Below are 72,089 nucleotides of genomic sequence, written 5' to 3' on the forward strand. Positions count from 1 at the left end.
CCTCTTTTCCGACAACAGTTTCCGCAGGTGCAGCCACCTTCTCGTCCCGGCAATTCATCACAATCTCGACCACCAGCTCCCTGGCAAGCTCAAGCAAATGTTACAACCACCATTCCCCCCAACACCACATGGCTACTTGATAGTGGAGCCTCACATCATGTCACCACTGACCTACACAATCTTGCTCTCCACAGTCCTTTTGATGGCACAGATGAAATTATGATCGGCGATGGCTCTGGTCTCCCCATATCTCACACTGGTTCCACCTCTCTTACCACTCCCTCTCATTCCTTTACTCTATCTAATGTTTTATGTGTTCCTACCATGAAACGTAATCTTATTTCTATTTCTCAATTTTGCAAGTCTAACAATACTTCCATTGAGTTCTTACCCTCTTTTTTTCATGTGAAGGATCTGCACATGGGGGCAATTCTTTTGCAGGGTCGAACTAAGGATGGTGTGTATGAATGGCCACTCTCCACTACCCAGTCACGTCCTCTAATTGCGTTTTCTAGTGTCAAGACCACTTTGTCCGAGTGGCATCATAGGCTCGGTCATCCTTCTTTGTCAATCTTCAAAAATATCATGTCTTCATTTCATTTAGATGTCTCTCGTCCGTCCAATTTCAATTTTAATTGTAATTCGTGTCAATGCAATAAAAGTCATAAATTACCATTTTCTACTTCTACTCTCTCTACCTCTTCCCCTCTTGAAGTTATATTTACTGATATATGGACATCACTAGTCTACTCTACTGATAACTTTAAATACTATGTCATCTTTGTCGACCATTTTACAAAATATATCTGGCTTTATCCCCTCAAACGCAAATCCGACACGCATGATGTCTTTGTGCGCTTTAAGGCCCTAGTCGAAAAATTCTTTAACCGTCCAATTATAACTCTCTACTCTGACAATGGGGGGGAATATCAAGCTCTCTCCTCATTCTTAACAATCAACGGGGTCTCACACCTTACTTCTCCACCTCACACTCCTGAACACAATGGGTATTCTGAACGTCGTCATCGTCACATTGTCGAAACAGGTCTTTCTCTACTTACCCATGCATCCATGCCTCTATCATATTGGCCTTTTGCCTTTTCTACTGCCGTCTACCTCATCAATCGTCTTCCTACACCGACTCTAAACCACCTCTCACCATATTTCAAACTCTTTGGCACATTCCCTAACTACTCCAAACTTCGAAGCTTTGGATGTCTCTGCTATCCTTGGCTTCGCCCATACACATCCCACAAACTCGAGTCTCGTTCCTCCCCTTGCGTCTTTGTCGGGTACTCTCCCACTCAAAGTGCCTATCTATGTCTTGACACATCCACCGCTCGTCTATACACTTCCCGTCATGTCCGCTTTGTTGAGTCAATCTTTCCCTTTGTCACTTCTCATACTTCTCTTCCTCGCGTCACTTCATCCACCATCTCTGAATGGTGCTCTATCACTTTACCAGTCGTGGCCACACCATCCGTGAATGTCGGCTCTGCTCCCCCATCAAGTCTACTCACTCCTGCCGCACCAAGCCAATCCCAAGACCCAAGCCAAAATAATACCACCTGTGCCACACCTACACCAGAGCCTGACAGCCATTCCAGTGTGCCCGTACCAGAAACCAAGTGCGACTATGCCAATAACCCACCCCTCCCACCTACTCAAAATGACCCTAATCAACCACCCGACCTCTCACCCTCACCTCATGTCATAGTCACTCGCTCCAAACATAACATCCATAAACCAATTCAAAAGCTTAACCTCACAGCCCAACTCCAACAACCTACCCTTGAACCCACCACTGTTACCCAAGCCCTCAAGGACCCTAAGTGGCGACAAGCTATGTCTGCAGAGTTTGATGCTTTACTACGTAATGGGACATGGGACCTAGTGCCATCTCATCCCACTCAAAATTTGGTTGGTTGTAAGTGGATCTTTCGCACTAAATATTTACCTAATGGCTCCATAGACAAGTACAAAGCTCGATTGGTTGCTAAAGGCTTCCACCAACGCCCTGGCATTGACTATTCTGAAACCTTCAGTCCCGTCATCAAACCTACCACTGTCCGCCTTGTTCTCAGCCTTGCGGTCAGCCAGGGTTGGTCACTAAGACAACTTGATGTCAACAATGCCTTTCTTCAGGGCACTCTCACTGAGGATGTGTTTATGTCTCAACCACCGGGCTTCATTGATCGTGATCATCCTCATCATGTCTGCAAGCTACGCAAGGCTATCTATGGCCTCAAACAAGCCCCACGTGCCTGGTATCATGAGTTGCGCCAATTTCTTCTCCAATTTGGCTTCATCAATTCCATTGCCGATACCTCCTTGTTCATCTTCAATAACCATGACACCATTCTTTATCTGTTAGTTTATGTCGATGATATCATTATCACTGGGAATAATGTTGAAGCAGCGCAGACTTTCATTCAACAACTTTCTCAGCGTTTCTCTCTCAAGGACCTTGGCCCCCTGACATACTTCCTTGGAGTGGAAGTTACCTCCCACACCAATGGTCTTTTCCTCAGTCAACGCAAATACATTGCCGATCTACTTAACAGAACTCACATGACTGAAGCCAAGCCTGCTCCTACACCACTAGCAACTAGTCCAATTCTCACTTTACAATCAGGAACCCCACTATTTGACCTGACCGAGTATCGAACAGTGGTTGGTAGCCTCCAGTATCTCTCCCTCACTCGGCCGGACATTGCCTATACGGTGAACAAACTCTCTCAGTTTATGCATCAACCAACAAGTGACCACTGGAATGCAGTCAAGCGTCTACTGCGGTATCTCTGTGGCACCTTAGACCACGGCATCACACTTCGTCGGACCTCCCCACTAGCACTTCATGCCTTTTCTGACTCTGATTGGGCAGGTAACAAAGATGATTTCACCTCCACCAGTGCATATATAATCTATTTGGGTCACAACCCTATTTCTTGGAGCTCTAAGAAACAGCGAACTGTGGCTCGCTCTTCCACTGAGGCTGAATACCGATCGGTGGCCTCTACTGCTGCAGAAATTCGTTGGATTTGCTCTCTCCTCACCGAACTCGGTGTCACTCTTCCCCAACAACCAGTTATTTATTGTGATAATGTTGGTGCAACAAATCTCTGTTCCAATCCGGTCTTTCACTCGCGCATGAAACATGTTGCCCTCGACTATCACTTTATCCGAGAACAAGTTCAAAATGGTTTGCTACGAGTGTCCCACATCTCTGCCTCTGATCAACTCGCCGATGCTCTTACCAAACCTCTTGCTCGTCCTCAGTTTGACTCACTCAAGGCCAAGATTGGACTTGCTCCACGGCCGTCCATCTTGCGGGGACATGATAAGGATATACAATCAAGTTGAGAAAGTCAAGGGAGAAAATCAAGGGATTTCCAAGTTTTGAATATTTTGGAATATTTGTAGTTATACCATTTATTTGTATAGTTACTCAATTTATTTTGTTTCCTATTTCTTTGTAATCAGTTTCCTATTTTCGTGCTCATGCAATCTGTATATATACTAACCATATCAATGAGAATCAGAAGTAATAATTCTTCAATTTCTCTCTTCCAAAAATCCTTTAATAGGTACTACATACACTTCATGATGATTATAGTTGGCCCGCAGATTTCCACTCAAACTCAAATCTGAAGCCATTTAGTCTTTAAACAATTCAAACAATGCTAGTTATATGATTGAAAAATCTTTTCCGAAGTTCATTCGGTGTGTTCAAATAGACTCCCAACTCCTATCCTTTCCAGCATTTCACAATTCCAGAAGTTATTTAGTGATAAGCCAAATTACTTTCCAAAAAATATTTGAATGTGCTTGCTTTCCAAATTAAACCTTGTAACTCTCTCATAAACTGTAATTTTGGTTTCCCAAATGTGGGTTATATTTCGACTCATAGAGACTACTTATTCCTTCTGGTAGAGTCTACATCTCTTGGGATGTAGTATTCAATGAGTCTGGATTCCTTTATCCTGAACTATCTGGTCCCATGACTGGTAGTAATTCTTACCTACTATCTCTTATAGAACCTCTAAACTTGTCCATAACTTTCTATTCAGGTGGTGCAGTTGCATCGAGAGACATGATCAATTATAGTGCACAATTTCCCAATAATGTAGGAAATTTTAATTCCCTTCAATCTAGTCCTCCACCATTATTTACTTCTAAAATACTAGTTAATTCATCTAGTTCAGCACCATTATATTCTTTACTACAACTAACTCAAACACCTGAAACACTCTTAGATAATCATACTTCACCCACTTTGCCTCATGAGCCCATCATTTATCCACATCAATCCAAATCTTTACCTATCAGTACTCCGATTCCATCTCACCCTATGCTTGCCTGAGCTAAAGCTGGTATTTTCAAGCCTAAATTTCATGCTGCAGTCACACATCCATATATTACTTAGCGCTGTGAACTTATTAGTGTGAAGCAAGTTCTCACCAATCCCCAACTGGAAGGCAGCGGTGGAAGAAGAATGCAAGGCTTTAATGAGGAATCACATATAAGTCTCGGTACCTTATCAATCTCAGTATAATGTAGTTGGCAACAATTCGGTGTTTAAGTTGAAATTTAACTCAGATGGCCCTCTTAATAAGCAGAAGGCTAGGTTGGTAGACAAGGGGTTCCACCCAATGCCAGGTGTTGACTTTTCATAAACTTATAGCCCTGTGATAAAACATGCCACCATTAGATTTGTAGCAACTCTAGTACTAGCTAGGAAATTAGGCAAATAGGCATCAACAATCCTTTTTCAATGGTTTTTTTTCAAGATGTGTTAACCTGAAGGTTTTGTTCATCCAACCAAACTAAATCATGTTTGTAAACTGTGAAAAAACTTGGGACAATTGTGTTTTTAACCATCCATAATTGATGATAAAGATATGAAATAATAATTGACAAAAATACTCACTTGACTCATTTTTATCTTTATTTTACTGCTTGCCTATATTCTTTCTTATTTAACAATTTTTGGATTTTTCATTATTTTTTTAAACTCTTTTATAAATAATTGAAAAATCAACATTATTTTTTATTTTTAAATATAAATAAACAAAAATTATATTAATGATTCAAAGACTATTTTGGAAAATACTTCAAAAAAAATATTAATTTAAATAAATAAAAATTATCTTTTACTATTCTTTTTATCTTTTACATTTTAGAAGTAAATAATTTAATGATTAAAATACCATTTAAAATAAATATATTCACTATTTTAATTTTTTTTATACTAAAAAGTATTTTAAAGTTTTTTTTTTACTATTATAAAATAAAAAGTTTAATTTTTTTTTTTAAATCTTCCTTCTTTATTTTAATCACTCTTTGAACATGACTTTTAGTAATAAGTTATATGAAATGTTACAAATTTGTTTATTAAAGATTTTTTTTAATGATTTGAATTAATTAAAAATTTATTAAAATAAGAAAAAGAAAAAGAAATAAAGAGGATGGATAGAGAATTTTTATTTTAAGTACTCAATTAAAATGTTTTTATATGACCTAATTTTAGAAGTGAATTATATCAATACATAATAGAGATTAAAATTTTCTTATATAAAAGGGTTGAAAGGTATATTTACTTATTTTAAATGAAAACATGTAACTAAAAATTATACAGATTATATTTGAGTTTGATTTTAAAATATTTTTCTAGTTTTTTTTTTAAATAATTTTTATTTTCTATATTGTCTATTTTTGAAAATATGTTTAATTAAAAAATGAAAACTATTTTTAAAAATGAAAATTGAAAACCTTGTTTAGTACTATTTTTTTTACATGAAAAAAAATTATTTATTCATTTATTGCGCCATGGTACAATTGTATTACACTAACTATACAAGAAAAATGTATTAAGTATACAAAGGCATACAAGGCTATCATTTGTGAAATATTATAATAGGTTATGAGTCATTCCTTTATTTTTCTTATCACTCATGAATTGTGCATATATGTCATGCACTTTATTTAATTCCCGCATGGAAATTCCAATACTTTCTCCAATAATTATATTTGGGGAAATTTTTTTTGACATTATGTCATCCATCATCTTCTCAATTAAACCATTGAAAATATGGTTAAACAATCCTAGGTGGACATGGACACATAACTTAGGAGGGATATGAAATTTGTGTCATTGTACAAGGGTATTACACTAATTGCACAAGGAAAATGTACTAATTGTACAAAGGTGTACAAGATTACCCTTTGTGAATTATTTTAATTAATTTTAAACCACTTTTTTATTTTCCTTGTCACTCAAGGATTGTACGTCTATGTCATGCATTTTATTTAACTCTCACATGAAAATTCTAATATTTTTCCCAATAATGATATTTGGGGAAAAAAAATTGATCCTAAGTCATCCATCATTTTCTTAACCAAACATTGAAAATATGATTAATACACCTACATGAACATATAACTTATGAGAAATATGAAATTTGTGTCATTGTACAAGGGTATTACACTAACTGTATAAGGGAAATGTGCTAAGTGTACAAGGGTGTACAAGGCTCCTAATAGGTTTTGTATAATTTTTAAACAACTTGAATTTGGCATTAAAACGATTATTGATAGTTTTTTTTTTCTTTTTTTTTTTACCAAACTATGTCATTAAGACATTCCCTACAAAAATGAACACATAGGAAATAAAAATTAATCTTGTTTGAATTGTTCATTATAAGTAAACTAAATGAAATATATATTTTTACTATTTTGTCTTTATAAACATAATTTCATTGTTATCAATAGAGATTAAAAAAAATCATATTTAAATAGAATTAAAAATAAACAAAAATTATTTTTTATAACATTTTTATTTTTTTAAATCATTAATTTAAATTATGAAATTAGTTTTAAAATTAAAAATATTTGTTGTAATTATAGTTTTGAAGATTTCATGATTTTTATCTTATTACTTTGAAAAAATTGCTTTAATAAGAAAATATTTATTTTAATTATTTTAAATATTTAAATCTTTATTAAAAAATATTTAGGATTAGTGTGGAGAATAATTAGGTAATTTTGGAATGGAGAAATTTTGAATATTTTGAAAATTTTAATTCAGCCAATTACCCTATTTACACTTTCAAAATTATTGGAAGGTTGGTAAATTAGTATTAAAAATATTGTCTTCTTGATTAATATATATATATATATATATATATATGCATGTGTGTGTTTACATTATTTTCGAAATAATAAACATCATGTGTCTAATTTGCAAGTTAGAAAAAAATAATAATAATATTTTATGAGGTATTTAAAAAGTATTTATTATATGTTCTATAAATTTGAAAAAATATAATATTTGATGATACCTAATTTACAAGTTAGAACAAACAAATAATACTAATATATGAGGTGTTTAAAAATTATTTAATATATATGAGAAATAATATAAGTTTGAAATAAATAATCATATTTAAAATTATAATCATATTTATCAAATTTTTTACTAAGATTATATTTAATTCTTTAAATATATTTATACTCATTTATTTAAAAAATGAAAAACTATTTTTTTTTTTTTTTGTAAACATGTTCTATTACCTTTCAAGTAAAAAATTAGATAAGTTTGAAAGTCAATAAAAAAAATTAAATACCACTTTCAATAATTTTTAGATAAAATTTTATATAATATATTTTATTTGAAATTTAATTTCTAAAGTTTAACAAAAAAAATTGTATTAACAATTTTCTTATTGTGAGTCAAAATACTTTGTATTAGTCTATCTAGATAAGAAAATTTATTAATATAATATTAGAACTTCATATCTTAGTTATTTTTTTCAATAAATTTATCCTTTTAAAAATTTTAAAATAAAAACATTAAAAATTAAAAAGCTAAAAGGATATATATAATAAAGTGAAGTAATAGTCAATTTTTAAATTTTATAAAATAGGGTTAATGTAGAAAATATAAAAATAATTAAAAATAAGATAAAAATATAAATGAAAGGGTAATATATATTTAAAATGAAAACCGAAAATTAAACTAAAAGATAAATATAAAAAGATAAAAAAAAAATGGATGAAAAATCCCAAAATTTTTATCATTGCTTATAATAAAAGCAAAAAGATTCAATATTTTTAAAAATGAAAAACAAAAAAACATTATTGCTTTTTATTTGACATAAAATAGAAATATAGATTGGAAGAAAAAGAAAAAAATAAGTTAGAAATGAGTAATACTTAATAGGAAATAGAAAAGTGAAAAAAAAAACTTTAAAAAATTAAAATTCACTTGTCTCTATGTAAGGGTGAAGGGTATTTTAGGAATTAATGACAAATAATATCATTCATCTTAATTTTCATATTTTATTTGGGTCTTGCACTTAAATATGCATCATATATGGATCAATAAACCAATCGGGCCAAAACATAATTTTCCCAAAAAAACTTTATATGGCTCAAAGCAGCCCCAAGGGATTGATTTGACAGACTTTTAATAAATGCACTGTTACAATAGGTCTTTAAAAAGTCAAGGGTATGATGTAAGTATGTAACTTTCTTCATACACTAAGTTCAAAGGAGTAGTCTTAATGCTGCTAATATACGTGGATGACATCTCGATTACTGGAAATACACAATAATGTCAAAACTAGGTCATGATTTGAATAAGAGCTTTCTTCTAGATGATCTTTGTTCTCTGCATGTCTCCTCAGGTATTGAAGCATTCAGAGATTAGACAAGTCTCTCGTTAACTCGGTCCAAGCACACTGTAGACTTGCCCAAGAAGACCAAGATGGAAGCAGCAAATTAAGCCTTTACACACTAGCTTCTTCAAGGCAAATACTCTCTGAATCAAACGGTGATCCTACGGATGATCTATCATTGTACAGAAGTATATAATTGGTGCCTTATAATTAACGTGTTATTGTTACAAGACTTGATATTTCATACATGGTTAGCAAACCAAGTCAATTCCTGCATTGTGTAACAAAGTTCCATTGGAAAGCCTGCTGTAAAAGGGTGTTACGCTATTTAAAAGGAATAATCACTTATGGCTTGCATTTCCAACCAAACTGCAGGTTTTAAATCTTATAGGGTTCACAAATGCCAATTAGGCTAGTTTTCTGGATGATAGGAGATGAACTAGTGGCTATCATGTGTATGGAGAAAGCAGTCTTATCTCTTGGAGTTCTAAGAAATAAAGTGTCATTGCTCAGTCCCCTAAAGAATCATTGTAATGACCCGTGTGGCAGCTAAGTTATTCGGCTCAAGGCATTGGTAGCAGATTGTCAATTCAATTAAGGTTTTGATCAATTATCTGTTGTAATAACCAGGGTGCAGCTTCACTGGCTGCTAGTCTTGTTTATCATGCTAGACCCGAGTACATCCAAATTGATAAGCATTTTGCTCACAGTGAAGTACTTAAAAAAGAGTTACATTTACTATTTTGTGTCTTCAGTTAATCAAGAATGTCAGATTTGTTTACAAAACCTCTGTCAATAGCTCAGTTCTTAAAAGCTCAAGGCCAAACTCAAGGTAAAGGAATCCCCTTTCATTCGAGGGAGCATGTGAAAACAATTTCATATATGCCTTGCAAGCGGCCTAGCTACTATGTCAACTTCCTGAAGCTTCTACTATGTCAACACTTAATTCTTGAAGCTTCTGTTAGTTAGATTGGCTGATGATTGTTAGGGAACTTAGAAATCCTTTGGTGTTGATTAAAGCTCATTTAGATTAGTTAGCTTCAAAACTGTTCATATATAGATATGGGAAAAGATTCAGATTAGTGGCTTCTTCTCTAGAGAGAGGAAAACAAGCTCAGTACTTTATCAATCAACGCATATTTCTTGATCCTCGTTGTTTTTTCTTAGCTTTAAAACACTGCCACTATCAAATGCAAAAAAAAAAAAAAAAATTACCGAAGCTTAACAAAACTTTTGAATGTCATTTCACTTGAATACAAGCAGCAGTTCATTCAAATGTCAACAGGGAAAGGTGCCAGTTTATTTGAAGTAGCAGCTCAATTGTTTATATTTGTTTGTCACATTTTCCTCAAGAAAATGCAGCAGCTTGTAATATTTAAAGCAGGCCGGTTCTGGACAATATCATTGTTCGGTGCCCAGCTTGTTTTAAGCACTTGATGGGCATAGTGGAGACAACAGTCATTACTTCGTTGATTCGAGATCAATGGCTCTTTCTCTGAGCTTTGGAGGGGGCATTACTTTTGACTAGTAATATTTGTCGAAACTTCTTAGAAAAGGTCTTGCCAGGAATATCTAGCTTGCAGCACCATTTGTCAAGCCTTCCCTCTCTAATATGTTTGTAGGCACTTTGTCTGTTGAAAAAAGAAAGAAACTTACAGTAATGATTTGCGTGAAGCTCACATAACCACAATATGGAAACCTTCTAAGCTGTCATTTTTGAAGGCTTCTTTTCTCCCCTTGATAATGATCCATCCCCTACCTGCTTAATGTTTCAGGTCACAAGTAGTTTAATTATATAATGTATCAGATGTCTGATTTCTAGAAGTAGATTGGAGGTGTATGGTTTAAAGTTGCTCCTGTTTTTGGATCTTTGAATTAGGGAGGGAGACTTGGAAATCATTTGACAGCGATTTTAGGAAACGTTTCTAAAAAGCTTATAAACATTTCCTAAAATCACTGTTAAATAAGCTTTTGAAGTACACTGCATAACTGATGGAAGATATCATATAATCTCTTTCCTTAAGCGAAGGCACACAGTCCTTCAATCTGAAGTAACAATAATCTTCCTTCATCACTATGAACAACAATCATAAAAGGCAATTATGTACTTGCTTCATCACAATGTTGCCCAGCCACAGCATGCGAAATGATGGCAATGCACAACCAATGCACAACCAATGCACAATTAAGAAGAAAAAGAGAAGATAAGGATAAAGAAGACAATATCATTTGACAATTAGAATTGAAGGTCAAAAGACTAAAGGTAGATGATGATGGGACTAAAAGTTTTGAATTAAAGGGAACTCAGCCTTCAAATTTAAGGGATTATATAGATTTTGATTTGGAAAAAGGATTTCCTTTAATGGGTGTCTGAAATGATGGAGTGTTTCAATCTAAGCCACATTCTTTGTGGGATTTGAAAAGACTGAGACTGAGAGGTGTGGTTGTGGAGGGGGCATAAGATCTATGCTGAATATTATATTATGCCTCTGAAATTAAAGATTTAATCAAGTGTCCTGCAAATCAAAGGGTTTTGAGTCAAATTGATAACTTATTAGCTTGAGGTGAGATGGATCACCTAATGGAGACTTGTATGCCATGCTTGAGTACATAATTTCAGATCTTGTTAGTGGTTTTGTGCTCAAATTGATTTTGAAAACTAGGTTTCAGACTTCATCAAGAAAATGAAACCCCACTTGCTTAAAACAGGTGAAGAATCAATTAAGGTAATAAAAAGGCTAAGAGTGAGGTTTACTCATAGAGGCAAAAAAATGTAATCCTTTTCACAAGTCACCCATCTTTGTTTCAAACTCAAGAATAGGATGTGTATTGGTTAACCTCATTTTTCATTGTCTACACCCTTTGTTTTGTATTGTCTTATGGTTTACAGTACTGAAAACCTCAATTATATTATTATTTCTTTTCAATTTTTTATGACCTATAGTTTTTATATATGTTTTTTTTTTTTTTTTAATGTATTATAGTATTTTACAAAAATTATTTAATCTCAAAAGGTGGTTTGAGAGGTCAAAACAATGGTGATAATGGAGAGTAAACAAATAAATTAATAAAATGTAGAAGGCAGGTTGAATGGGTTGTAGTGGGGCCATGACAATCATTCTTTGGACTTATCGTTAGGTGCGAGCTGGATCCAACACCTATACTGACCATTTTGATTTTCTTCCCATGTGATGTTGTTTCTATTAATTTATTCGATTTAGGTGGAAAGAATTATTGTTTTGTTGTGCGACTCATTTTATGTTTGGGAATATATTTTTAAAGCATTTTGTTAAAAATTAAGAATAATTTTAATAATTTTATATTTTAATTAAATAAAAATATGGTTTTTGTTATAAATGTATGCATAAATTTGTGGGTATCATATTAAACCTTTCAGATATTTATGTTCTTATCAAAAAGGTATGTATATGTACTATTGAAAATAGATAACTTCGAGATTTATTTATTTATTATTTATTTTCTCTAGATATTAAAGCCGAAGAACAAGATGAAATTTTCTTGAAAATTTTTCATATAATTAAATATAATAAATTTGCGTTCTTATAGAATAATTTTTTAACATAATAATAAATACACACCTAAGAATGATTAAATAGTTGAAGCAAAAGATAATGTCCTTAAAGGACAAGTAGTTATTGTGATTTCATTTTTACTTAAGTATAAAATTTATTAAGTGATAAATTGCTTTAAATTCTTTTATAATTGAATGATTTCATGTTTTTAGTTAAAACATTAATATTTTCTAAACTTATTCTTAAAGGTTTTAAAAGCCATGCACAAGTTGTTGGAGGTTTTAGACCTTAAATTACGGGTTTTAAGCACTTTATAGTGCAATTGATTGAGAGGGTCAAGAACTGATTGAGTCAGTTGAGTTCGAATGATCGAGAGGCATTTTCACGCCCTTTCTTTTTCAGTAGTTAGGGTACTCTAGTCGATTGAAGTAGAGCCTTGATTGGTTAAGGGACAATTGATGTTCTAACCTCTAACAATCACTTGTTAAAGTTATAAATGTTAACGACTAGTAAATCAATCAACTAGTTGCTTGGCTGGTCAACCCGATTGCTTGATTGGTTAACCCCCAAACTTGCCTAATGGTTAGTTTAGGCTTTCAAACTCTATTTAAAGGCTTTAAACTTCTTATATTATTTGGAAAAGAGTTCATAATCTTTTATGAATAACATTTGAGCCTTGAGGGAGTGTTTGGAATGCACTTTATTATCAAACTTGCATATCTATTAGTATCTCAATCCTAGTTTATCTTATATCATCTGAGTCAAAATTTTATACTATGATTTGTGATTGTATTTCCTATTATTTCTTGTAAACATTTGATAAAGAAAAATCTAAATGTGAAATATCATTTAAGGATTCTTACGTGTGGAGTATATCACTTGAGAAATTGTTCAAGTCTAAGGTATCTTTTGAGGATTGGAAAAAGTGTTTTAAATCATAATCCAAGAGAGTGCTCAAAGTCATAAGTCTAAGAGGGTTGATTGAGATCATAATCCAATTGTAATGTTTAAAGGCTTGTGTTGAAAATCTTGGATTAATAGAACCCTTATTCGATTATGAGTTAGAGGAAAGTGGATATAGGTTAGGTTGCATCGAACCACTATAAAAACTAGTATTTACATTCTCTCTTCCTCTCCCTCCCCCGCCCCCGAATTCCCCCTAAGGTAATTACCTTAGGTTGATATAGCTAGAACTTTAACAATAAGGATAATATACTTTGCCAAATTACATCCTTCAATGGACTAAAATGGGGATTTGTAATTATTGTAATATTGTTAAAACTCTTGAAAAGCTTATAAGAATAATTAATTATCTAACAAAAGAATTTGAAATGACTAGTCTTAAAAACAAAATTTTGTCTTGGCTCATAAATCAAGTATTTTCCAAATGAAAAGTTAGTCTATTAGTTGACATACAAAAAAAAAAAAAAGGTCTTAAAATGTTTTCATATGGACAAATCACACCTACTTACCTTCATTATAGTTGTTTATTCACTTAGAGTGAACAAAAAGTTGTTACATCTCAAAGGAGAAAATAAAAAAGTGTTTAGTTAATAAATACTACATCTCAATGCAATTGACACATTGATATATCTTGTGAATTGCATATGACCAAATATATATATACTTTCTCAATCAATTTGCTAGCAAGATGTAGTTTAACTTACACCAACTAGAAGGTATTGAACATGATCAAACATATATTGTGATATTTTCATGGAACAATTAACATAAGCTTATTTGAAAGAGTCAAAATCACAATTGTTTGAATACAGATATGTTAATTATATTTCAAATGCTCAAAAAGCTTAATCTTAAACTAGTTATGTATTTAAATTGGCAATATTTCGATATCATGGAAATCAATTAAGCAATCAAGCCACCTCAAATTATTCAGATATACTCACAATTCATAAAACAAGTTATGAATATGTATGGTTAAGATTTATGATTTAACATATTTGAGAGCCATGTAAATTGTACTCCATCATAGACAATCTAACTATTATACATGAAGACAATGCTAAATATATTGCATAAATAAAAAGAAGATGTGTTAAAGATGATCAAATCAAGTATATTTCATCTTCTACATTCATGAATTTTAAAAGAGGGGTGAAATTTATATTCAACGAATATGGATTTATTCATGAATGTCTCACTATCTACAACATTAATTAAAACAAAATATTAGCATGCAAAGGTTTAAAGATTTTTAAGGAAGCATAATCACTTTTATACAAGGGTCATAGTTATTTATGAAACAATCTTAATAGTCCAACTCAGTAAAAAAATATTATATTTTTTTTATTCAATCGAGTTTTTTCTTACTCGGGTTTTTCAATAAGGTTCTAATGAAACATATTCTAAGAGCTAATTTAATATTTAGAAAACTCTTTTAAAGCGAATATATTTATTACATAATTATAATTTTTAAAATTAATTATATTTAAAAAGGGCAAGTGTTTTTTATATTACAAATTGTACTCTATTTTTTCAATATTTTTAATAATATGATGCAAGATTTTATGCAATGGAAAAAAAAAACGAAAATATTACGTACTAAATTAGCAGCATCATTTAAAAATAATAATAATTACAACCGCGGATCCTTTTGAGAGCCTCACGATAAGGGGGTGTGGTGCGAAGTACCAAATATAAGCTGAAAATCGGGGGGAGAGACCTCAGAAAAGGATAGCGAATGATGATACGGAGCAGGGTAAGGCATGAGGTCAGGGTGGCGTCATCACGCGGAGCTTCAGAGGGAAGGTCCACGTGGTGGATAGCGACAAGTCCAAAATTAATCTTCAACGACCAGGCCGAGGAAGATAAGGAAAGTCGGCAATGGTGACAGCCACGTGGCTGGTCCGTGTTGGTGAAGAGTGACATCACAACCACATGCATGATGACGCACGTGTGATGCCAAAGTCGTCCTTTTGCTCACGTCCGCATTGCGCACCGTCCGCCAGCGGCACTTTGTCTCCTCTGCCTGCCGCTATTTTATTATCTCCACATGATAAGGTCTCTGTTTGGCTCCTAAGAAAACAGTAAAAAATATTTTTTTTCTTTATTTATTTATTTTTTTTTAAAAAGGTCCATCCAAATGTGTGGTTTGCATGAAAACAAAGTTGATGCATTTTGGTGCAGTCATTGGTCACGTTGGATGGCGTTTAATTTTGATTTACAGGAGGAGATATGCGGAAAGAGGTTTTTTATTATTATTCTTTATCATTAGTGGCATATTTGGAAGTCAAATTTCATTAAAGATATTCTTAAAGTAGGGTTAAGGTTTTAGGGAAGAAATACAGATGGGTAGAAGGAGGAAAAAGACAAGAGATGAGACGTATCCATTAAAGAGTGGGAGGGAGAGGGGACGTGGGTAGCAAAAGTGGGGTGGGAAGGATGACGAGGAGAAACGTCACCCACATCGCACATGTTTGCGCGTAAGATAGAAAGAAAAGCATAACCACCGTTGACGTACGACTTCTTCAATTTCCACCTCCTCCACACATCACCACCTCCTCCACCTCCACCACCTCCATTTATATTCACTCCACCTTCGAACCCCACTACATCCACCTCTCTCTCTCTCTCTCAAACTCTCTCTCAAATATCTCTCTGTCCCCCACCATGCAAGAAGCTCTTCCTTACAAAACATGGCTACCGATACCCAGAGAACCAAGAATCAACACCCCCACGACGCCTCTCCATAACCAATTACTCCTTCCGGGGACGACCAACATAACCAATATGGTTTCAGAGAACGCCGTCATAGTGTTCGGAAGACGTGGGTGTTGCATGACCCATGTCGTGAAGCGCCTGCTTCTGGGTCTGGGCGTCAACCCGGCCGTCTGCGAAGTGAACGAAGAGGATGAAATTGGTGTCCTAGATGAGCTGGGGATGGTCGGCGCCGGCGAGGGAAAGCAGGGCGCAGTGCAGTTTCCGGCGGTGTTCATCGGAGGAAGGTTGTTTGGGGGGTTGGATAGAGTCATGGCCGCTCATATTACTGGAGAATTGGTTCCCATATTGAAACAAGCTGGGGCTTTGTGGCTTTGATCCATGGAGTTTTCTCAGTCTTCTTTCTATTCTAAATTTTTCCTTTCTGTTGCTTTCCTTTTTAAGAAATTGTCCGAAGGGAATGCAATGATTTTGTTCTTGTTTTATTTTTCATGTTCATAGAAAGAAGAAAGGAGATCACCTAAAGATTGATTAATTTTTATGAAATTTGTTTGCCTAACTTTTTCTAATATTAGGGATGTGTCAGATAAATGGAAATGGGTTGTTGAGATTTGGAAATTTTCAGGCTCATGATATGTTTTTCTCACGGTTTCCATCATTCAAAATTTGAATTTGTACAGGGAAGAATACTTTTTACAAGACTCTCCACTTAAAAATTTAGATGATGATGAAATGGGAAAAGGAACTGATGTCTTTTTGTCATCACTCCATTGTTTTGCTTTATCAGTTTTCCATCCAGAGGGCCATTCTGTCCTGCTGGCTCATTTTTTATAAAGCTCAATCCCATACCATCAGCTCTGAGAAACAAAATCAAACATGTCATTAATTTCAATCCAATTCTTTGAGCTGCTATAAAAGAAATTTTACAGAAGGAAGAGTACAAGGTTGAAACTCAGTAGTGTTTTGTACAATGATTCATGAGTTACATTAGGAACTACATTAGACTGCCCTGGAGCAGACTCGAGGCTTGGCCTTTTAAACAATTCTCGGTCTCCTAAAACACACAGAAGCAACATCATTCGATACAGCACAGCAGAGTTGGATAATGCTGAATATTTTTTGGGTTCCAAACAGTCAAATTGTATCTAGCCATGAATCAAAATCATCCAAAACTTTAGAACCCTGACCAGAATGAGAGGAAGAAGAACACTGGATGCCAGGCGATGTGGGTTTGGCTTGTTGAGGCGGTTTTGTACCATTTTGGTCCATCAAATTGGATGTTTCTTCGAGTAGGTCATCAAGGGCATCATCAAGATTGGCAGTAACAACTTTTCTTGAAAGTTGCGGTGGAGTCATAGAAGGCTTTTGTTGGAAAACAGGAAGAGCATTACGAGACTTCTTGAAGCCCAACGAATCAAATTTGTTTGTTTCATTAAATGAGTCAAGAAGCATATCCAGCTCGGCTTCTGCAGCTGCTGCCTCAAATACTGACTGTTTTTTCTCAGGGTCTGCAACAGAAACCTTATTTATTTGTGCGGCAAGCTCCAGATCTCTGGTTTGGGCAGCTCTGCCAAACTGTTTTGCTTTATCCTTAACTTGGTTCTCTGACTTTGCGCTTTGATTAGGAGAGCTTATAACTGGATTTCGAATTCTAGTGGTGTCAGATGACATTACCTCCTTGTTTTTGTCCACAATCTTATCTTTCTCAGGAAAGCTACGGACAGCTGATTCATCGACTATTATTTTGGCTCCTTCGCTAGTTCTCTGCATTTGGTTGGCTTCTTGATTGCTGCTCACTTTTACTCCCTCAGAGCTCTGTCAGGCAACACATGAAACATTTACTAAACATTCGGAATTTATAAAGAAGAAATTTACTCAAGAGATGTGTCGGCGCCATGACCATGCAAAGAAACGCTAAAATAAATATTTTTAATGTTCCTTTAGAGGGGGTTGGTAGACCTCATCCCCACAATTCTAACACAATTTGATTTGAATGCCTTTTTCTCATAAAAAATTCAGTTCCCAGCAGTACAATAATCTTCAATTCCCCTTCAGCATGATATGACAGTGGTACACCCATGAGATCTATCCATGAGAAATATTGATTATGAACCAAAACTGCTGACAAGCTCAATGCAGGTTCAGATTTACTTTCACCAAAAGGTTTTTCTTTTTTTTCTTTTTTTTAATTATTATTTTTTAAAACTTCTACTGCACATACTTGATGACATGTAATCATGTGTCATATACATAAATGTGGGAGCCAGTCCAGGTATTGATGTCAAATTTTATTACCTGACCGTTTCATTAAAATGTACTCCTAGTTTCTTAAAAAAAATAAAACAAAATAAAATCAGTATAGGTTTCCCAATCAATAGCCTTGTGTCTGTTTGGATACACTTGATGTTTTCTGTTTTTAAAATTAAAAAAAAAAAAATAGTAGTAATATATAACATACAATAATCCTTAGAAGCTGACATTGAAAAAATAATGGTTTTAAAAACTGTTTAAAAAAAATTGAGGTATCGATAAATTTTTACTACTACAAATTTTAAAATTTCTGAAAGTAATTTTTAAAGACAGAGGGTAAAATCTGCACTTTTTGTACAAAATGTTTTACTTTTATATAAAGGTTTCTGATTTTAAAAACAAAAAACATAAAGCATATTCAAATAGACACCTAGTGTTCTCATTGCTCCTGAATCAGAGAAACAAAGTAAAAGCAAAGAGACTGTCCTTGAAAAGGTGATATAAAAAATTTATAATAAAAAAAATAAAGAAACAACAACAACAACATAAAAGAGCATGTATATTATTCATTGCATGCAAAGAGTATAACCAATGATTTTGACATCATGAAAAAAACCTCCCTAACAAGGTATGATGTTACAAACTTCACTCCATATAAGGACATGGTCAAAGAAAAGAAGATTTTCACAAATAAGTTGTTCCTGTTTCTAAAGACTTGAGGATTTAAACAAATTTGACATGTAGATACAAACTCCCACCTGACTTTGAGAACACAAACGTTCATAGCACATAGAATGACCACCAAGTAATTTTCATTTTTTTTTATCAATAAGTATATAATTGTATTGCAAAGAGGCGCTAAAATAGCGACCCACAGAATTACAGTATAAGGGAACTTACCCCCTTACAAAAGAGCCCATACAACAAGGAAAAAAATAAAAAATCTTCTCCCTTAACACATACACACCCACTCTATAAAATCTATCAAGGTCGAAGGACCATCTTTTATCCACAAATTGGTTTCCAACCACGGTAAATACACAAAAGAAACTTTCAGCTTTTGAATGGACAGCCCACAATCCTCGAAAGCAATTGAATTTCTAGCCTTCCATATGACCCAAAACAAACATAACATAACACAAAATTAAAGAGAGAAAAACAATAATGAACCAAATGGCGAACCTAATGAAAAAAGCTATTTCAGAATGCATATTTGGATACAAAGTATTAGGACAATGTGTAAGAAATCCAACTACCAATATATTTTAAGAAAGTTTTATTTTTATGATTTCATCCAAAATGTTAGCAACACAATGAAAAACCAATTCTCCAAATGTTTCAAAATGTTGGCCAAAATAATTGGTAATGTCCTTAAGACAATCGAAAGTAGTTAACACCCATCTATACCATCATTAAAGCAAACAGCATGATAACCTTTTCATCACTTTCAAATTGCTAAAATAGCCTCGGCAATTTTAAATGCAAGACCACTCCCAACACTATCACACAAATAATTGTCTGCATAAAACTGTCACTCACTAAAACTCTGACTCTCTAAATCAGTTTTAATTGGGAAGGATTTGTCATCCTTCTCACATACTTCTATATTAATGAATTTTTGTTTGAAAAAAAAAAAAAAACTCTGCCTCTCTAAATCTCACCCACAGCCCCCAAGATTCTCTGCAACTCCCTCTTCATCCCTTATTCCTCTTTATATCTTGAGGAATTGGATGGTATCATGATACATACGAAGTTGCATGCTACCATTTCTAGTATTAATCAGTCATTTTCTTCTCTCCAGTTTTCCCAAATTTAAAACTGTTTCTAAATTCATTCAAAATAACAAAGAAATAAAAAATGGAGAGGATGGGCTATTTTACATTTTAAGGATCCAAATGAACTAGTATCCTAAAATCCCTGATTAAAACACTCCCCCACACTCCCATTCCCTCAAATTCTAAACCATCTCATCCTCACTTCTCACAAATCTTTTAACTTCTCATCCCTTCTGTAGTCTATACTGTTAGAAGCAAGTATTCCAATTTCACTCTCGTCAGTCTGACAATCTTAGAAACATACTAAAATATCAACGTAATTCTTAATTTCAATTTAAAATAATGAAGAGATAAAATTAATTAATTAAAAGAAAAAACAGAATGGTAAAATCATTTCATTTCAAACTTTTATAAACCAGTATTCTAAAATTGCTCCCCAAAAATGCCTATCCTCCCTCCATCAGTCTCTTTATTCTCAACTTCTAAACCACTCCCATAGTATCTATTAGAGAAATCTTATAATTATACCTGGGCATGCATTGTATCTGCCACCATCTAGTTACCAAAGAATCCCATAGCAGTAAGTCCCTTCAATGCATTTGGCACGGGGGTAAAGATTTTCAAGTTCCTATTACTTTCATCAAGTAAAACGGAAAAAGATAAGATAGGAAAAGGCAAAATGCAATTTTCTAAGGTAGACTCTAATTCCAATTGCATAAACTACATTTACAGGTAAAACTCACAAGGTGCCCCAAAACCCACCAACATTCACTGGGACAATCCAGAATCTTTAAATAAAGATGCAAGTCAATGTTAATCTCAAACAAGGTCAATCTCAGGTTTAGAAGTTATCTGAGCTTGAGCATAATTTGGAATTCTAAGATGATTGCAACAATGCAGGGGAAAACAATTGAGAATGGATATCATTTTCAGAAAAGCGATGCATGGTATGAAAAAAAGGAAGTATATGGAGTTATCAAAAATGGGAATTTTGTGAGCTTTATTCAATAATATTTAAAATAATATCAACATGGGTGAATCATGGCCAAACTACCAAATCAAAGAAGAGAACCTCAAGTTGACTAAGATTGGTGAAATGTTGAGCATGATTTGGCACTTCACAAGGGAAAAAAAGGGAAAAAGAGAATTTTGTCACATCAACAGCATAAGATAGTTTGAATTTTGAAGCTAAAGTGACAGAGCTATAAATCACACACCTCATCACACCACAGACTTCATCATATACAACTCAAGCTTTCAGATTGGCCCATACCAAGCTTTTATAGCACCGGTTTACACAGATTGTCAACTTGGTAATTATAAATTTCAAAATGGGAAATTGAACATACCACTGACATCAGCTCTGGTGACAAAAGATCCTCTTCAACAAAGAGCCTCTGTGATAGATCTACTTTTGTGAGTTGTTCTGCAAGAGAATGCAGATTCAGGGAGAGAAATGGTGCCTGCATAGAAATACCACAAGGAAAAAAGTGAGAAAAATAACTTAGATATATCGACCTGGATAGTAATAAATAGCAGAAAACAGAAAATTACATATTTATCTCATAACAATTGCACAAACATCAAGATAAAGTCTTGAAGGAGGGAATGCATTATTCATGTCATGCATGGTTAGATATCGCAATTATACATCCATCAACTATTAGGCTATTACAACTTTACAAATTATATAGGCAGCTTTCTGTAAAGGTCTACCAACCCCAAATGTTAAGATTCAACTAAGATTAAGGTTTCTAGTCACAAACCTTAGTTTGCCAGATCATACTCACAACCTCAAGGTTAATCAGCAAAAACAGATTTAACCATATTTTCGTGTTAGTGGCATGGTGTGTTACATCTAGTTCAACTTTTTCTGTGATAAACAAAGACTTCACTAAAACCAATCTTTATAAACACAAAATTATATTGTTCATTTCTTTGCTGATTCCTAAAACCTCAAGGAGGGTTTGGGGATAAGAGGGAGAGTACAAAGGGTAGTTGGACAAAACCAGAGGCTAAAGAGGTCCTTGACATTCTTTACTAGAATTATCCTCCGTCACAATCATGTGAGACATGGCCAATTAGCTGCAGGGGAGCTTTGCAATCAAAGATGTGAAAAATTATTCTAGATGGCTGCTCATTTAGTACCAAGGCCACCAAATGACAGGTGGCATTGGAAGAGACCATAAAATGATATTTTCTTTACTTTCTGTGGCTACTTGGGGAAGCTTTGCAATTGAGAATGACCAGGATTTGGTTCAAAGGTTTATGGAGAGCCAAAGCAAGGGAATCTAGAAGATGTGCGAATAGATCAAGATTCAACAGCAGTTGTTGCTTCACTGAGAAGAGACTTGGCTAATAGCTACCTTACACAGTTATAAGAAAACTAGTTTTAGCATCAAGGAGGTGCATGGCTGCTGCTGGTTAGAGAAGTTAACTATGAGATCAATGGGCTGTTTTACAAAGGAACTATGACAAATTCCCATCTGAGTTATCCAGTTATCGGTTTTGTGTTGGGCCTTGGTTATTGTGGATATACTTTCTTTTATCTCTTCTTGTTAAGTCAAAGGATCCCTCATCCTCTCAGACCTCTTTTATATTTTGTCTCATTCCCTGAATAAAACTACTGGATTCTGATGAATCAACCTTTTTTTTTTTTGATAGGCAAACAGTAAATATAACAGCTAAGAAATAGACGCACCAAATTACACAAGACATTTTTTTTGATGGCTAAAAAGGAGAATATTTTTAAACAGAAACACCAAAAGAGCATCCCAGAGTATATAGGAAGTATAAAAAAGGCGCCTAAAGGCGCCACAAAAAACAGAGAGGGACAACAAAAAACAACCAGCCCTCAACCCAAACCCAACCAATCCACAAAGTCTATAATTGAAAGAGGACTAGAAACAATAAACAACTTAGACCACACCCAAATATTACAAAGGAAAGAAAATTTAAGCCCTTGAACCAAATGCCCATCATTTTCAAACGCCCTACTATTTCTTTCCTTCCAAATTGTCTAAAATAGGCATAAGGGAGCAGTCCGTCATACCTTTTTCCATTCCATTTTTTACTCATGAAAGTACACATGACATATGCAATATGCACCACCAAGCAAGCAAAAAAAGGGGAAAAAAAAAAAAAACTTCTTTACCTTACTTGGAGCTCATACAATCAACAAAGTCTATTATGGTCATTGAATGATCATTTATGCACACTCTAACTCATTCTAATAAGAAGATTTGATTACCTAAATCGTCTATTCAACATCTTCAAACAAACTCCTAGATCTTTCCTTCCATATAGCCCAAAAGAAGCACAAGAAAGTTTTCCCCCAATCTTTCTTTGGCCTCTTCCTTACAAAGGAACCATACTAACTCAAAAGATTTCCTCTCACAAAAGAGTGCATTATCCAAACTATTCCAGACAAAGAATAAACCAGCAGCCTCAAAATTCTAACTTTAGAGCAATGAAAGAGAATAGGATTAACTGATTCTTCTTTAACTTTTCACATATAACATCCATTCGGTAATATCCATCCCCTCTTTTTGGGTTGATCTCTCATCAAAATCCTCCCCCAAAACCCACCATCATCAAGACCTAACAGTTCCAAACTATGCTGGCAAGAAAAGATTCTCTTTTTCCCAAGCCAAGAAAGCGTAGAAATATGTGATGGAGAATATGCCACTTTTAGAGTCCATCCAAACCATTATATCCTCATCATCCCTTCTAACTATGATCATTTGCAATCTCCTAGACTGTAGACAGTGCGCCTCAGGATGCGTGCCATAGACAAATACGGGATCACTCAACCAGAATAACCTTTACTTATGCTTTATATAAAAGTAATATTCTTTATATTAAAACAAGTGGGTTTAACTGAAAGTCCACTTCCGGGAATCGGAATTAGATGATTTTTTTTGTTTAAACCGCATAATTTTTCAAGAGGAAAGATACGAGACCATACGATCAGGACGATTCTGCGTCCGTGGGACCCAATTTAGGGTTTAGGGTTTAGGGTTCCACAACCCCACCCTATAACCATCCCTCACACCCTTTGAGCATCATCCCCCCTCTTTTTCCTCAAACTTTACTATAATGACTTGTTTCCAAAAGAATTCTCTCTCAACGTCAAATATCCAGCTCAATTTGTCAAGGAAAGCCTTGTTGAGAGTGGAGAGATTTCTAATATGAAGACCTCACTCTTTTTTTTTTTTTTCCTTTTTTGTCTATGCAAGCAATAAACCATTTTACCAAATGAGGTTTTTTCTTAAGAGCTCCTTCACACTAAAAGAAATTTTTTTTCCTCAATCTTAAGCTCATCCTTCTTGAAATTACAAATAATGATATGGAATAAATTGGTAGGCTAAACAATGTACTTTTTTTATCAAAGTATAGACCCCTAATTTTGTCATTGGTGGCAATAGGCAGTCGCTAGTATATACGTATTTGTGTATCAACTTGAATATGCGTTCTTGATCATATCTTTATGTGTTTCCATGCCTTAAGAGGATATATTTGGTACATGGATTTTGGTTTGAGGATCCCCATGTGGTGCACAAGGAGAGGAGAAGATGAATAGTCAAAGAGAAAGAGGAATAGGCGCTTTTGAGGATTATGTCGATTTGGAAGGCAATTTTGATACAAAAACCAACACCCTACTTGCTATCCTCTTATAACCAATAATGGTTTGATGTTAGAATTGAGAAAATTGAACAATAAGAAAACCATACAATTCATAACAACCCATTAATTGTTTGTCATTATCAATAGTTTCAAATTTAGTTCTTCTTTCTATCTTCTAAAATCCAAAACAAAATACTTAAGAAAAGAAAAGAAAAGAAAAGTCTCAAAAAATAAAAATAAAAAATCACATGAAAAATGAACAATAAGAAAATCTTACAATTCATAATAACCAATTAATTGTTTGTCATTATCAATGGTTTCAAATTTAATTCTTCTTTCTCTCTTCTAAAATCCAACTCTCTCTCATGGCTTTATCAAATAATCTTCAAAATTGCCGTTGTTATTATCATTAGTAGGGATCGTCAAGGAATCATAATCATATCCAATCACTTTATTATCCTCCACATCAATATTAATTTATGAGGAGGTCCCAAAGATAAATCCAAGTAGGTAGTCGGGAGTTTCCCCCATGGCCCCACCATATAGCCCAGAACAAAAGCTAATTCCTCCACATTAGCAACTGCTCCAATAGGGATTAACTCACTATTCTCCAAGTTAATTTTTAAACTAGATATTCCCTCAAACCACATGACGGTCCAACTCAAGTAATACATTTGCCCTTGATTGGCATCGGATAGAATGAAGGTTTCATTAGCAAACAAGAGAAATGGCACTTCCATTCGCTCATTGTCTCTCCCACATACCCTTAAGCCTAAAACCCCCTCGCAAGCCTTATTAGAATACAACTGAGCTCCTACATTGCCAAAAATGAATAAGAAGATAATGAATCTTCCTACCTCAACCCCCTAAAAGCTATGAAAGAAGCTTTAACCAAGGATATACATCATTTAATCCATCTAACCCATTTTTTTTACAGAGAATCCTTTTTTCCAAGACCGTAAACAAGAAGTCCTAATTATCATGATCACACCTTCTCAATATCCAGTTTACAAATAACCCCACTAGTAGCACTCTTCAGCCTTGAATCTATGACCCACTTTCAATAAGAATTGCATCCCATATTTGTCAACCATTCACAAATGCATGCTGATAAACTAAAACAACTTATACTTGAGCAACTACCTGTGAGCTAATAGGCTATTCAAGCTCTCAAAAGTAATGTTCAGCTCAGATTGTAATTGGATGAGTTAAAGATACTCTTAGGAAGCATATATAAAATTGTTACATCCAACACATCTCATTGACTCCACCATTGCAAGTTATTACTTGAAGACATTCTTTGGTGTCTAAAACTAAAGAAGATGGAATCTCATATTCTAATGGTGAAAGGAAGAGGAAGTTGTTGAAATCTTTGGTGAAGGACAGTGGGTCAACTCTAGATAATCAGGATAGCATTGAGGAAATCTTAATAATTCTGGTCATCCTTAAGAAAAGCCAAGTCTTCGTCCCCTATCTATGAGGAACATGCTATTTGGATAAAGCATCCCCTTTTTAGGAAACGAAGCCAAAGAGGCTGCTTTTCATGTAGAAAAGGATAAAGCACCAAGATTGTATGGATTTTCTTTAAGTTTCCTTTGGGAATGGTGACTAATTGTGAGGGGGGACATGCCGAAAATTTTATGGTAGGAGTCTTGTCAACAAAAACCCTAAATCCATTGTTGTTTTCCTAAAAAAATGTCAAGGTGTTGACTTTAGACCCATCAGTTTTCTACATTCAGTTTTCTATAGTCTCTATAACATAATAGTTGGGGTGCTATTTAAGCATTTTTTATGTGATTCTACAAGAGAAATTTTCACCCTTGTAAGGAGCTTTTGTGGAGAGTATACAAATTTTAAATGTGGTTATTGTTGCAATTAAGTTAATGAATGAATGAAAAATACAATAGAATGAGTTTGTCTTTTAAATTTAATAAAAAAAATAAAAAATAAAAATAAAAAACAATGGCCATGTTAATTTGGGTTATCCAGACCATATTTTACATTGGAAAAGCTTTAATTAAGATGGAGATCATGGATTAGGGATTATTTATCCTCACCTAGCATTGGAGTGTTAGTTAATGGTTGTGCTAAAGGTTTCAAGAGGATTCCACCAACATAGGTTATTCAAGCTCTCAAAAATTATGCACAAGCTTAGCTTGTTTGGTAATAGGATGAGCCTAAAAAGAACTTTAGCAAGCATATCCAAGATGACTCATAAACAAGTTCAATATATCCCAATGACTCCACAATGCAAGTTAGTATTGTTTTCTTCCTTCTAACATATCCATGCCAATTAACTTAGTTCCAGTTAGGAGTGACAAGTTTGACACAACCCATCAACAAGACTTGAACAAAACACAAAGTTAGTAGGTTGGTTTTGAATACAATTGTGCTTGTGTCATAATCTTTTCAATCGACATAACTACTTAATAAATAGGTCATGCTCAATTTGCATGTTCAACTCATTTATTGTTCTGTTATAACCCACTTAAACATATAAATTTATATGTTTCCAAAATCATAAAAATTGAAGATACTTTCTTTTTTATATAGATATCATGTAGTTAAAAAAGTTGAATAATTAAACAAGTTAAATGCTCGTGTTGCATCACGTTAGCATGATTATTAAAGAGTCATGTTTAAACTAGATAAATTTTCAATATTGCTTATCTCAATACGACACAAACACAATAGGATGCGTTGCCTAGTATATCATATATTGACTCTTTAATATGCAGAAAGTACTCTAAATAATTTGTTTGTCTAAGGAGAAAGGTTAACAGAATGACCAGAGTATGCTAATTTCAGATTCACATTTGATACAGGTATTAAAGGAGAACCCAGACTTAGAAGCACAAATCTGTAAAGCTTCATGATGCATGAGCATACATATCGTATCCAATAACACACTACAAATGGCAATAAGCTGTCTTACCTATTTAAGAATAATTTTCTCTATTCCTATTCATTCAGCGCATCTTTTTTTTAATATATTTTTTTATAAGCTCATTTACACCACATCTTTGATCTACTCTTCACTTAAAATATAAAAAGAAAAAATCAGACAATGAAGTACCTCATGACTTGTGGTTGCTCTGTCCTCCACAATAAAATTATTGTCCCCAATCCATGATAGAATGCCTTGTCCTCTAACAGATAGCAAAGAGCCTACTCCCTGATTGAAGTCTAAGAAAAGCCCCCAAGTCAATACTCTATCATATATTAAGCATTTACAATAACTCAAACATAACCCAAACGGTGTCAGAAAGCTGGCATTAAAACTAAGGTAACCATGGTTGCTAAAGGAAAGCCCATACTTTCTAGCCAAAAGAACTGATGGCAACACAAGCAATGCTGTTAGACACATTTAGTTAGTAAAAGATATCATAATTGTAAGCTAGTCCTTTTGGAAGGGGGATGATGAACATGGCACATGGACACATATGCTAGTCAAGAAAAGAAAATGACAAGTAAACAATAACACTTGTATATGCTCATAATACTTTTTTTGATATATTAGTTGAAGACCTGTCAGAACTAAGAAATTGGAATTACATTATTTATTAGCAGTTGATTCTTATCCATAACTATACATGACAAGGCAAAAAAAAATAGACATATGGTCCACAACACAATCTACAAGCTGACAGCTACATCGCATACTTAAATGGAACCTTAATGGCCATCATAGAAGCAAAGACTCCACTTCCAATTTGTTCTCACTTCTCACTCAAGTCCCTCAAACACAACATATCTACTGGTACTTCAATTGTTGAAGAACCACAACCATATTGATAATATACATGGACAAATATGATAACAATCAATCAGTCAATTGAAATCGACCAATTCAATAGGCATCTTGAACTTCTCTGTTTACAATATAAACTCAAAAAACAAAACAACATACCAGGCACAACATCATCCAGAGAAGCAAAGCTATCAAAATAAGGATTCGACCGAGACTGGGATATGGCTTCAGAAATCAGTTCACCATAGTCTGCCCCTTTACTCTTGGGCACAATAACATCATTGGCTTGATTCGTACTATTAATTGATGGGCCCTCTGAGCCCGAATCAAATTCTTCCTCATATCGATCCCAATTCGAGGGCAGCCGAGATAAACCCATGGATTGATGGGGTTTCTCTCTAATTTGCTTCCCCGGTTGCTTCTTTGCATTTCCAGCACCCACATTGCCCGCTGAGGGAGCTTTCGATGTTTTATTTGAATGAGGCCTTTTACTATGGTGCTGAGAATGAGCTCTCTTCGACTTCGCTAAAGCTTTTGCATCCATTTTGAATAACAACTTCAACTTTTCTATTCACCAAACTAAGAAAGATGGAGTAACACTTTGATTTTTTCAAATAGAAACTCTCCCACGAAAATATCTGAGAACGAGAGACAAACCCTAATTACAAGTCGGGTATAGAACTGCTGCACAGGTTCTCGCAAGGCCTCCGCTCGTCTACCGAGAAATTAAAGAAGGAAAATGAGTAATTTGAGCTTCCACTGAAATTTAGAGGAAAACATTTCGGGACAAATGCAAGAAAATCCTCTTTCCTCTCGGAAAATTAATACTTTCCCATGCTTTTTATTTCCTTGCTGGGTAGTGCAAGGAAAATATTAAATTAGTTCAAAGTAGAAACTTTCCTGCACTTTCTTGCATTTTCAGGGTAGCCAAACGGAACCCAAATTCAACAAAATCCTAAACCTAATATAGAAGAAAAACTCCGAAACGAAAAGGATTTAAAAATTTTAATAAAAAGGGAAACGGATTAGGGTTAATACCTGGATTCAGGAACGGACGTGGAGAGAGAAGCAACCGTGTTGTGGGATATGTCTAGAAAGCATTTAGTCTAATCCAATGAGTTAATGCCACGTCAAAAGAGTAGGGACATGTCTAGTCATTTAATAAGGTTTGGAGGATAGTAAGAAGATTTCACTTCCCTGTAACATTTAACGTGGCTATTTCTAATTGAGCAATGCTTGCAAGCTAATGAACTATTTTTTAGAAACACAATATTTTTATATTTTTATTTTTTAATTGAAAATTAATAATTAATAAAACCGTGAGGCAATGCTAAAAGTAAATCATAAATACCTACTTAGGGTAAATAATAATAAAGAAAATTCAATCAACGCCAAGAAATAGGTCTTCTAATGCTAAATTTAAAAAATAAAAAAATAAACATTATTAATATTTATAATATTTGATAGGAAATTATATATATATTAAGAAATTATTTTCAAAAAATAAATATATTTTAATTTTTCATGATTAAAATAATAATTTAAAATTATTTATTTCTTTTAAACTATAATTTTAATTTTATTAATTAAAAAATTTTATGTGATATACAAAATTTTTAAAAAGTAAATGAAAAAATTAAATTTATTATAGATGAAATATGTCTTGTATATTGACTAATTAGAATTATCATGATATTAAGTTTATATAATAAACGATGAGATAATTTATCATATCTTTATCACTATCTAATCTTCTATCGGTCGTAAAAAATCAATCAGAATATCATACAACGTTTTCTATTTCATGTTTCAAGGTTTTGTTCAAATTATGAAGAAAAAAATATGAGAAACTAAGAGTGAAAATAATAATAATAAGTGATAAAAAAGAAGTCAAAATATTTTAACTTTAATTTATCTCTAAATTTAATTTTAATTAAAACTTATTAACAAAATGATTGAAATAATTTTGTTATGGAAATACCCTAAATTGAGGTTGGTTCTAGGTCATTGAACAATCAATTAAATATATGTACATATACATATATAGTACCACTACTATTTTTACTATCTTATTAAATGATGAAAAATGATAAATATTCAAATCACTTCCTCAAAATTGTGGGGCCTCCAAAGTAATTAAGACCTTTGGCAAGCCCAACAATTCCAAAGCCTTCACAAACTTTAATGGGTTTGAGCCCACCACATGGCAAATATCAGACAAATATCAGACAACAAATCCTATCTTAGAGGATTAAAGACTAACTAATGGTAAAAATGGATGTAAAGACTGCAAGCAAAGTGGGGAAAGTCACTAAAAGAAGAAGCCCAGCCATTAAGGTTAATTATTAGGCATATTTGTGGGTTTCCTTCATCAAATGACACTGGTGCAAGAGCAACTTCCTAAAGTCAAAAGTTCCAAAGATTGAATGGTGAATGGGATCAGAGTACTGGCCATTTATTGAATCAACATTGCTGCTTTACACAGAAATTAGTGACACTGGGCATATAAAAGAAGTGGTAGGTGCCAGCAGAAAAGTTCAGATTTGGTAACTTTGGATTGAAGGGTGAAGCTTTTGCTTGATTTGAAACCTGGGTTCATTGGTAAAAAGCTTTAAAGTTCCTTGCTTATGAGAATTGAATTGCTTTATAAGGAAGTAATCTAAAACTTGGAATGACAGGCTTCTAATTAAGCTTCCTTCCCAGCACATGTAGGTCAGGAGCTCCATGCATGTATGTTACAAGCAAAGAACCATTGCTAAGGAAAAATTAAGGAGATAGAAGGGAGAATCCTATTGCAGAGGGAAGAGAAATGAGATACAATCATTTGAGTCTTGAGAGTCAAGGCTTGGGGTGGGGGGTGGGGGGTGGGGGTGGTTGGTGAAGCAGACATCTTTATATTTCACAGAACCAAATGATATTGGATGGCAGTGGATCATTAGCAGTGGTATGCTCCCTCCTCTCAATCTAATTGAAAACAGTTTCAATCCATGAATAATCTTATCCCACTTTTATGAGCCTTCAACCCAATCCACCAAACCAAAATCCTTAGCATATCTTAAAATTTCAATGGTCGGGGATACTAAGTCCACCACTAAGGTGTGAAAAGTTCATGTAGGACCTCCAAAGCTTTACTCATAACTCAAATAGTATAATAGAGTCATGCTCCAAATGATGTTTTAGAGAAAGTGCGGAGATCAAGTGTCTATCCACCCTCCATGAAATGAGGGGGATGTGTACTGACACCATTGATATGACATGTGAGGTCAACTAAACCTTGAAGGAAAACAAGTTGACACTAACCTTGCAGGAGGGATTAGGTTGATGCTACCTTATCGAGGTCTAAATCAACTAAGATTGTCATACCACCTCCATGAGCTTAAGTGGGATAACTCTCCACTTTCTGCATGCTAGTAAAAGAGTATATTACACTTGGCAAGTATCTTCCTAATTGGAAGATGACGACAAACTCCATCGACATTTACCATAAGTAAGTATCCACTAAGATTGGGATCAACACTCATGTTGAGCATTCCTTCCAACATAACTATTGTGTAGGCAGAAACTTCAATGTTTACATATTAGTGTAAGAATACAAAGATAAAATAATTCACATACAAAAGTATATAAGATTTCGATGTAGTTCAACTAATTGTGCTTACATCCGTGGATGAGAGATAATTATTTCACTATATCCTAAACCATGAGCCCTCATTCCTTTGAGCATCTCCTACTATTTTTCACATCTCTATATACTCAGTATATGTTTCATATCTTATAAATCTTCTCTTTATGATCTAAAATATTGATAGAGTACTTTTAATAACTTCCTTATTCTATAAAAGAAAATATAAAATTAAAAAAAAAATATCTAATATTATAATGACATATCAACATGAGAAATATTTGCATAATGTTCTTCACTAAAAGAATATGTATTAAATAGAAACTTGGGACACTTTTAAGCTATCTCTACCTTCGGTCAAATTCTTCAACTCAATATTTTATCTCTATATGATGCACACTTTCAATGCATATATCTCCTCTAATATGCTACTATAAAGGAAATCGCTCAATGTAATATACTTGGAAAATTGTTTGAGCCAAATTCTATACCATAGCTTCCTTGTGCATCATGCTCTCCTCTCGTTCCATGGGCCTCTTTGTGTTCTATAGTCCTATCAAGCAATACAACCTCTCCTTGTTAAGTACCTTCTATTAAATCTCTGTAGATTTTAAATTTTTAGTTACCTAAATATTTCCACTTTTCAAGATTCAATAAATGTATAGAAGAAGCTACACTTATTAAAGATAACTTAGTACATTCATATATCTCATTATAGTAAGAGTGTGAATGATGCCACCTTCAATCAAAATTTCTTTTGTAATATTTTATTTGTTTCGTGCTCCAAGATTCTTCTGAAAAGTTTGACCTAGGCTCTTTAGGATTCTTCAACTTTGGCTCTTCCATAAATTTTCAACCTATGATATTATATGATCACTCGTTAGGCAAGAAAAAAAAAACTTTGATTGTAACTTGTTATGTTGTGCGAATGCAAACTAAATACCACTTGTTAATGCAATAATCATAAAAGAAAAAAATTATATAAATGGTTCATACAAAAGGTGCACAAGGTTTTAACGTGATTTGATCAACTATACTTACAGTCTTGGATGAAAAAAAATTATTCCACGATAGAAGATAGAAAAAACAAATGTACCCATTAAGTCTTAAAATATTTTATATTTGGCAACTCCTTGTTTTTACACCTTAAACTATGAGCTCTTATTAGTGAAGTATCTCACACTCTTCCTCACATCTCTACCTACTTGATTTGTATATTAATCTCAATCTCATAATTTTTTTCTCTTATAACCTATAATATTTATTGAGATTTTCTCCATAACTTTTTATATTCTAGAAGGGAATCTAGTATTATGGTAATATCTCAACATTGAAAATATCCTACCTAATATTGTTTACAAACATACCAATAAGAAATATGAGACTTTTCAATAATCTCCACTTTAGATCAAATTCTTGAAGTTAATCTTTTATCTCTATATAATATACGCATTTAATACACATAATTCCTTTAATACATTATTATTAATGAAATCACTCAATGTACTTTAATTGAAAATTTTGTAATTTACAAACTTTTATTCTACATCACGGCTTCTTTGTGTGCAACATTTTTCTTGTGTTTCTCCTTTATGCATCACAATCCTATCATGTGCTATGAAAACTTTTTATTTGTCTTTTAATAGACCTTCGTGGATTCAAACTGTTCTATTATTTTATTATTTATAGTTTTTATTTGGATAAATTGTCTATGTGCCTCGCGCATAGACCATGCCTCTCTTTCTCTCTCTCTCCATGTATATATATTCAAGGTATGGTACTTTTCAATTAAATTTTGAGTATATTGTGAAGGAAGAAAGAAAACATTGACAATACAAATCCTAATAGGCTTCCAACGATTAGCAAGACACATATCTTATAGTTCACAAGCAATAATGTAAAATTGAAGGAAAATATCCTAATACCTTTTGAAAGACTACGTTATTATATGCATGGACACTCTAATCATAAGCCAATTCACCTAATACAAAGATGCAATTTAATTGATACATTAATAGCATTCGACATCGCTTAACACACAAATGTGTACAAATCTCTACATATAATATTTTAATGGATCCACCACTATCATTTGGGCATTATATAACATGAAGAATAAAGCTTCTTTTAGCTAGCTTTTCAAGATTTTTAACTAAATGATCAATTGATGTTATATATTGTCGTTTTCAATTCTTTGAACTATTTTGGTCACCCACCAAATGGAAGATGGGCCTCAATGTGCACATTAATGTTCTAATTTGGATGAGTGAAAGAGGACTTGAAAGCAAGGCTTGGCTTTCTCTCTTGTTTTCTTCCCTACTTGTCTCTCCCAATCAATCATTCCATTAATGATGAATGACTAACATCCAAATTTAATACTTAGTGGGAACTTTAGTGCTCAAAATATGATTCTTTAATTGCCTAAAAAAATACCTCATTTTCCCTTCAAAAAGATTGGTTTTTGAATTCAATATTTCTTCACTTGGACTTCATTTGCTCGTGTAGTGTTGATTGCAAACTCCCCTATTCCCTTCTCTTGAAAAGGAACCAACAAACCTATGACTCACCTAACGAGAGAAAGAGTGGTGCTTTATCTTTGCTTTTCTAGCCAAAAAGAGAGTCACTAATTTTCTTGTATGGCATTTTGCATAAAACATTATCATATGTTGATTGAGCAATCTTTTTTACTTAGAGGATGCTGACCCTAGCAACCTTAATGGCGCGTGGAGAACACTGTCAAATAACAATTTGAAACACTCCTTAATCATGAGATTAATTTATCAAATGCAACAATCACACAAGAAAACTTTGTCTAGATAATTATGACACGTGTCACATTGTGAATGGGATTTATTTTCTTTCTTGTAATATAATAATTTAAGGTCACATTCAAGAATTGAGAGGTACTTCCCGTTTAACCATTTTCCATCGGACATGATCTTTTCAATTTTGACCAAAATGTGTGAGGTGGGTCGGGGGGGTTTTGACCTGGTCAATTTAAGCAAAACAAAATTCATCCTTTATCTTCCACCAGAGGAAACATACAAGACATTCTTGAGTGTCATCTCCACTCTACGTTAATGCAAGAAGCTTTTCAATTCATGAAGCCATTTGTCTTTCTTGATATTTCAAAGTGTTTTGATTCTCTCCATAAGAGGGGATGTATAGAAAGAAATTGTCTTACATCAGGGTACATAAAATGATTGGAACTTAATTGTATGGAAAGCTAAGATTTGATAATAGTTTTTGAAAATAATTTTGTTTTCTTTAAATAAAAAAATATATATTTAGCAATAAAAAATAAAAATAAAAATTGTGTTTTTATGATAATTTTTTAATTATTTTTATTTGTTTTTTAAAAGTTGTTTTAAAAAAATAATTATATAAATATGAAAAATGATTAAAAGTAAAGTATTGTATATAAAACTATTATTAAAACATATTTAAAAATACTGAAAACACGTTAAGAACATTTTACTTCCTAAACAAACTTTTGTTCTTTGAGTCTAAGTATTAAAATTGTTTTTATAATTATTTTCGAAAACATTTCCCTAACAAAATTTAAATATCATCAAATCTATATGGTGGATCAACTATATATTTTCTAGTAATTTAAAATTTTTAAATAATTTATTTTGTTGAATATATTATTAAAAACACATAGAATTTATATAAAACTACCAAGGAAAATTTTTATTTTTTTTAAGTTTTAAAAGAAAAATTATATACAAATAGAGGTATAATTGCCATCAACCCCAATTGATAATTAAAGTAGGTATGCCAAGGCATATAAATATTATTAGGTTCAACTAAAACTCATTAAATTTCATTTTATTTTTAAGTCAAATATGGGATATCAAGATGTCAACGCTTCTCCATGAATTGCTTTTAAACTAGTTCTACTAAGAATGTATCTGATAATTTTTTTTTCTAAGTGTTTTTAAGGAAACATTTTATCTAAAAGTATTTTTTAAGAGAATTACCAATCAAATATTTTCTTCAAAAAACATTATACATGATTTTTTAACTTTTTAAAAGTACTTTCCAAATTTTATTATGCATCCATTTTTTTTTTTCAAAAATACTTTTTAAGCTAAGATTATTTTTTAAAAAAAAATATATTGTCCCACAAACTCTAATTGAAATACATAATATACATAAAATGTATATATTTTGTTAATTAATTAACTTTGTAGAGAGAATTAATAAAATTTGTAGAAATAATTAATTAACAACAAATAATTTTTTAATTAATTTGAAAAAAAAAAATCTATAATATTTAATGAAGAGAGAATTAATAAAATGTAGCTATGAGATTTGTAGAGATAAGCATGATCAGATTATATGATAAAGCACCAACTAGCTACAACCAAATGAATGTTCATGAGAGTATGCACCAGCTTATACTATTAATGAAGGTTGTTTAAAGGTGATTAACTGTTCCAGAACCGCCTATGCCATACATGTGTAAAAAGAAAGAAAAAAAAAAGGTAAGAAAATTAAAAATAGGGGCTCAACAAAAGGCATATATTCTCCAACTTTTGATAAGCAAAAGCATGTGGGTTTCTGTAATGGATTCCTAGATCCAAATCTGCTCAACTTTTGGGATATATTTCTTTTGAAGTTAAAAAAATCAATCTCCCTCTGCAAGATGTTCAATTTTTCCATTCACAGAACATCTCTTGACCCTCATTTCATAATCATCTGATAATAAAATATTTGAACATCATGAACCCTATAAGACAAATATTCCTTCACAAATCTTGATTACATCCTTAACCTAGCTAGCAGTGAAGGAGTAGTTATGAATTCTCCCGGTGAACTGTAAATTTTTTTTTCCACTTTCTTTCTTGGCCATGCCTTGAAATTAGGAGCCTGTTTAGATTACACAAAAAATATTAAGAAAATGAATTCCCTTTCATTTTCAAAGCAAAAGACAAGCAAAGAAACAAACATACCCTTGGTGCCAACACTTTGCTTTCCCCCAAACCCTGCTAGTTTAAATCAAGCTCTATTAGAATAGGGTTTTTTTAACCTCAAAGCAAGAGAGAGAGAGGGGGGGGAGGGGTTGGCCTTGAATGTGGGGTTTGTAGAGGAATCCCTCAAGACCTTGAAAGTTGAAGCCTTTGAGAGTGTTGGGCAAGGAGAGAATATTCTAAGGCCACCACAGTTCAACAGCAAAACTCCAAACATTATATACTAATTAAAGTTAAAAGGCATAAACATCATTTGATTATGATTATGGGTTACTAGGAAAAGTCAGCCCACAAGTAGACGACTGCTCACACTTCTAAAAATTCACTGCCTTTGTCAGCTCGCTGTCTTTTAATCTCTTCCCTTACTACAATCAGTTATCAACTAGGAGTTGAAATGGCCATCCTACCCTACCCTGCCCTACCGTGCCTTCTCAGTAGATGTGGCACATACTTTTAATCTAGGGCAACTTATATCCAAATCTGCCTAGGTTTATATGCCTAACTATGCTTTTTCTCAAAGTCATTCTACCACCATGCTTAAAAGCAAACTTTGTGGGTGGGTTCAAAATGTATGCTTGTTTGAATTTATTCAATCTCTATAGTTCATTTCAAGTGGCAAGTCATGGAGGTTCTTGATAGTTTGGATGGATTGGGATCCATTATAGTTCAAACATATAGACCAACTTAGGCTCAAGAGCAGTAGATTGATTTCATCTACCCTTGAAAGGGGAAACCTTCGAGTAAAACTATCTAGTTTCTCTCAATCTTGGAGCTCTATGTTCGATGAAAATTAATGAAAATAATAACAAACTTGTAATAATATAATGTCCAAGTGGGTAACAGATCTAAAATTTTGATTTGGGGTGCCATAGTCACACTGTCATCCGGACAATTATTCCCTTTAATGTGTGTTTTTTCGTCGTTTCCTTTGGATTTTACCTTCTACGACAGCTTGGGCACGTGCATACATGGCTGCACACTCTTCCTGGTCCTCAAAAAACGAAGAACAAACAAAATAATTTAGTACTCCTTTGGTTTAATATTCATTTTCTTAATTATTTCCTGGTTTTTCATTTGTTCCACAATAGACCTTCAAGATCACTATCTAATCAAAGGTTAATCATAGCTGTCTGGTTTGAACCAACATAAAGAAGAAAAAAATGAACAGACAAAATACATTGTAGCTAGCCTTATGATCAGTTTAGTTTGTATCTTTATCAATCACAGAGAAGAAAAGCATCTGTTACAAATGATGTTTACTCGAAATGCCTTGTGTTTTCATTTTTGACTAGGCAGGAAACCGAAAAAAATGCCACTTTTGTAGGAAATGAGAATGAAAGGTTTGAATGGACACCAGACATTAATCCACACCAGTCACACTCATTGAGGACATCTTAATTTATCTTTTTGACAAAAACAGCACAAAGCTTGATTACCCTTTTATTTTGAAGGTTATTTGATTCATTTCAGTTGCTTTTTCTGTAACTTGGAGTGGATTCCAACAATGTGCATCCCTAATTAAATTCACCTTTATTCTAAGTTGATCAAAGGAATTTTCTGTGAGCCCAACATTGACTTGGGAATCATCACTGGGGCACTTAGGTGTTGGGACATTGCCCTCCTTCCAAAATTCAATTTTTTGAAGTTTTATTGAATGTATAAAAATCACACAAAATGCACAATAGTTTTAAAGTAAAGTCTTATACCATATAAAGTGGTACCAAGGAAATGTAATCTACTTGCTGACAATCAAACAATCTACCAGCAAGGTTGTAAAAATAAGAAGTGGTATGATCAGATTCTATGGTTAAAATTCATGGATATAAAAAACCCATACCCAAATTGAGATGATAGATGGATAAATTGTTATTTTCCAGCAAGAATCTGAGCTTTCGTTACAAATTTGTGTGCCATTCTTGCAAATGGTGAAGGTGTATTTTATATGAAAGGAAAAGATTTTTAAAATATGATGATAGAAGTAGAAAAATAGGGAAACAAAAAGCAAACAAATTATGGGATAATCATTCCAAATGGGAAAGGCATGGAGACTAGCTTTCTCTCAGACCTCATGATATGTGTCATCATGCACCTTTGGGTTTCGGCCACCTCCCTTCCTATTGAAACCCTTTCTCTGTGTGTGTGCGTGTCTCCCCCTCTCTCTCTCTCCTAGAACTTTAACTTTTCACCGCCTCCCAAAGCAAAAATAGTATTCTATTCCAACTAAAAGCTAAGTAAAAAAGACTGCTTCATGAGAGAGAAAACCAATCCTCCAATTCTCTCATATATGATCGTGTTATGCTAGTAAGGTTGAGACCATAACAAAAGAGTTGTGCCCATTCTCTTGGGTTCTCTCCCAAAATATTCCATCTCTAGGTCAGCCCTCTTGATGAACTTATCTTTTTTGCTGGTGCCTCATAGATTGAATCAATTGTGAGAGAAGGTGGAGTGATGTTGCAGAAGATGGCTGCAGAAGCAATTCCAAATGGTTTCATTCAAAATCCAATTGGTGGATCCAATCCTCCCACCATCAAGAAGAAGAGAAACCTTCCAGGAACCCCAGGCAAGCTTCTTTTCTTCTTCAAATATTAGCTTCTTCTTTTTCGCTCTCTCTCTCTCTCTTTTTTTCTTTGTTCTTTTTTCTTCTTTTTTTTTTTTTTTTTTTCAGCTTTATGATCATGGGTATATTCATAGATATTCATGTAATGATTCCATTTGACATATGGATTTATTATTGAACAGATCCTGAAGCCGAAGTCATAGCCTTGTCACCGAAGACACTCATGGCCACAAACAGATTCTTATGTGAGATATGTGGAAAAGGTTTTCAGAGGGATCAAAATCTGCAACTGCATCGGCGAGGACACAACCTTCCTTGGAAGCTCAAGCAAAGGAGCAGCAAGGAACCCAGGAAGCGTGTCTACGTCTGTCCCGAAAAGACCTGTGTCCACCACCACCCTTCGAGGGCTCTAGGAGACCTGACTGGGATAAAAAAGCACTTCTGTCGGAAGCACGGGGAGAAGAAGTGGAAGTGCGAGAAGTGCTCAAAGCGATACGCCGTGCAGTCAGACTGGAAAGCTCACACCAAAACTTGCGGCACTAGGGAATACAAATGTGACTGTGGCACTCTATTTTCAAGGTAAGTCTTCCTATTTTTTCTAGAGTTCATAGTTCTTTTCAAGTTTTAATCCACACCCTAATGAAGAAAATTAAGGAGGCAAATTTTGAAGTACATGAAAGTGAGATTTCTGTAGTTGTTCATTTCACTTTTTTTGTGTTACAGACAATAAAACATCCCTCACACTCATTTGGCTTTTTCCGAGAAAAAGGAGAAGGGGGTCCTTGTGAAGATAAATGGATTGATAAGAGGACAAATATTGTTTTAGTTTCATTAAGAAAATTTCTCTAAATCTTGAAGTTTAGTCTCTTCTACTTGATTTTTCCTTTCTTAATTAGTTAGCATTAGGGTATATATATATATATTCATTTTCGATCTTGAGCCCTTCTTCTTTGCTTATATGATACTTAATTCATTGTTTCTTTGAATATTTGAGTTACTTGTTATGTATTGTGTGGGCACAGGCGAGATAGCTTCATCACTCATAGGGCCTTCTGTGATGCCCTAGCAGAAGAGACGGCTAGAGTTACTGCTGCCTCCAACATCAACAATGGCACTATCAATTATCATTTCATGGGGACTTCACTTGCACCAAGCATGCCACAACATTTCTCCTCTATCTTCAAGCCTATCTCAAGCAACGACGAAGCAACCGATCAAACAAGACGGGGACTCTCCCTGTGGATGGGCCAAGGATCTCAAGGCCATGAAACAATGGGGACGAATCTCCAAGAGATTCATCAACTCAGATCCTCAATGAGTCCAGGTTCGGTGTATGCTGACCCACTTGTTTCTTGTTCAAATCCTCCACCATCAAGCTATCAATTGAGTTGGGTGTTTGGAAGCAAACAGTCTTCAAATAACACGGAAGATCAACTAACAAGCAGTACTTCACTTCCATTAAGCAATGTTAAGGAAGCTGCAGGAAGTCAGATTGTGAGTGTCCCTTCCTTGTACAGCTCCCAACACCACTCCCATCAAACACCTCTAGGAAACATGTCTGCGACAGCCTTATTGCAGAAAGCTGCCCAAATGGGAGCAACTTCTGCTGATCCTTTCCTTGGGAGCTTTGGGTTGAAGTGTGACAGTAGTCTAGTTCAAGATGGAAACAAATTTTGTGGGTTGTATACTGCAAACCAACTTCCAACCAACGACATGGAGAATCCGAAGGATCTCTCCACTTTCAATCAGTTGCAAATGTACCCCGCAAAACGCCGCAACACCCAGAACGATGACAGCACTGGGGGCCAAACTAGAGATTTCTTAGGTGTTGGGGTGCAAACCATCTGCCACCCATCTTCAATCAATGGATGGATGTGATCATGGTATAGGATTCTGTGTACTGCTTATTTTCTGAATGGATAACAAAGTAGATGATGAAGTGGAGAGAGAGAGGAATAGAGAGTTTAGGATTAATTTGGAAAACTTTGCAGAGAGGAAAAGGTGGCATTGCGTGTCTGGGAGCTGAAAAGTTGTGCTTAGAAAACTATTGAGGAGGTGAAGGAGGAGATCCATGCATATTCTCTTGAACCCTGAAAGCTGCTCCCTTTAAAAATGGTGGCTTTTATTTTTGATAAAAAGGATGGAGTGGTGGGGGCAAAGCAAGTGCCCCTTTTGAACTCCATTATTGCATATTGTTTCCTCTATGTGGTGGTTGTTGTCTTTTCAAACTGGACTTTCAAAGAGTATTCTCAGTGGCAAAAAGGCTTTGATATATTCTAGTTCATATAGGCTTAGCCTACTGATCCTCAAAAAATAAAATGTAGCTTTTCTTTTACTCATCCATGAATACTTGTATCTAATCAAACAAAACTACCTGTATCAATACATGCAAGAAATGAAGAGAGAAGCACATAGAATTCCTCATAACCCCCCATCATAACTTTAGGGCCTTTCTTTCTTTCTTTTGCTTATGATTTTGTTCATACTTTCAATATTGAATGGTACGTAAATAATATTTTACTTATGAGACTCAGAAGTTGTCTGCATTATTGCTAGAACATTATGTGGCTGCGTTTCTGATTTTGGGGGGTTGATCCACCGCCTCCTAAGCCTATTTTCCAACAGAAATGTGTCAGTGTACTGTAGTGAATGGGCATGATTCCGACATGATAAAGGAGCAAAAAGAAGATGAAAAGAAAAGAGTGGGGGAAAAGAAAAAGAGAAAAGAATCTATATTACTGCACCAATCTTTTGATTAATAATTTTGGTAAACTTTTGCTTACACCATGGTGGTATGCAACACAAGCTATGGAAGTTCCACCACTCATTGAAGATCTATGTTAACCGTGCTACACACAGAGACAAGCCCCAAAATCAATCAGCTTTCCAATATCGGTAGCTAGCTAGCTAGGAATTGGAGCAAGTAGGAAGAAAATGATTGTGGTCATTGCGATTTGAGAGTGTGGCCTCTCCTAGTGTTTATGTTTGCCTTCACAAAAGGAAAATGGGGTCTCATGATTTGTAGCAGACTTGCTGAGTCTGCAAGGGAGACTTGGAGGTCTTCATTTGTGACCCCAATGTGACCCATTAAAAGGGTATTTTGTTCTCATTTTCATCAGTTGTGTTGTGGAATTCGCATTTTATTTGTTCACAATGAGAGCATGAATTGAAAGGCATGTTTGGAATGCGAGAATGGAAAATGATTCTAATTTTTGTTTGTTAGTGCTTTTGAGGATTTTTGTTTTTTTTTTTTTTTTTTGGTAACGAAAGAAGAAAAAGATAATCCCAAATCCTTCTTTGATCAATTGTGAAAAGGGAAATCCACAACAAAGTGTTGGCCCAAGTTAAGCCCAAACCAAACCCTAGGGTTCCAATAGAAGCCCACAAGAGTTTGGGCTGGACTCGAGGGAGGTCCAACCCAGAAAACCCACTAAGATCACCGACAAGCCAGGGAGGAAGAGTGCCGGGCAGAGGAGAGAGGGGGAGACGGGCATGAAGTTCACAGACTCGCCGACGATCGAGCTCCAGGTGCGCAGTGCGCACCTGTCGATCCACCAAGACAATGGCTCCATGCACGTGGGCACCTCCGTCTGGCCCTGCTCCCTCGTCCTAGTCAAGTTCGCAGAGCGCTGGTCCCCTCTAACGTCGTCCTCCTCATCCTCCACCCCCAATCCCTACGCCCACCTCCTCGACTTCTCCAACAAGCGCGCAGTGGAGCTGGGCTGCGGATGCGGCCTCGCCTCCATGGGCCTCTTCCTCCTTGGTCTAAACGACGTCGTTCTCACTGATATCGCTCCGGTCATGCCCGCCCTTAAGCACAACCTCAAGCGCAATAAACCCTCTCTCCACAACAAAACCCTAAAAACCGCCCAACTCTACTGGACCAACCCCGCCCAAATTAATGCCCTGAAGCCGCCCTTCGACGTGGTGATCGCCACTGACGTCGTCTACATCGAAGAATCGGTGGCGTCGCTAGTTGCAGCCATGGAGGCGCTCGTTTCCGACAATGGGGTGGTGCTTCTGGGGTACCAGCTACGATCTCCGGAGGCGGACCGGTTGTTCTGGGAGCTGTGCGCTAGGGTTTTTGCGATAGAGAAGATTCCCCATGAAGACTTGCATCCGGAGTATGCGTATGAGGAGGCGGATGTGTTTGTGTTGAGGAAGAAATAGCATTGGTTTTAGAATTCTGTCTGCAGGTTCAAATTCTTTGGCTTCATACACGCTCATTCCAATCCTATAATTGCAGGAAGAGGTGGTTGTGCTTTTACTTTTTGTAGTCATTCTGTCTGTTTGAATCATTTGAAATCAAAAAAGCAGAGGGATTGATTTTATACAATAGTTTAGTTATTTAGGATTCGTGTATGAGTGATGTTTCTTTGGTTGTTTTTTCCTTATGATTTTGCAATAGTTCGGGTTCATTAAATTAGCAATTTTGTGTGTATGAAGTATAGAAATGTTGGTTTTAATGGTGGAATGAAATTCAGAGGAACAGAGATACATTGTACTTGTTTCCCCCTTTGCTTCAATGGGTTTAAGAAATTTATTGAACAGTCCGACTGTTGATGATTTTGCAACAATGCAGAAAATTTGTTTAACAATTGGGCGGTTTATTAAACATTATGCGTCTTCCTTTGCTTTATTCTATTTGTGATTAACTGTTGTTATGAGTTTTCCTGATTTGCAGCTCATTTTTACTTTACACTCTTGTGTGGGAGTTTGCTTTTTGCGCGATATGGAAGATAAAAATTTGCAACATTTGTAGGTCAGTTGGAACGCAGATTATGACTCAATAAGATGATATAGATATTGACATGCCTTCTCAAATCAAATCAACCATGAGTGATGCTTAATATAGAAAGAAGGGTAACATGCATTGATGTAGGACAACCCTAGGATGGTTGCCTACACTCAAGGGTAGGTGGGCTAGGGTTTTATTTTTAGGGTGTAAGGAGAGGAACAAGGAATAAACTTTGTGGTAGAGAAAATTATAAGATAAGAAATAGAGAGAAAGAAGAAACAATGAAGAAAAGATAGAAAACCTTAGAGTCTCACTAAGGCCTTCTAGGAGTCTCACCTAGAAGAAAATCAATGGAGTCTCACCATTGAGGGTTGCAACCTTGCAATGAAAGAAAGTATAATATTATTCATCAAAATTCATTCCTTTGATTTACATTGATTAGCCTATTTATAGGCTTCTCTAAGAAATCCAAAGTCTACTAGGACTCTAATAACCTATTCTACTAGGACTCTAATAACCTATCATGACTCAAATTCTAATTATATTATAACTCAACTAGCTAATCCTAATTAGACTCCAACAAATACCAATCCTAATTTAATTCCAAGTAATAATAATCCTACTTTAATTACAACTAATACTAATTCCCTTTCTTGATATATATCTTGAATATTCATCCTCATCATGCATAGTCATGTTTAATGGCTTCATCCCAGAACATAGGATCCATAAAATCTAAGTAAAGCCATCTTTAGCAAAGTTGGGAGTTAGATGCATAGAAGTGAATATCTTATTAGGTACCTTTTGCCTTCCTTGGATGCACATCTTTAGACATTAGGGTCAGTTTCCACCTAACTTGCAAATGGATAATCTAACTCTTTTCAACCTGGCATGGTTGGTCTAGCTATCGAAGAGGAGGTTTCTTATTTTTGTTCTCCTTCATTTCTACTTGATGTTTGTTATTTTATGAACCTAGAATTCTGAGATTGGTCATGGTTTAGTGTCTATCACTATATTACTCTCTTCTTGGTGTTGCATAGTTGGTTTATTGATTGCAATTGAGTCCTTCATTCAGCCTAAACGGTTTCATTCTCACTGAAATTTCTCCAGTCATGCCCGCCCTCAAACAGAACCTCAAGTGCAACAGACCTTCTCTCCATGGTAAAGCCCTAAAAACTGCTCAACTCCAGTGGTCCAACCCTGCCCAAATCAAGGCCCTCAAGCCCCTTTTCAATGTTGTAACCACTGGCATCGTCAACATCAAGCAATTGGTGGCATTGCTCCTTGCTGCTATTGGGGCCATGGTTACCAACAATGGAGTGGTACTTTTGAGATTCCAAATGGGGTTTGCCAGAGGTGGACTCGTTTTTCTGGGAGTTGTGAATTTCATTTGCAGTTTCAAATTCTTTGGTTGAATACATGCCCAATGCAAGAGTATAGTTGCAGAAAGAGGTGGTGGTTGTGCATTTTAATGTTTGTTTTCACTATACTTATTGAATTGTATGACATTACTGACTACACTGATAGTTATAGATAAAATGTGGAGGGATTGAATTTATACCATAGTTTAGTTAGTTGGGATTTGTTCATGAATGATTTTTATTTCAATGCAGTAACTTAACATCGGAAGTTTCTTGATTTATGATTTTGGATGATTTTGAAGTTGATAACCTTGGTATTTTTGTTTGTATGAAGTGGTACGGTATGGTAAAGAAATTTTGTTTTTAATGGTGGGCTTTACATCGGAGGAATGGAGATACAATATGCCTCTTCCCTTTTGCTTTTGCAATGGGTTTAAGAAAATATATTAAACATTTTGGAGTTGCTGATTCTGGAATGATGAGTTTATTGAACAGTTTGGCAGTTTATTTTTTTTTTTTTGATAGGCAAAAGCAGAATTATATTAGAAAATGGCACCTTGAGGAAAACCCAAAAGCATACAGGGAGTATACAAAAGGCACCTTAAGGCACAAACAAAAGAAGAGTTGGCAGTTTATTGAACCATCCTCATGAGTTTTACTGATTTGAATAAGCTCATCTTTACTTTATACTCTTATTTGTTGTTCTGCATAATACTTAAGATAAAACTTTACAAAGTGGGTTAGTTGGAAGGAGTTTTAGCTTTACTGAGGTGATATATTTACAATGTGGGTGGGCCAGTTGGAAGGAGTTTTAGCTTAATAGAGATGACATAGATACATACTGACATGCTGTCTCAAACCAAATCGATGACGGTAGATGCTTGATATAGAAAGAAGGATAATATGCATAATAAGATGTTGTGGCTTCATCCCAGAACATATGCAGCTAGTAAATCTAAGTGAAGGCTTCTTGAGTACAGATTATGAGTAAGATGTTTACATACAAGCAAATACCTTTCATTTAAACACTCACCATCCTTCAAATCTTGTAAATCATGTTCCCATCATTTTCTAGGTACTCTTTACCCCCTTGGATTCACATTTTTGGAAATTAGGATTAGGATTAATTACAGCTGAACTTGTGAGTGCAGGATCTAACTCTTTTCTACTTGGCATGGTTGATCTAGCTATGGAAGAGCTTGTCTCTCATTTTTGTTCTTCTGAATTTCTCTTTGACATGCGCCCTTTCTTGCAAAATTTTATGAACCTGGAATGGTAGCATCAGTCACAGTTTAGTTGCTATCCCTTTGTCACTCACTTCTTGGTGCTGCATGGTTGAGTTATTGGTTGCAATTGTATCCTTCATTCTGCCAAGACTACCATAACTTTCAGTAGGTTATTGGTTGCAATTGAGCCCTTCATTGTCCCATGAACGCCATAACTTGCAGTACCCTGGCTTCTTAGCCATCTACAATATGAACAGTGCTGATTCAAATCATCTTTCAGGATTATAGTTACTAACTCAGATCCTGTCAACTAGATGGTTCAATCCAAGTAGATGGTTTTAGCTAGCCAAATGACTAACTGTTTCTGTAAATGGCATAATGCCCATAACCATATCAAGTTGTGATCCATTCCGTCCAAAAAAGGGGAGAACATGTCAGAAAGGAAAGGCTAGTGTGCCACTTCCCTACAAAAAAAAGAAAAAAAGAGAGAGAACATGTGTCCCACGGATGTTTTATATAAGATAAGTTAAAAATAAAGCAAAAATCATCCCATCCCCTGGAAGTATGAAACTCTTTTTGGGCAGTTTTAATATGAAATTTTGACTGCACCTATACGACCTTCTTCCATGTCTGCTCATGCAATTCTTATTCCTGTACTTCTATTTAATGCAGTTTATTGTTTTCTCCAAAACTTTCCAGCTTATGGTGGCATGTTCCTGTTGCCTTCATGGTTGAAGGCATAGTTTTCCAATTTTAACCCTCTACATTTCTCCAGCTTGAATTGGGAACTTGTATTTACTTAACTGGACAGACTTATGGTAAGGTAAATAGTGCATATGTCAATCACATACTAATGAACTTCTAGCTCGAGCCACTGAAAATGGTGGCAGTTTGATTAAGCTGAAAAAATATGACAATGTCGTTGCTAGTTTAATTGCCTGCTCAAATTACACCATTTACTAAAACATATACCACATATGTAGTTGGAACTTGGAAATGACCCCTTTGTCTGTTTCTTCAAAAGCATCATGGATTCTGAAATTAATCATACATGCCATTTATGCTGCTATTTACATTGAAGAACATGTAAGATAAGTAATTGTTACTCTCTAATGATCCAGTATTGCATTTCTAATTGATTGGTTTGGTTATCATGCACATTGATGGTTCTCTTGTCTGTAGTTGATATGTAACATATGTTTAGGCAAATTACTTTAATGAATCTTCGCAATCACTCATTTTGATCCTATCACAACTTTGCATACAGCAAAATCAGCCATAGCAGCTCTTGATGGACGGTATTGTGTTAAATATTGATGCTCAATTGTTTTCTTTTTTTGTTTCCACAATCCTGGGAGCGTTTTCTTCTTTGTTGTCTTTCATTTTTTCTCTCTCTGTTTGTTTTGAGTCCTCCTGGTGGTCCCATTTGTTGTTTTTGTTTCCTATGAACAGGCTGACAGAGAACCTCAACTTGATTGTTCAACTTCAGAATTCATACCATTGACCAAGCCTGGCTGCGGTATTTGTTTGAAACCCAGAAGATATCCAATTGGCTTGGTAGTTTGAAAATAGTTCCATTAAAACCATGTTAGGGATAAGCCTGTTTTTAATGTGACTTTATTGAACCTAAAGCAGGGTACATCATGTTAAATCGCCATGAAAATGCAGGTATGTTGCCATGTATTGTCAAAACCTGCAAGTTGCAACTCAAGTTGGTGAGATTGAAGGGAAGGGTGAGTGGTTTCTTTATCGCATGTCAAAGTGATTGAATTCATTGAGTCTCCATTCAAGAGCTGAATCAGTAAGAGCGAAAAAGAGTGGGACCTGTGTTGACTGCGGACGCCAAAATTTAATAGACCTTGCTTTGTCTTAACCAAAACAGGAACCTCATTGGATAGATGCATGCACTCTCTGAAATCCTATCTCACATTGAATACTTGAATTTGAAAAAGAAAAAAAAATAAACAGTGCTTTCTTCTTTCAACAGTTTGTCTGGCAGATTCTTCACATGGCATCTAATTTTGCGTTCAAAGAAGCAGTTCAGAGACGCTGGAAGAAAAAAAAAATGATATGCCTAAATTTATTCCATGTTTTACATTATAAGCTTCCAGTTGCCCATATAGGAGAGAGGACTGCCTAGCTCTCATATGCTCCATTTGGATGGGAAAAAAATGGAAGAGAACATGGAAACAGAACCATGAAGTGCCATTAGAAGTGTAGGTTGAAGAGCAAGAATGAAATATTCATTCGAGCAAACAGGCATAAAGCTCCTCCATAATAGGCAGAACTTCAGCATTTTCCCAGATGGAATTCATGCTTGCAGGGGAGTTCAAGCTGGAGCTTCCAGGAACACTGAAACTAGGAGCAGAAGTAGAAGTAGAAGCAGAAGCAGAAGCAGATGCAGCAGAGGGGTTAGATGCAAGAAAGAGCAAGTGATGAGCCTGGTTGAGCTTATGTGTGAGCCTGCCAACTTCACTCTGGAGCCGCTGGTTATGTGCCAAGACATTTTGGAGTTGAAGTTGGGTGGCCTTGTACTCGTGCTCAATGGCCTCGGTTTTGCAGCGGGCTCTCTTGTTTTGGTACCAAATGGCAACCTGTTTGGGTGGGAGACCAAGCTTGGAGGCCAGCTCCTGCTTGCTCTCTCCTTCAAGCTTGGGATTGGTGATGAAGCTTGTCTCTAAGAGGTGAAGCTGGTCCTGGGTGAGCCTTTTCTTGGCGGTGATGGATCTATGTTTGGATGAGCACTCCATTTCAGCTACCTTTTCTTTTGTTTCTGCTTTCAGGAGATGGGGCGTGACTCCTGAGGTTGGGTTTTATAGGGAAGGGCTTTCCATGGGCCTGGCGGGTGAGGGTGGTGGTGATTGGTGAAGTGGGTGTGGGTCCAGTCGGCGTTCAGGCCGTGACGTAGTGGTCGTCGTTCGCGTGCATCCAATGCTTGGTCATCGTAGCGAGAACACTGACCACTTATGGCAGCTGATCCTTATCATTACCATGAAAACGACGTCGTTCATTTTCTTTATAGGTTTTGATTCAAAATACCTTTTTTATTTTATTTTAACTTTTTAAATTAGTTTGCAAATACAGTTTCTAAATTTGTACGAAAGTTAAGGTTTTATTTTAACTTTTTAAATTAGGTTGTAAATTTGTATTAAAGTCATCAATTTTAAAATAATTTTTGTGGTCCAAGAGACTATTTTAAATAATAGTTTAGAAAAAAAAGTACTAAAATGCATATTTTAATAACCGAAATGGCCCGTCTGAATCAAAAGTTGTCTTTATCTTCTTCTGGGTTCTGTTTTTTTTTCCCTCCTTTTTATTTTTGCCTCATCTTGACCCAATGCATTATGTATCATTCCAAAACACAAGGATTTCCTTGTCAAGATATCACTCAAGTGTCACCTCGGGAAAGAAAATATTGAAGGAAAGAACAATAAATAAATAAATAAATTGGTAAATTATTTTATTTTATTTTTTTATTTATTTTAACTCATAAATAATTTAAAAATACATAAATTTTTAATTAATTTTAATATTTTTTTATATATTTTTCATACAATAATCAAACATTAAAAAAAATAATTTTTTTTTATATTTTTTTTTCTCTTCTTAGTATTTTTCGGAACAAACATAGACGGGTGAGCTCCCTTTTAGCCACCTGCACTCGTGAAAATTAAGTTGAGGTACTTTAAGCCTTGAATGGCTGCGGACCATCTAGTGCCTAAGTTAGAGGTGAAAGGAGGAAGATAACGAACGGTAAAGCGGCATGTTGGTTGCTTCAATTATGTTTTTTCTTATCTCCATCATGTTCTACTTCTATGCAGTAGTTTAGTTGCTACTTGCTAGTTGCTCCCATGTGAAGGCATGGCCACACAGTATCTATCATAAGGAGCGACCTGCACATGTGCTTTTCTAGAGCATTTAATGTGTGTGGCGAGGTTCTCTCCGGCTATGGCTACGATAGGCTCCAGCATGGCTGGTGTGTAATGATGACTTCAAGGTTTGGCATACTTTCTCGTGTGGATTTTCCCTCGTGTCTCTTCGTACTCCTCCGCGGCTCGCGGCTTGGAACTCACTTGACGTCTGCTCTCCGTTTTCAGTTAGTGCCTAGTCTGCTCCTCCTTAATTCATTTCCCTCAAAAAGATTTTGCTAAGGTTTTCTTTTAGCTCCTTTATGGCGGAGGATAGAGAATTCTTTTAGCTCCCTTTTGTTCGAAGGACTTCAAGATTTTTAAGGGTATCAATCTAAACAACCCATTGTATTTAGAATGAATTAGTGGGGTTCCAAGGGAGATGGTGTTCTAACATTGCTTGCGCATTTCCAAGTTAGTTTTCGGCTTCCTCCCCCCTTCCCCCTGCTTATCCATCGTATCTATGGGTTGTTTGATGCCCCTTATGCTAACGTTCATGCATGCAATGTTGTAGATTGTTGACGTGTGAAGCTATTTTGAATTTGGTGGAGGGTTAGTACATTTCATCGGTGCAGACTTTCTTTATATATCAAATCAAGCTTCATAAAAATAGCAATTGACATTTGACTCCTAACCCGGTTTGGTATCTGAGCTTCTTAAGTCCAATAAGGGATAAGAGAAGAAAAGTCTTCCCTTAATCACAGGTGATTGAGAAGGTCTTCACCTTGGAGACCATCAATTTCAGCTTAAGTTATAGAGTCTATTTTGCCCTTGTCTTCTTTCTCCCATTTCCTTTTGTTACCTACTAATTTTTCCTTCTACGTGGATACGGAGTTAAAATAAACCCTTAAAAACATGACATAATATAATATAATAAAATTTTATTAATAAATTTATTTATTTTGATTTTTTTTGTCACTTTTATCCTTGATTACATTAATTACTATATAAGCATTTACACTTGTATCACTTATATTGTATATAACTTTGTTATATTAAAAGTTGCACATAAAATCTAAGTCATAGGTTCCTTAGAAAATAATAAATTGTTCACAATCAATTCATGAAATTGAGTAATCCATTAAAAGTAATAGTGCATCACCTCTTAATTGGAGGGATGACTTGTCTTAATCATCATATGATTTTCTCATGGTGAGTGTATTGGCATGTATGATTACACATTGGACAATACCTACAATAAATCATGACATTAACTATCAGGTGGTCATAATTCACCAAACTATTATATTGCATAAGTTCTCAACCTTGAGATAATATTAAGGTAGTATTGAAATCTTCAATGGCTTTGACTTATGAGTAAAACCTTAAACAGATCATGTAATTCTTATGGATTGAGTTATTATTAATTAAGGTAAGTGGCAACAATTATTCTCAAAATAAGTATAATGATATCTCATAAGATTAAGGTAGTGTGTCATTTTCAATGATCTTAAATTTGTGATCATGAAAATTGTGACCACATTAATTCCTTTAATAGAATTTGGATTATATATGTTGTTTGTGAGTTAGAGTATATCAATTGATCACAAAATAGGAGAATCTAAGACTTAAATATTAGAAATGTAATCTTAAGAGATTGATAGCATCTACCTCATTAGATTACATACATCAATTTAAGAAGAGTTTGCATGCAATTGATCAATAGATTATAAACCCGAGCTTATTATCTCGATGTAATTTCATAGGATACTAGAGCATAGTTAACTTTTTTTAGTGAAGTGTTGAGTCAACCACTTAAGCTCATATTCTTTGTTAACACAAAGTTTTGAGGTTTTATGAAGATTTAATCATTTATGTGCATAAGCATATTTTGGTAAAAATGCAAGGTTTCACAAGATTTTATGATGAATTATTTTTTTGTTTTTTTATTAAGCTAATTAATTAATTGAAACCTAATAGAGCTAATTAGTTCATTATAATCTAGTAGACTAGATTAAGTGACCTAAACCCAAAATAAGCTCAAGTCAATTAAGCTTACAAAGAAGTCTATGTCCTTACGGTTCAGTGTTAGATAGTGATTTTATACTATTGTCTTCTAGAAAGAGCTTCCATCCTCCTCTCCCTCAAGCTTGTGTAGTGACCCTATAAAAGTGTCAAGTTCCAAAGAATGAGTGATTCAAGTGAAAGATTGTCATGGTAATTGAGATCACTTTTTTCGTTTAGATTATAAACTAGGAACATCTAGATCAAAGGTAAGTTTTTTAACCCTACATCTACAGTTTTGATATTGTATCTCTTCTATTGCATGGATCTAACATCCCTAGGTTGTTAGATAGCATGCACCTATGATCTAGGGATTTCGTAATAACTGGTCTCAAAGCATTAGGATTGGAAAAGCATGTTAGATCCAATTTAGGGTGTGCTAACTCTACTTTGTAGAATGTTTAAATTCATTCCTTGGCTAAAAGAGATGAATGCATGGATGAATGAATGATTTTATTTCTATTTTCTTGATATGTGAATGCAATAATAAATTGTGAGAATGTTTTCTATCTATAGATTGGGTTGTAAACTCTATAAGGAGTATAGGTTGTGATTTTTTGGATGTAAAAATATTTTCCTTTTCTTTGAGGGCTTGTAAGTTTGGTTTGGAAAGCACAAAATTTTTATTGTGATGTAAAAAATTGTTTTTATTCATCTATGGAGACCGGAGAGAGGAGATTAAAGACTTTAAAGCAATGACAGATGTTCATGAAGGAAAACTTTCTAAGAGAGATAAGTTTTTCAATGGAAAAACATCTCAAATCCATGAAAGAAGCTTTCTCAAATTGGAGATGCAGGCATAAGCACTCAAGCGTTAAGATTAGCACTCAAGCGGTTAAAATGCTTAAGCACTCCTTAGAGCGCTCAAGAGCTCCTAGCGACAACAACATGGTTTTTAGGGTTTTTGTTTGTTTCTAACCCTATTTTTTGGTTGTAGGGATATTGTGGTAATTTTAGTATTTATAGAATTTTTGGATTCCAAATTTAATTATCAAATTCAATGACAGGATCCTTAAAGGTCATGTGAATATTATTTTATTTCCATATTTATAAATTTTATGCTTTTTATATATGGTATGTTAGGCATAAAAATGGGTTTTTGGTCAATCTTAAAAAGAAATAAATTTTCATGAATTACCTTTCCAAATAAGAATAATCATTTAAATTGGAAAGTGAAAGAAATAGGGGAATATTTTTTTATGGAAAGATTTTAAGAAAAGGATTAAGAGCATTTTCAATCTTTTTCTTTTTTCAAAATTAATTCTGAAATATTTTATTTTTTTAAATCTTTTCATTTTTTTGAAATCTTTAAGAATAAAATTTTTCCATTTAGGAAAGATTCTCCTATTTTCTACATATTTATAAATAAAAAAATTGATTTTTTTTCTTATTTTCACAAGATTCTAATTTTGGAAAGTAATTATTTTTTATAAAAATTCATGATAGCTAATTTATAATTAAGAAGGCTACTAAAGCAATTTTCAAAACTTAGTAATGTTATAAGCATAAAATTCTTTGAAAAAATGATCCAAGATAGAATATTTATAAAATTAGAAATAATGTATGAAAAAATAAGAGTTTTTATGAAAATATAATTTTAAATTTTAAGAGCTTATTTTATTTTCAAATTATTTTTTAAATAAAATGTTCTCATGGAAATTTTAAAATTTTTTCAAGATAGTCTTCTCCTTTTACAATAGAACTCCAATTTAGAAAATAAATATTTTTGAAAAATTTTCATAGAAGACATTTTATCCATCAAGAAATTACTAAGGTTTAAGCTTTTAATTATTCTAAAAGATTAAGTGGAAGAGGGCTTTAGCAAAGCCCACAACCTTCATTATCAAACTTATCTTGATTTTAGGCTATCACTACCACAACGGTAGGTTGGGCCTAAGAAATCAAGAGATATGAATTTTTCATATGGAATAAGACTAGACATATTTGTAGTGGGAACAACCGCCCTATTGATGAGAATCTTCACTTGGTAACATTGACCTCAAGAATAATGGTCATGCACTTAATTTGGATATGTAGTATTTAAATCGTCCACCATAGTCTCACTTGCATAGTCTAAGGGCTAAATTAAAAGGTATGTTAATTTTGTCTTAGGGTTATATAAGCTAGGAAGATCAATATGAGAGGGTTTATATCCAATAATAAGATCATTATCTACCCAATATAGATTTGATTCTTATGATACTGGAATACCTAACAAAAGACATGTAGCATTAAAAGCTCTACATTTTGCTAAATTTACATTCTTGCTTTATGGTGAATGCTCAATTATTAAAGCATGTTATTTATTTCTGTTACAATAGTCATGTTGTATAATCTAATCACCCTCATTTTCATAAATAATAAATTAACCAGACTTAACTATGTGGATTTGAAAAGAAATCTAGATATAGTTCTCACATCAGATGAGCTAAAATAGGTAACTCAAGAATTTGCTCCCAATACCCTTAATGAACAATCCACACAGGAAAATAAGGGTTCTTATCATAGATAGCATAAAATGGATCACAAAGCCAAATATATCACTTAGGCCTTTGGATAACATGTTGCAATAGGAACATGTGTCTCATTCCATGACCTATGATATTCTCTTCAGTATGTAAGAAATGTTTAATGACAACGGCAGGTCAACTAGACAAGCTACCTTAAGGACTATCATGAACGCTACCATGATAGAAGTAACTCCCATTAGAGATCATATAGTAAGTATGATCAAACTTTTTAGTGAGATAGAGATTATTGGAGTTGTGATCAACAAGGAAACCAAAGTCGATATGACCTTAGAGACATTGTTGTATTCCTTTGGGCATATTTCAAGCTCAATTATTATATGAAAAGGTTATTGATGAACTTGTCAAAGCTAATAAGGAAACTCCAAATGGCTGAGGGGATTCTAAAAGATCAAAAAGGCGTCCATGTGATAATCAAAGATTCTTCATACATTTCTACTAAGAAAGAAGAAGATGAAGAATAGAAACACTAGGCAAAAAGGAAAGTTCCTTTATGAAAAGAAAGGTTACTAAAAAAATAAGTGTCTTAAATTCTTGAAGAAAAATCAAAATACACATCATTCTCTCATATGTACTTATCAGAATGCCCATATGCACATACTTCATGAATTAAGAATCTAAATATCCATCAAGTAATGCGTCACTAAGGAATATGAGTTCAAGTAAGGACCATTAGAACTCATAGGAAAATATTGATTTCTTAATAATATTTCAATTCTAAATTTGACTCAACATCTAACTATAAAGAGTTATCAACTGCACTCTAGTATCCTATGATATTAAATTGAGATATTAAACTCGATTCATAACCTACTCTCCCTTATATGTAAGTTCCTCATGAATTGGTGTCTACAATCTAACAAGATTAATGTTATTAACCTCTCAAGATTACCTCTATGATCCTTGAGTCTTAAATTCTCATGTTATGTGATCAACTAATATACTCTAGCTCTATAAGAACATATGTCAAATTTCACTTTAAAAATTATTATAGTCATAGTTTTTTTATCACAAGTCCTTAAGATCACCTAAGGAGACATCATAGTGTTTATCTCGAGAAAACCTATGATCACTCACCTCAATCAACGATGACTCAATCCATAAGGAACATATGACCACCTTAAGGTCTCACCTATATATCAAAATCATTGAAGATCTCAATATTAACTCAATATTCTCTCAAAGTTGAGTCATATAACAAGTAGTTTGGTTAAGTCATGATTACCTGATTGTCAATGTCATAACTCATCAATGGTCTTATTCAATATGTAACCATACATACTAGTGCACTCATCATGAGAACCTCATCTTGATAACCAATACAAGTCAACCCAATGAATTAGGAGGTAATTCACTACAATCTTAAATAGGTTGTTTAAGTTCATAAACCAGGTGTAAATGAGTCATCAACTTGTAAAGAACTCATGATTTGAATCTTCCAAACAACTCCTAATGCATTCGAGTTATGTACAATGCAAATTGAAAAAGTGAATCTCAATAATGGACTACACCTAGAGGGAGGATGAATAAGTGTTATAGAACAATTTAAAAAATCTCTCAACAAAGATTACCTAACCTTAGACTTTCTCAATGTCAAAAAATATCTCTTCCAACAACTATTCAACAAAGCATAACATCCACAAGCAAGAATGTATGCAACAACACTCTCTCAACAATTTATAAATGCAAACCACATGCAAATGCTTCAACAATCCTCAAAAATAAATTAAAAGAACAATTATCTCTTCAACTCACATCAATTCACTTCACGATATCATTAACCAAAATGAGCAGAAAAATTATTAAGGATATTCCATGGATCATCACACTTATATCACCTCATATTTCTTCCATTCAACATGTATACCCAAGTAATCAATGATATCAAAAATAGAAATTAAATCAAAGTGTAGAGTAAAAGAAAGAGACAATTAACACCGGATTTTAACTTGGAAAACCTCCGAAGATATCAAAAATCACGGGTCTACCACCAATTAAAAAACTCCACTATGAAGAATAAAAACCGAGTACAAGGTTTTACATAACTCAAGTCAACTTATCCTTCCCGGACCACTTGACTAGTACCTTTACTTTCAGCTTCTCACCATTTTCGGAGCATATCTGGAGTCCGCACCAAGTTCAATCTCGGCCTCTTCTTGAATCCACATAAGAAGAAAATGGGTTTTTGCACAAATCCAAATAGAATGAGAGATTGAGATATGAATGAAGGAATGAATCAACCCATTTATTGCTCAAGAAAATCCATTAAAAACTTGTTTGAAAAATATTAAAAGAAGTGGATTTTCTTTGCAATCAAAAACGTCAAATTAGGAAAACAAGATGAGAAAATGAAGAACACATGGAGTGGCCGCTCTCTCCACGTTTTCTGTACACTCCTTAGAAAAATGAGAGAAGATTGCTTTTTAAAGTGTAAAAAGAAGCCCTTAATTTAATGGCTAAGATTTGATCTAAAAAAAAATTAGTTGGATCGATCCACCCCTACATTTGGATCAATCCAGAAACAGGGGAATAAAAATCTTGCACCAAAAACCATTTCTCCCAACTTTCTAACACATTTAAAGATTAAAAACCGGGGTGATTCACATTCAATCACCACACACTCGGCTACATACCTCGACCTCTTAGCAAAGTCTTAATCTTCAAAGTCAAGTGGTCCGAAGAGGAATTGGAAAGCCAAGTTAGGGAACACTTAGGAATTTTGATCGGAATTGCCAACCTAGCTAAACACTCACACAAACGACGTTAGGCTTGAATGCTCAACATAAATAATGCATAAATATGATAGAAAAATGGGAAATCAAAATCATATTATAAATAATAAAAACCATTTATCGTTACATCGTGTCATACTTTTAAGAGTTCTATCATAGCAACTAACATCTTGCTTTATTATAATTTTTTAGAATATTATAATGTAATTAATTTTTTTTAGATTAATTATTGAGTTTTGGCAACTTTATGAGAGTCAATTATTTGATGAGTCTTAGTGAGAACTCCACGTAAATAATCTTTGTATGTATAGTGTAAAGATTTTTGGCTCAGATGGAAAATGAAGGTGCACCACACTCTTAGGTGTATCATAGGGCATGGTGGTCGTTTTGCTCATTAAAGGCGATGTGGAATTTTTGCCATTGAATCTTAGCTCCATACAAAAGCCCGTCCTCTTCTCTCCTATTTCGTCTTCCATCATCACAAGATTGTCCACCCAATTATGCACACTTGGAGATTGATTGGATCAAGGTGGAAGATTGATGAGTTAGAGGACCAGATCAGTTTTTCTTCACCAAATGTGCCTACTCAAGCCTATGTTAGTTCAAAGCCTTTTCTCCATGAAAAGCATGCTAAAAATTAATGATTTCCTCTACTGATATGAGATCATGCAACTGATAATACCATACAATTGTAGATGGTCAAATGAATAAAGTTTGCAAATTTGAAAATTGATTGCACTGCTTGAGCGAGAAAGATTGGACAATTTGTATTAATGATTTTCTAGTGTTTGGTAAGTCATAAATATGTCAAATATTTATATCTTAGGAGACCAACTTGTTCAACTTGTTGCTAAACGATTTCACCTGTTCACTAGTCATTAATTCATTGTGCAAATAGCTATTAGGAGACCAACTATCTAAACGATGGTCCAGTTGGCCGAACTGATTGACACGTTCTTGCTGCTAGGACAAGAACCTAAATGCCAAATCTGTACGCTTTCCTTGACCAAACTACTTCTCACTGTAGATGAACCATATATATATCATCTTTGACCAGGAGTAATTAACTTAAGTTTTAAGAGGATTTTCAAGATAATTTGCCCATATGGTTAAGGAATTCAAGTCCCTTGAAAACATTTTATTTGAATGGACTTTTAAAGGCATGTAATCATGAAATTTCAAATATAAAAAGTCTAAGGTAATGATTCAAACTAGAAGAGTGTTGATAAAACTTAATACTTAATGTATAACAGTTTAAGATGGGGTTAATTTAAATTATACTTCGGTTAATAAGTCACATTAAGTCATTAAATTGATTACTAAAATAATTTTTAGTTATAAATTATAAAATCAAATTATTTTATTAAATATACTCAATATACTTAACATCTTAAATTAAATCATTAAATCATTAAATTGATCAATCAAACACCTTCAAAATTAATTTAAAAGTGACCCACAATCATGTACCACTAGTTCATACATTCAAAGCTCGGGATTTTGTACATACCTATATGATTTTAAGCGTTCAACTCAAGTCTTACTAAAGTCTTTGAGGTTTAATTCTTTATAATCCTTCTTATTAAAGGCTTTACTCTAATTCATTTTATTTTACCTTTCACACTCCAAAGATACACATTAAATTTGAAACCTTTATTTTGTTATGTGCAGGAAATTAAACCTTAGGTCAACATAAACCTCCTTTATGCCATTTGAAAAGGAAAAATATGCATCTAAGGCCCAGGGCCCAGTCCAGACCCCAGAATAAATGAAGCCTTAGGGCCTGGTCCACACTTTAGCCGGTCCATTTGTGCCCTAAACCAAACCCAGAGGGAATTGATGATTACGAGGTTGATATGAAGTTAGGTTGGCCAACTTAAACAAGCTTCTAGACAAAGTCCAAACCAAGAATGGTATTTCCAGTTTCCATTCCTCTACTCCTTAGACCCAGCAGCCTCTAACATTTACCTGCATTAAAATTTTGACTATTCTAGAACACTTGCTACTAATTTGTTTTATTTGATTCTCTAAATGAGAAATTTGATGTATAATTACAGATATATATACAGAGGAGTAGTCAATATCCAAACCAACATCTACTGCTGCTAGAAGATGAAAGAAGGGAAATAGTACACTTTATTTTTCTCATCATTGACAAAGGATATGAAGCTGAAAGCCTGGAAGAGTGAAGGCCTATCGTGCTATATAAACTAAGAATCATCTTTGTACAATTGGTAATTTAATATCCCACATCAAAGGGCCATTGACCCATGTGAGAAATCTGCAGAAAAAGATAAAAACTTATTCCATGGGTAAAGGGAATCGATCCGCTGTCCTTGAGAAGAGATCGGTACTTCGAGAATAATTGTTCGTGTTGCTGGTTAATTGCACTCTATCCTCTAGGATTCAACAGCCTCCTGATTTATATCACAAGGAGGAAACGATAGCATGCATTACTCATAACTTATATAGCACCATTACTGCATTAATTACCTAATAGAAATTTGCTTCGACTCTTCCTCCTCTCTATTGCCTCCCCATATGTTCCTTCACATTTTCGAGTAAGAAGGTAGACCCATCATGGACTGTGAAATTAGGAATTAGCCGGGCGTGGCTCAATCTATTTTGGCTGCCTTGGTCGAAGGATATGAAAGAATTGGGATTATAGTACTCCACAAGGGCATTGTTTCTAAGATTTGGACTCTCATGGCCGCTGTGATGATCCTTTAATTTTGAGGGGAGGGAGTCTTTCATGATGGAACTGCATTGTCGTGGTTGTGTCTGGTAGAAAACTTTGGAAACTACAAGTTCTCCATCTTTCTCTTCTTCGTTATTGCCAAGGTGGTACTGGTGCATAACCCAATTCGTTTTCTCGGGCTTTCTTTGCTTCCCATAGTTGGTGTAGAGCACAAGGATTTTCTTGTACCCCTTCACCTTGCCACCAACAAAAACTGGTCTAGTCTTGCCTGTTTTATGCCACCGGGTCTCCCCACCGTCTGAGTCTGTGCTCACTTTTCTTCTTTTTCGAGTTCCCGTAGTGTATGCCTTCGAAGGGCGATGGAAGAAATGGCGGATCAGACCATCTTTGCTCACCCCTGCATAATCACAACAAAGCATTATTCACTATTGTTTAATTGATATATAGCCTATTGCAAGAACAAAATGCTGTCATCAAGATAGGGTTAGTTGGAGGGTTAATTTCTTGAAACTGAGTGTTCAATCCAACAGTATTAAACATCTTAAGAAACAAGGGACTCTTTACCAAATTCCACTCATTTTTCATCTATGGTTTTTTCCAATATTAATCATGCTAAATTCCCAAGAAATTTACTCCCAAGAAATAGAAATTTTCTTAACAAGTTTCGCTGTAAGTTGAAATTGAAACTTGAGGTAGAACTCAACAAAGTCATGTAGTTCATCTCAATTTTACTCCATGTTCTTCAAAATTTTATTATTGGTTTCATTTTTTCCCTACCCTAGTTTGTCTAACATTGTAAAACCTAATGATAAACCTAGTTCTACCATTTTTCTTCAACTCAGGGGCCTGCATATAATCATGTACAGTTAGAAATTACATTGGGTCCTTGCAGATCACCTGGTAACTTTTCTGGGTGGGTGTAGCAAATTCCATTCTCTCCTTCAAGAGTTGGGATGAATTCATCAATGAGAGGATGAAGCTTATGGTCATCACACCTCACCTTCCCATCTAAATGTTCAAGAAGCTCCTGATCAGTCGGATCGAACTTCACTCCGGCCGGTAGCCCTGGCAGATCATGAATTCGAGCCTTTTTTTTTTTAATTCAAAATTAAACAATGACACAAGTGAGAAAAAGAAACTCATAGTATCAATAGCAAAAGCAGTTCTTGGCATTTAAATAACAATTAGACCTAAAAAGAAAAAGGGAAAAATCATGACATCATTTGCAAAAACCAAAAAAGAAAAGGAAGAAAATTCTGTGCATGGGAATTAATCAACCTGTTCTTGCAATTTGATCTGATGACCACATGAAGGACAAGTTCTAGTTGCAGTGTCCTTAGGTTTTTCAGCTATAACAGTACTGTTATCCGTCGACGGCGGGGAGCTTCCCTCGATCATCCGGCTGTTGTCGCAGTCATTGCACCAAGTCATTTCTCTAGTTTTCCTCTAATGCCCATCCCACAGTGAACCCTAAGTTTATTGTTTGTAGCTTCTCTACAGAAACTCCAGAAGTAAACAAAAAATCTAAGAAGAGAGGGACAGAGAGGAAGGGGTAAAAAGAAAAAGAAAGAAAAGCAAGATGTGTCTTCTAAAGCATGACCCTATGAAGCCAGTTCTTCATTAGGGTTGGTAAGGAATTGAATTCCTCTTCACTTTTTTTGATCCTTTGAATGACTATATATATTCAGAGGGCTACAGAATATGAAAATGGAGAGAGAGGAAACCCTACAAGTATGATATGAGATTCAACAAAAAATGAAGATTGCTTGGATCTCAAGTTTTGGTATATGAATACTTGTAGGAGACTAAATGTCGGTCTGTGTCCTTTTAACAGTGTGTAAAGACAGCTTTGATTTGTTAAAAATGGTCCAAAGACACTAAGAATTTCATGAAAACAACCAAAGATTAAAAAGGGTTGAGTGGAGAAGAGGCAACCTGTGAGAGTGAGAGAGAGGGGGAGAGAATTCATTTCGGTTCCAATGTCGCCCTAGAGTGTGGATAAAGCTAAAAATATAAACACTCCAGAAAAAGAAAACATAAAGAAGAAGAACTACTGTATACATTTAGCACCCAACCATAATTCTATTTCTTCACGTAGACTTCTCATGTAAAGCAAGAAACCTCTCCCCAAAAGCATTTCATAATAAACAAATAAATAAATAAATAAATTATTACATCTTTATGATTGAAAATTTGAAAATAATGGCTCAATAGTTGAAAGGACATGTATAATATTATTTGGTTTGAGTGTAGAAGTTATGCAAAAGGTAGGTGTCCTTTGTATGCACTTTGTTTTTTTACTATATTTTTCAAAAAAAATAGAATATACATTTTCTAATTATATTTATATTTTTATAAATATTAAACATACTAATAATTTCAATTTTTTTAATTTTGTTAAAACATATGTACAGATGGCAATAGGACAGGGGATTTTAGGCACCCGCCTAGCTCCACTACGCCCTTAATGGGATTGATTTGAAATTTAAATAAATGGATTAAGAGTAAGTTTGAGATTAAAAAAAAAAACACAGAATGGGTTCGAATATTATGTTGCCTCATCTCATCTTGTCCCAATTATATATAAAATTAATTTTAAAAATTAATTTAATTTAATTTATATTTTCATATTTTAATATATAATAATAATAAATACTTTTCAATTAAATAAATTATAATATTTTAATTATTTATAAAATATATTTATTTTAATGTAAGTAAAAAATTTAAAATTATTTTTTTAACAAAAAAGTTAAATGAGCAAATATGGGAATTTCTTGTACTCATCCTACTTTATTTAATTTTTTTTAATGGAATATGATAAAAATTATTTTGAATAAATAAAACAAAGTTAGGATGAGGTGATCCATCTCGAACTCATTCCTTGTCATCCATAAACAGGAGGAAAAGGACCAGAAGAAGAACATGTTTGGTTGCAGGTCATTAAACACAGAAGATCTTTGATATATTTAAAAAAAAAATGTTATCAAATTTTTTTAAAAAAAAAAAAGTAGAACCTGATTTTAAGACTCGATTTATTTTTAACTTATTATAAAAACAAAATTTGAAGGGAAAAAAAAAGGTATAATCAAGGTTATGCTATTATTAGTTCAAAATAAATGTTTGGTTGGTCAGAGCTAAAATTTAAAAATGAATAAATAATTATGAAGACATTTAAAAAAATTTATATTATTACTAGCTTTCACTTCTATTCTAAACCCTGGCCAATTTAAAATTTGTCTATAAATAAATATACAAGTTAATTTATATGACAACTTTTCAAATTATGTACTTGTGAGATAGCTAGCTAGGTCATTTTACAATGAAGGCAAAATAATTCAAAATATTTATTAAAAGTGCAATAAAATATCTATTTAGCAACCATATAATCATTGAACGTAATTTTTTTTTTAAAAAATAATTATAGAATTAATGACAAGATGTAATTTTGAGTCATACTACAGAATTGAATCTGGTCTTATTATTACATGTGTAGGTTTAATAATTTTGTATCAAGTTTTCTTTCATTACTCATTTTCGACAAAAGTATGTTTTCACACTCATACAAAAATAATCAAAAAAAAAAAAAAAAAACTCTTTAAAAATAATATAAGTTTCATGCATTTATCGGTCAAAAGATAATACCTATGATAGTTAAAAATAGTACACATAAAAAACTATTTTTTGAAAATGTTTTCAAACAAAACATTAAGGATCTGTTTAATAACTATTTTCAAAAACAGTTTTCTATTTTTCAGAACAAAAAAACTGGAAAACATATTTGATAACTAGAAAATTGTTTTCTATTTTCTGTTATTAAGAACAAAAATATAGTGTTTTTATAGAAGATCTTTTAGTTGTTTTCAATTGTTTTTATTTGTTTTTTAAAGTTGTTTTAAAAAATAATTACATAAATATGTATACGGATTAAAAATAAAGCTCTAAACATAAAAATTATTTTAAAAATATTAAAAACGGATTAAAAATATTTTAAATTCTCAAACAAACTTTTATTTTTTAAAATATTATAAAACAATTTTAAAAAACCGTTCTTATAAACAATTTTTTAAAACTGTTTTAATAAATATGTACCAAACAAACTTAAGTTGTACCAAATTTTTGAACTAATTTTAGAGATGTGGAACTGCCAAAGTTGGCAAAATTTCAAATAATTGGAAAGGTAGGTCACAGTTCATTCAGAAATGGTTAATTGCCAACCGCCAGAACCCATGATATCATAATAAAATTGCAGGACCAAAGAGTTGAAACAAGCTTTTAGGGGTATCAGTTACAGCCCATAAAGTCGTGTCACAGAAAATTGATACCTCAAAAATGCCTAGGGAAACTTTTGGGTCTACGAGTAACGGCCTCTATGGTCAACTTTTGGAGGCCATCTTGTCGATTTTTTTCCATGAAAATGCATGAGAGCCATAGGTCTTCACTCTATGAGATAGAGGAATAAGAGAGAAGACAAAGCAAAAGGGCCCATTTCACTAAATAAGAGACAGGCAGACAGCCACAAAAGACAGGCACCTCTGGATAACTATCTTCATTAATGGGTGTGGCTGTCCTACCACTGGGGAAAATTCAAAGTGTATTCACACAGGAGTGATATGAAGGCAAAGAAGATGAATGGAGACAGGGCTTAGAACTTTGGATCTTTTCAAATTGCACAACCACTCTTCTGCCACAGCAATTATTGGTGGAGACTGGAGAGTGTTATCACGTTGACAACCCCTGAGAAACCAAGGAAAAGAAGACTGTTGTATTCACACTGGCACCAACCCAAGAAAATATATGCCTAGAAAATGCACAGGAAAGAAAATTTGGAGGAAATTTTGAAATGGGAAACTGGATTCAAATTTCAGAAGTTTAGTACAACAGAGGGTTTTTTTATTTTCGTTTTTCTTCTGGATATGTCTAGTGTTTTTCACGAACTAGAGACCTGTTAATGTTACAATTCTTTGCTGCTTGAAGCTGAGGTCTAAGTTTAGCTATACATACTTCTTAAAGTGGGAATTGCTAAAGAGGAAAAACCAAAATCTCTTCCCTAAGCTATGGAACTAAGCTCCTCCAGGCTCCATAACTACACGTGGTTAGAGGCATCTTCATGGTAATAAGGAGAAAGCTTCCCATCCTTCTTTGCAGTAGTCTTGGGCTTGTTCCTGGCACCCGCCTCCTGCAGCATCTTTACCACTCTTCGCATTGGAGGGCGGTTAATGGGAAGTGCGTTGGTACAGAGGAGACCTACATTTAGGACCCTGACAATTTCTTCATTGAAGCTGCAATCGAGTCTGGGATCGATGACATGCTCTCCTCCTTTCTGATCCAAGGAGGCAGACACCCATTTCACCAAATCCTTCTCCCCAAACTCTGGGTCCACTGGAAGTCGACCTGTCACCAGCTCTAGAATGACCACCCCAAAGCTGTAAATGTCGCTCTTTTCATTCACTCGAAGAGTGTAGGCATATTCTGCAACAGGTGGAAGACAAAAGGAAGGTAAGAACTAAGATTATGCCATTACAGAAAGGATTTTTATGTCGGTGAAAAAATGAATTAAGATAGACTAATCCCATGCCAGTTCTATCGATGGATGAAACTGATTCAAGGACTATACTGAACAGATGCATGATCACCAATATGGGAAAATCAGGCTTAGCAGATAAACAAGAATCATAACATGAATCAATTCATTAAAGAAAAGGCTGAAAAAGAATTGAATTCAGTCACCAAGATATCAACTAAAAACCAACCTGGTGCGATGTAACCACGAGAACCAACTATCACAGACATGGACTCTTCCCCCTTTCCGACCCCCTGGAAAACTTTAGCAACTCCAAAATCAGCCACTCTAGCACCAAACTCTCCATCCAGCAATATGTTGTTTGATTTCACATCCCTATGAACAATGGGAGGAACGCAGTCATGATGCAAATAAGACAGCCCCTCGGCAGCATCCAAGGCTATCTTGTACCTGGTTGGCCAGTCCAGTAAGCCCCCCTTGCTACTATGCAGCATATCACCCAAACTCCCATTTGGCATATATTCGTAAACCAAAAGTTTGCAATACCCAGTATTGCAACAACACCATAACCTAACGATATTCTTGTGTCGAATCTTTCCCAAGGTTTCAACTTCAATCTCAAACCCATCTTTGTCCACCCTGTCGTTCTCCAATCCATCTTTCTCAGAATCAGTATCTTTCTTTGACCCTCCCCATAGTTTCTTCACTGCAACTGCTTCACCATTGGCGAATACAACTTTATATACCTTCCCTGCCGATCCACTGCCGATCACATTATCTTCATTAAGGCAATCCACGATATCAACCTCACTGAAACCCAATTTGTGAAAGGATCTCCACTTGGATATCACCATTCCTTTCTTATTTTTCTTGAAATTCTTGTACTTCCAGCAGAACAAAACAACCCCAACAATAAGAACTATGCCAGCAAGAGTAAAAATGGATGGAAGTATCCATGAATATTCTAGGTTTACGGTTCCACCATTCCCAGGACAAAGCCCATCTATCTCACCACATAAACCTGGATTGCCCACAAAACTATCTCGAAAATATTTTTTAGCATAAAGGGGAGGAATGTCACCAGAGAGTCGATTGTAGGATAGATTCAGCAAATTGAGCTTCAAATTCTGCAAGGAGAATGGAATTTCCCCAGAAAGCGAGTTGGCGGAAAGATCAAGATAATTAAGCACTGGCAAACTCCCAATTCCATCAGGGATGTTCCCAGATAACTTATTGTTAGCCAACCTAAGCTCATTGAGCTGCTTCAAGGACTCGATTCCAGCTGGAACCTCGCCAGAAAGCTCATTATTACTAAGGATGAGACTAGACAACTTGCTCAAATGAACAAAAGTCTGCGGAATCTTGCCTGTTATCTTGTTTTGGCTGGCCGAAAATTCACCAAGGTTCCTCAACGATCCGATTTCACTGGGAAGCGATCCAGAGAACTGGTTACTTGAAATTGACAGACTAGAAAGGTTGTGAGCACCGGAGATCGAGTTAGAGATATGCCCAGACAGTGAATTAACACTTAGATCAAGCAGATAGACATGGGGTAAACCCCATATTTCCGGCGGAACCTCGCCGGAGAGCTGGTTGTAGCTCAACCGAACACGTCTCAGGGTCTGGCATTTCTCGAGACTCGCTGGAATATTCCCTGAAAAAGAATTTTTAATCATAAGAAGTTCTTCTAAAGCTCCATTTGCGCATAAATTCGCCGGAATTTCGCCGAAAAAGTGATTGCTGGACACATCCAGAGTGTTTAAACGGGAGTTCTTTCCAAGCTCACTTGGTAATCTTCCTCTGAGTCGATTGTCGAACAATCTGAGTTCGTATAAGTTTTTCGACCCAGCTATACTCTCTGGTAAAAACCCTTCGAATCGGTTTTGGTACAGTGACAGTGATTCAAGTTGTAATCCGCACAACTCCTCCGGAATTGGACCTTCAAGCTTGTTCATTGACGCGTCCAGTCGTAGCAACCTCGTCCAATTCGACATTCCCGCCGGCAACTCGCCTGATAACGAGTTGCTGTAGAGCTCAATCTGAACAATTCTGGATAACCCACTGAGCGAGCTCGGTATCGAACCATTGAGCTGGTTTGAGGACAAGTCCAAATTTGTTAAGAGAGTCAATTGGCCAAAACTCGCCGGGATCTCACCAAAGAGGTTCGAGTTGCTGATCCAGAGAACTTCCAGATTCCTCAAGTTACCGAGTTCTGGGCTGAGTTGACTCGGCCTGAATAGATTATAAGCGAGTTCCAGAACTTTGAGACTCGAAATGTTACCAAGAAAAGAAGGTATCGTACCATCGAGAAGATTTCCAGCAAGACACAGCCTCTCAAGTCGCCGAAACTCACCGAAACTCGCCGGAATCTCCCCGGAAAAATTGTTTCCACTTAGAACGAGTTCGCGCAAATCTGAAATTCTGGAAAGCGAAGCAGGGATAGAGCCCACCAGCAAGTTATCAGATAGGTTCAGGGACTTGATATGCTGACACGCTCCGAAATCGACGGCAACAGATGAGTCAATGGAATTGTTGGAGAGATCAATGGAGGAGAGGAAAGGGAGTCGGCAAAGGAAGCTGGGAAAGGGTCCGGCGACGCCTGTGCTAGAGAGATTGACCGAGTTGATCCGGTTGAGTGAGTCGCAGACGATTCCTTTCCAATTACATGGTAACTCGTCTCGGGCCTTCCAAGAGGAGAGGGCACCGAATGGGTCGTCGAGTCCTTCTTTGGCTTTAAGGAGATAAAGGCCCTCCTGGTTTAGAGAGAGAGCGTGAGGTAGAGAGAGAAACAAGAGAAGTAAGAGAATCATTTCCAGAGAAAGATTTGCAGGAGAGGCACTGAGGAAGAAGAAGCGCAAAGGATAAATGGAGGGTGTCGTAAGGCTGAAGATATGTAGGAGAACGTGGGTCCCACATGTTTTAAGTGGGACCTACGCCTGCTTTGGTTTGATTGGTTGATGCTAATTGATGGTGAACTGGACTGGGTTGAATTCAAACATAGAATACTCAAAGTCAAGGGGGTAGAGTGAGAAATAAATTTTGGGTGTGACTACTCACGCCCGGCGCTTCTCAATGAATCCCATCTCCACCGTTGATCTTCCATGTTTCATTTATGCTATTAGCTTCCGTACTCCAAAAAAAATTCTGCAAAAATTTATTTTCTGATCCTCACCCCAAATAAATAAAAATAATACTAATTCCTATATAAAATATAATAATTCTTAAAATATTAAAATATTAAAAAAAATCAATATATAGCATAATTATTTTTTTAAAAAAAATCTTTCAGGTTAAGACACATTTCATTTAATTTATTAAAAAATAAATAAATAAATGAAAAAGGCAGTGAAGACCATAGAGACGTTTGAATGGGCGAAGTTCAAAGGTAGTAAATGGTGAAGCATCAATTCCCAGAGAGAAATAGGCAGGGTAGATAGAGAAGGTAGGTAGAGGTAGAGGTAGAAAATGGTTGGAATAACTAAAATTGACGTCTCCCTATGTCATCCACTCATCACGCATCCTAAGTCGAGTCTCGGCTCTTGAGCAAAAATAATTTATTTGAATATAGATGAGAATCATATAAAATGGATAAAAGACAGCGCACATAAAAATAATATTAATTTTAAACCAACACTATTTTCATATTAAAATATATTTATTAATCAAACGATGTACCATCCTCGTGCGTGAAGCGGGAATTATTTTTTCTAAAATGCACTTCCATAAACATGCATTTTTTTAGACTTCCTTTTCATTTATATTTTGCAAATAATGCATGTTTATATAATTCCCCAAAAATGTAATCGACAAAGTATATTCGGTTCAAAATTATTTTTTCATTTCTTATCCACATCATAAAATCGTACTTATTATTTTGAATTTTTTTTCAAATAGTTGAAAATTATATTCAATAAAATTATAATTATCAATTATGACTTTATATTGTTCTCAAAAAAAAAAATTCTAAGTAATTAGGAATGTGGGATGAAGAAGTGAAATAAAAAATTTATTAAAAAAACCAACAAAGAAAGTGAGAGTAAAGTAAAGTTTTCACTAATTTATTCAAAGTGCTTGACTTGGAAATAGAAAAAACAAAATGACTTAAAAAATATTTGGAACATATTGGTACTGCCAAATGGACCTTAAGCAGGAAAGAGAAGCTAGAAAAAGGAGGGTGTCTTGCGTATGGCTCTAACACAGGGAAACTTGGGTGTTAGTGTATTTTATAGGTGGCATGGTCTCTATGGTTCAAAATTTGTTCTGCAAATTACGGGCTTGTTTGAGAATATTTTGAAAATAATTATAGAAAAGTAGTTTTAATAGTAATTTCTAAGAGTTTTATGTCGAGAATTTAAAATATTTTCAATATATTTTATTATGAATATTTTTAATATTTATATAATTAAGATTACGATTTCATAAGGTTTCTACTTCAAATGTTTTATGTGAAAGTGTTTTATCTAAAGTGTTTTTATGTGAAAGTGTTTTATCTAAAGTGCTTTTATAAAAATAATGTATCAAGCATATTCTTAAAAAACATAATAAGTAATTTTTCAATGTTATAAGTGATTTTTTAAAATATTTTCTAAATTTTATCAAACAATTATTTAAAAATAATAAATTTTTATACTAAAAGCACTTTTTAAAAATATTATCAAATAAACTCTAGAGTTTCTGCTTGAATCTAAAAAAATGTTTTTGAAACAAAATAAGGTATTTTAAAAATGTTTTTAAAAATCTAAAAAATTACTTATAGTATTGAACAATCACTTACAAGTGATTCTAAAAGTGGATTTAATAATAATTTTATTTAAAGTGTTTTTTTTATAAGTATTTTTAAGATAATCATATATAAAATGTTTATTTTAAAAATGTTATAAATGATTTTTCAGATTCTTAAAAGTATTTCTTAAATTTTGTCACATGCCTATTTTTTTTTTCAAAGATACGTTTTAAGTTAAAAACGTTTTTTTATAATCATATTGAAACAAACTTTAAACTATGCCTAATAAATCTTTGGATTTTTTAAAATTTATTAAATAGTAATTTTTTTTAAATATATATATATATATATATATATATATATTATTTTATTAAAAAGGTTTTTGAAAGCTCGATTTTTTAAATTTGATCTCCAACTCTATTTTGGTCTCATTATGACAAAAATATTTTTATTATTCAAAAAAAAAAAACCCCCTTTTAAAACCTATATGTGAACATTTGAAATGATAATGGCACTTGTGTCATTATATTTTAAGAAAAAACATTGAAAGGATAGATTCATAATTTAAGGATTATTTCGTGACTTTCAACCAAATATTTATTTAAAAAATATCTTAAACACTAGAAGTGATTTTTAATCTTATCAAAATCACGCCAAAAGTAAGCATCGGTGAGTAAAAAACTCAAAAATCATTGAGTTTGATAAAAGCGTTTTCTTCTGGAAGCACTTTTCAGTAAGCATAGTCGAGATTCGAGTAGGGATGGCAATGGGGCGGGTCATTTTGGGTACCCGCCCCGCCCCGCCCCTAATGGGACGGGATATTATTTTTTTTGAAACCCAGGGCGGGTTCGGGGCGGGTTCGGGTATTGCTCCGCCCCACCCCGCCCCGATTATATATAAAATTAAATTTAAATTTAAATTTAATTTTAAATTTAAAATTATTTTAATTTAATTTTTATTTTTTTATTTTTAATATATAGATAATAATAAATTATTTTTAATAAAATAAGTTATAAAAAATATAATAATTTAATTATTTATAAAATATATTTATTTTAGTATAATTAAAAATTTTAAAAAAAATTAAAATGAAAATTAAATAAAAAGTTAAACGAGACGGGTATGGGAATATAGCATACCCTCCCACCCTGCCCCGCCCCGCCCTGTTTAATTTTTTAAATGGGACGGGGATGGGAATTGC

General features: G+C 34.2%; 7 protein-coding genes across 8 annotated transcripts; 3 read left to right on the forward strand and 4 right to left on the reverse strand.

Annotated features, from left to right (window-relative positions):
* The first annotated feature begins 15,695 nt into the window (after window positions 1-15,695).
* LOC100247528 (glutaredoxin-C9) lies at window positions 15,696-16,507 on the forward strand. Its single transcript, XM_002262637.5, has one exon. The coding sequence runs from the start codon at window positions 15,842-15,844 to the stop codon at window positions 16,265-16,267; it is 426 nt and encodes a 141-aa protein (XP_002262673.1). The 5' UTR covers window positions 15,696-15,841; the 3' UTR covers window positions 16,268-16,507.
* A 240-nt stretch (window positions 16,508-16,747) lies between these two features.
* On the reverse strand, window positions 16,748-29,407 carry LOC100242390 (protein ECERIFERUM 16). 2 transcript variants are annotated; one of them, XM_010658709.2, is made up of 5 exons: window positions 29,330-29,407; window positions 28,451-29,006; window positions 27,617-27,726; window positions 21,264-21,377; window positions 16,748-17,704 (listed from the first exon to the last, which is right to left on the reverse strand). In XM_010658709.2, the coding sequence occupies exons 2-5, from the start codon at window positions 28,833-28,835 to the stop codon at window positions 17,024-17,026; spliced, it is 1,290 nt and encodes a 429-aa protein (XP_010657011.1). In that variant the 5' UTR covers window positions 28,836-29,006; window positions 29,330-29,407; the 3' UTR covers window positions 16,748-17,023. The 2 variants fall into 2 exon arrangements, with proteins under 2 accessions (XP_010657011.1, XP_010657010.1); XM_010658708.3 differs by having other exon boundaries at window positions 28,451-29,349.
* Window positions 29,408-39,135: 9,728 nt separating this feature from the next.
* On the forward strand, window positions 39,136-41,975 carry LOC100252370 (zinc finger protein MAGPIE). Its single transcript, XM_002275364.4, has 3 exons — window positions 39,136-39,449; window positions 39,629-40,025; window positions 40,469-41,975. Exons 1-3 carry the CDS (start codon window positions 39,338-39,340, stop codon window positions 41,322-41,324), a joined length of 1,365 nt encoding a protein of 454 aa, XP_002275400.3. The 5' UTR covers window positions 39,136-39,337; the 3' UTR covers window positions 41,325-41,975.
* Window positions 41,976-42,866: 891 nt separating this feature from the next.
* On the forward strand, window positions 42,867-44,023 carry LOC100245395 (uncharacterized). The gene has a single exon (XM_002277629.5). It carries the CDS (start codon window positions 42,939-42,941, stop codon window positions 43,614-43,616), a length of 678 nt encoding a protein of 225 aa, XP_002277665.1. The 5' UTR covers window positions 42,867-42,938; the 3' UTR covers window positions 43,617-44,023.
* A 4,991-nt stretch (window positions 44,024-49,014) lies between these two features.
* Window positions 49,015-49,521, reverse strand: LOC100262631 (homeobox-leucine zipper protein HAT5-like). The gene has a single exon (XM_002275304.1). It carries the CDS (start codon window positions 49,519-49,521, stop codon window positions 49,015-49,017), a length of 507 nt encoding a protein of 168 aa, XP_002275340.1.
* Window positions 49,522-60,056: 10,535 nt separating this feature from the next.
* On the reverse strand, window positions 60,057-62,408 carry LOC100267787 (NAC domain-containing protein 73). The gene is made up of 3 exons (XM_002275283.4): window positions 61,920-62,408; window positions 61,539-61,728; window positions 60,057-61,038 (listed from the first exon to the last, which is right to left on the reverse strand). The coding sequence occupies exons 1-3, from the start codon at window positions 62,070-62,072 to the stop codon at window positions 60,470-60,472; spliced, it is 912 nt and encodes a 303-aa protein (XP_002275319.1). The 5' UTR covers window positions 62,073-62,408; the 3' UTR covers window positions 60,057-60,469.
* Window positions 62,409-65,477: 3,069 nt separating this feature from the next.
* Window positions 65,478-69,275, reverse strand: LOC100250523 (receptor-like protein kinase HSL1). The gene is made up of 3 exons (XM_002277439.4): window positions 69,225-69,275; window positions 66,395-69,095; window positions 65,478-66,113 (listed from the first exon to the last, which is right to left on the reverse strand). The coding sequence occupies exons 1-3, from the start codon at window positions 69,273-69,275 to the stop codon at window positions 65,728-65,730; spliced, it is 3,138 nt and encodes a 1,045-aa protein (XP_002277475.2). The 3' UTR covers window positions 65,478-65,727.
* Between the last annotated feature and the right edge of the window lie 2,814 nt (window positions 69,276-72,089).

This window comes from Vitis vinifera, chromosome 12, assembly GCF_030704535.1.
Source record: "Vitis vinifera cultivar Pinot Noir 40024 chromosome 12, ASM3070453v1".
NCBI classification, from domain to species: Eukaryota; Viridiplantae; Streptophyta; class Magnoliopsida; order Vitales; family Vitaceae; genus Vitis; species Vitis vinifera.

Coding starts and splice junctions, on each gene's coding strand:
- LOC100247528 (XM_002262637.5), top strand. CDS start 15,842: ATGCAAGAAGCTCTTCCTTACAAAACATGGCTACCGATACCCAGAGAA.
- LOC100242390 (XM_010658709.2), bottom strand. CDS start 28,835: ATGGATGCAAAAGCTTTAGCGAAGTCGAAGAGAGCTCATTCTCAGCAC. Junction 27,727..28,450: donor TCTGGATGATGTTGTGCCTG/GTATGTTGTTTT, acceptor GGCTTTTCTTAG/ACTTCAATCAGGGAGTAGGC. Junction 21,378..27,616: donor GAGCAACCACAAGTCATGAG/GTACTTCATTGT, acceptor ATTTCTATGCAG/GCACCATTTCTCTCCCTGAA.
- LOC100252370 (XM_002275364.4), top strand. CDS start 39,338: ATGTTGCAGAAGATGGCTGCAGAAGCAATTCCAAATGGTTTCATTCAA. Junction 39,450..39,628: donor AAACCTTCCAGGAACCCCAG/GCAAGCTTCTTT, acceptor ATTATTGAACAG/ATCCTGAAGCCGAAGTCATA. Junction 40,026..40,468: donor TGTGGCACTCTATTTTCAAG/GTAAGTCTTCCT, acceptor GTGTGGGCACAG/GCGAGATAGCTTCATCACTC.
- LOC100245395 (XM_002277629.5), top strand. CDS start 42,939: ATGAAGTTCACAGACTCGCCGACGATCGAGCTCCAGGTGCGCAGTGCG.
- LOC100262631 (XM_002275304.1), bottom strand. CDS start 49,521: ATGGAGTGCTCATCCAAACATAGATCCATCACCGCCAAGAAAAGGCTC.
- LOC100267787 (XM_002275283.4), bottom strand. CDS start 62,072: ATGACTTGGTGCAATGACTGCGACAACAGCCGGATGATCGAGGGAAGC. Junction 61,729..61,919: donor AGATCAAATTGCAAGAACAG/GTTGATTAATTC, acceptor AAAAAAAAAAAG/GCTCGAATTCATGATCTGCC. Junction 61,039..61,538: donor CCACCCAGAAAAGTTACCAG/GTGATCTGCAAG, acceptor GTGATTATGCAG/GGGTGAGCAAAGATGGTCTG.
- LOC100250523 (XM_002277439.4), bottom strand. CDS start 69,275: ATGAAACATGGAAGATCAACGGTGGAGATGGGATTCATTGAGAAGCGC. Junction 69,096..69,224: donor GATTCATTGAGAAGCGCCGG/GCGTGAGTAGTC, acceptor AAGCAGGCGTAG/GTCCCACTTAAAACATGTGG. Junction 66,114..66,394: donor TCGTGGTTACATCGCACCAG/GTTGGTTTTTAG, acceptor CACCTGTTGCAG/AATATGCCTACACTCTTCGA.